The 60,948-nt window shown below is 45.2% G+C and overlaps 1 protein-coding gene across 1 annotated transcript; it reads right to left on the minus strand.

Moving 5' to 3' along the window:
- Positions 1 to 35,659: 35,659 nt before the first annotated feature.
- On the minus strand, positions 35,660 to 55,457 carry LOC134007017 (angiopoietin-2-like). Its single transcript, XM_062446139.1, has 9 exons — positions 54,617 to 55,457; positions 50,875 to 51,030; positions 49,742 to 49,863; positions 45,415 to 45,626; positions 45,168 to 45,292; positions 41,786 to 41,887; positions 39,150 to 39,316; positions 37,200 to 37,330; positions 35,660 to 36,699 (listed from the first exon to the last, which is right to left on the minus strand). Exons 1-9 carry the CDS (start codon positions 54,923 to 54,925, stop codon positions 36,539 to 36,541), a joined length of 1,485 nt encoding a protein of 494 aa, XP_062302123.1. The 5' UTR covers positions 54,926 to 55,457; the 3' UTR covers positions 35,660 to 36,538.
- Positions 55,458 to 60,948: the final 5,491 nt, after the last annotated feature.

Consider the following 60,948-nt stretch of genomic DNA (forward strand, 5'->3'; position numbering starts at 1 on the left):
GCATCAAATGGTACACCAACAGACAGGGTGATGCGTCAGGGCGCGCCGCAAGGAACCAATTAAATGACGGATTTTTTGCATATGGTCCCGCCCACTCCATTCAACCGCCGGCACTTAGATAAAAGAATAGAGATGAGAGAGTGAGAGAGTGTGAGAGAGTGTGTGTGTGTGTGTGTGAGAGAGAGAGAGAGAGAGAGAGAGAGAGAGAGAGAGAGAGAGAGAGAGAGAGAGAGAGAGAGAGAGAGAGAGAGAGAGAGAGAGAGAGAGAGAGAGAGAGAGAGAGAGAGAGAGAGAGAGAGAGATGGGAGAGAGGGACAGAGTAGTGAGACAGAGATGACAGACAACACACTGGTTTGACCAAACGAGAGGGGAAGAGAAGGACGGGCTCACCGTTTGTGTGTTCATCACTCAGATGAAGGGTCATGTTGGAATGAGACACGGAGGCTGACTATCAATCACCAGAACGCATTCTGCTGCAATCTGCCACTGACTTCCTCTCCTCCTTATTGTCCGATTATTCTTGTCTTCCCATCCTCCTTCCTGTCTTCCTATCCTCCTTCCTGTCTTCCTATCCTCCTTCCTGTCTTCCCATCCTCCTTCCTATCTTCCTATCCTCCTTCCTGTCTTCCTATCCTCCTTCCTGTCTTCCCATCCTCCTTCCTATCTTCCTATCCTCCTTCCTGTCTTCCTATCCTCCTTCCTGTCTTCCCATCCTCCTTCCTATCTTCCTATCCTCCTTCCTGTCTTCCTATCCTCCTTCCTGTCTTCCTATCCTCCTTCCTGTCTTCCCATCCTCCTTCCTGTCTTCCTACCTCCCTCGTGGCTTCCCTTCTTTCTTTCATGTCACCAGACAGCTCCAAACATTGTGTGTCAGATGATATCATCTCCTCACATCTCTTTGATCTCGTTTTGCTTTACCATCTCACACACACACACACACACACACACACACAAAACCGTACAAACACATATACAAGCAAACACACATATCCTCAATGAATGGTGTATGTTTCCTAGGTAACAAGCTACATTAAGTAGATCATTATTAAATATATCATAACTCCAGGACAATCTCAGCTATTTCCCAAAATAAACAAAGAACATTTAACATCTGAAGAGGCTGAAGTAGTGGTAATCCGCTTCACTGTACTGAGATGAAAAAGATTATTCAGATGGAAAAGGGAGCACTACTAACCAGCTATGCGGGTGGACTGCACTTAAACTGAAGAGGAGTGAGTTTACTGATTCACCGTAACTACATATGCAGCCTGAACTGAACTGTGGTACAATGTCACACTATTTGTTGTAGCCTACTTGTATCCCATTGAACTAAACAGACAGACTCCTGTAACAATTGTATCTTGAAAGTTTTGCTTTGGTAGGGTTTTGGAAAATGTCTTAAAGTATTTTGCAACACTTTCACAAGCCAGCTACATGTGCCCTCAATGTGCGTGTGTCTGCAAATTAAATCCCTCTGTGGGTGCCTCAAACACAATCGCCCAAAAACAATTCCACAAACAATACAACGTTTTTTAAGATGTAAATCAAACACTCAAAAATGTCCACACTCTCTGCTCACAGTATCACACTAATCCCGAACTATCCCAGTATAAAAATATTTTTAAAATGTAGGCCTGTCTTGTTTTTAATTGCCTTTGCAGTTAAACAAAACAGAGAAGGTAGCGGGTGTTGCAGCACCCCAAGCACCCTTCCCACCTCTCTGGGAACCACTCCTGCTGCCTTCATCCAGGGATGGAGAGGGTGTGAAAACACAGGGGTAAAGAGGGCTGCAACAAGGAACAGCATGGGGAGAGACACACACACAGTGGTAGATGAGCGAGGGAGAGATTCAGAGACAGAGAGAAAAAGAGAGGGAAGGAGCTGATTGAAGTAAGGATTGGAGAGAGAGAGCAGGAAGAGAGAGTTCAATGGAGAGAGAGTGAGAGAGCTGAAGAGAGAGGGAGAGAGAAGGAAAGAGACAAAGAGAAGGAAAGAGACTAAGAGAGAGGGAAGGAGAGACACAGAGAGAAGGAGAGAGGCAAAGAGAGGGGGAAGGAGAGGGAGGGCGATGTAACACAGACCAGCAGGGAACTCCCTCCTATTGATTGTGAAATGTGATCTCAGCAGTGTCTGGCTGATAGATTCAGTACTTAACTATGACCTCTAGTTCTCTCTCTCTCTTTCTCTCTGTCATACACACACACATATACGCACGTAAACACACGCATTATACATACATACACAGGCACACATGGCGTACAGACATTTACACACACATACACTCAAGCACACAGACAGACATTTACGCACCCACATAGATATGTAGACCCACACATACATTTACGAAGATCCTATTTCCTACTTGTGAAGTCGAGATTATGAGGACGTCATGTTCAAAGCTTTTGTTGTCGGAATGATGTAAAAAAATTGGCTGCACTATCATATTATGGAAATCTGTTTTGCACCTTCTAGAGGAGGAAATGGACGCGACAAATGGTACAAGTTAAGTGTACATAGATTTCAGATTAAAGTCATGTACACAAACAACAGCTAACAATAGTTGCACTGTTAAAAATAAAGAATGACATACTTTCCACTACCGTCTCAGTCCTCTTCTCCACCATGTTGAAAGTTGAAAGGTCATTCAACTCGAGAACTCAAGTATCAAAATGATCTCTGACTTTCCCCACTGGTAATTACGACTTGAGGGGGTTTTCATGTGCAACTTCCCAGTCGGAAACTCGAATTTACGATAATTCCGATGGCACGTGAAGGCAGCAATAGTGTGCACACATCCACACACGTAAATGATGAGTGGTTATGGGTAAAGAATCAGAGCCCCAAACATTCAGCAGGAACTCATTACTCATGAAAGTGTGTGCTTGCTACCTCAACCTCTCTCTCAACCCTTCATCTCTTTCAATCCTTCCGTTTCTCCATTCTCTCTTTTTCCATCACATCTTTCTCTGTTTTTATTTTATTTGATTCTATATCTCCTCTCTTTTCCTGTTAAACCCTGTCTCTCTTCCTCTCTCTGTCTCTCTGTCTCTCTCTCCCTTGCTCTCTATCTCTCCTTCATCTACGGTAAAGAGATCGAGTCAGCACTCTCATCTAAAAGGTAGTTTTAGTGACTTTGGCTGGCTCTGCATACAAAGTGAGATAATTGTTACCACCCGACTTCCATCACATCCTCACCACCCTCCTCCTCCTCCTCCACCACCGCCAGTCTCTTTCACCATCGCCCCCCCGCTCAGTCCATCCATCCATCACAACCCAACCTCGCCAACCCCCCGACCCCCCTCTCCCACCAGCTAACTGCTGTCTCTGGTGTTCAGTGGCATCGTGGTGGGGGGCGGTAGGGCTTTGCACTTACCCCCCACGGTGCCAGCCCCCCCTCCCCCAACACACACACACACACAGCACACGCAAACCCCTGCCAGGCTGGCATTAGCATGCAGGCCGAGTTGCACCGCCTGCCAACCTGAGGGCGGTGACTCCACCCCCCACCACCCCCCCTCCACCCCCCGGTACCACAGCGGGCGCCAGCAGTAAAAGTGTCACGCAGACGGTGGGTGACGGCTCTACAAAACGGCACGAGTGGCAGGGGGCCGTAAAGAGTGAAGGGGGGGGGGAGGAAAGGGGGGAAGGATGAAATAAAAGAGGCGACGCAGGAGTCACACCCTTCCTCTGGCACAGAGTGAGACGGGAGAGGGGGAATGGGAGAGACTATGCGGCAGTGAATTCTTGTCGAAGGTATTGATGTCATTGACCAAGGAGAAGGCTTTAGGACTGGCCACAACTGTAAGAGATTAACAGTTATTTATTTTCGCTTTTATTTTTTCAAACAGAGGCTTGAGTAGGCGAGGAGGCGGGCCAAATTTACCTCAGGTGTCGTAGGTCATCGTATTGATCCACAAGATAACGGTGGTGGAAGTTAAAGAGGATGCCGCTTTGTTGTCGACAAGAGGCATGGCTCTGGAGTGTTCCGGCTTCTTTTGTTTACGGCCCTCAGCGCTAGGGAGGAACGGTGGGGTCAGGGGGAGGTCGGAAGGTTGTGTCAGGACAGCAATTGGTCAATGATTGCCTCTCGTTTGTTTTCAATACTCCAGAAGGGAGTCGACTGAGGTTGTTTGAGTGTAAACACTCTCCTGGTCGCTGAAGGCCACACCACAGATTACTGCTCTGTCAACCTTGGCTACTGTACTAGCCAAGCTAGCCACAGAGTCAAGGCCTTATTTTATAGAATAGTTATTCTCTGTTTCTTTTTTTATAAAAAATGTTGGCAACACTTTACATCACCGACTACAAAGCAACACATGCAGTAACAGCATTGTAGTTACATAGGAACTGCTGTGTAGTTACACACCATTCCGGTTTAGCAGTACAACTGAATCTTGCTATGGGGAGGACTATCCCAAGTTTAAGAAAGCTTTATTGCTTGCGGCCGGCCCACAAGGAGACCAAAACATCACACGCCATTGTGCTACAAAGTTTGTCTGCTAGCATGTTGCGGTAGCTACCTATTTAAGTAGCCCCGCTCTTTACAGTCATTGGTTAAGACAAAGGCATGCAAATGTCCCATGGCTCTTCTTCATTGGCTCCTTGCATATACCTGGCGTGCGTGCGTGTTTATGTGTGTGCATGTTTACGACATCAACCCTGATTGAAACACAACAACAGGATCTCCGGTCCTGGGGTCGTAAACTCCTTCACATAGGTGTCAACAAATGGTCACCAGACCTTGCGTCTCCACCTATAATCCTTGTCACAAAGTATCTCCTTAAAACAACCAAACCAACCCCTTTCTTACTAGTCCTCAGCCCCAAGATAAGGGTCTTGTATGTTTACCCAGAGTTCAGATTTGGGGTTAGACCTCTCTTTGCACCCAAGGAATACTGAACACAGAATCATTCTTATACAGGATAAATGTGTTACATCTTCAATTTTTCCAACACTCACCCTAATCCTAGTGTGAACCCTGAACTCCACACTCCCCTGTCCAGACCTGGAAGGCTGTTTGGATCGGAGGCGGTCTGGGAGAGCTGACTGTGCAAAACAAGAAGGAGCTCATGGTTCCTACGCATCGTCATAGAAACGGAGACTCTCTTCCAATACCAGAGGGAGGCACGTGTGTGTTATGTGTGTGTTTGCATTTGTGCCTGTGTGTCTGTGCCAGTGTGTGTTCTGAACTTCTGTGAGTGGTAACATTTGTGGTGTTAACCATGCAGGGCAGACCAAAGCCTGTCAAACCAGCCTCACTGGATGGTTTGACAAATCAAGGACACAGAACAGAGAGACAGAGAAAGAGAGAGAGAGAGAGAGAGAGAGAGAGAGAGAGAGAGAGAGAGAGAGAGAGAGAGAGAGAGAGAGAGAGAGAGAGAGAGAGAGAGAGAGAGAGAGAGAGAGCAGAAAGAGCAGAAAGACAGGGAGAGAAAGCAGAGAGACAGAAGGAGAGAGCAGAGAGACCGAGAGATAGAGAGAGAGAGAGAGAGAGAGAGAGAGAGAGAGAGAGAGAGAGAGAGAGCAGAGAGACAGAGAGCAGAAAGACAGGGAGAGAAAGCAGAGAGACAGAGGTAGAGCCATAGGGACAGAGAGAACAGAGAGACAGACAGGCAGGGGTCACAGAGACAGAGAGACAGGGGGATCCATGCAGAGAGATAGGGGGATTCATGCAGATAGACAGGGGGATTCATGCAGAGAGACAGGGGGATTCATGCAGATAGACAGGGGGATTCAAGCAGAGAGACAGGGGGATCCATGCAGAGAGACAGGGGGATTCATGCAGAGACAGGGGGATTCATGCAGAGAGACAGGGGGATTCATGCAGAGAGACAGGGGGATTCATGCAGAGAGACAGGGGGATTCATGCAGATAGACAGGGGGATTCATGCAGAGAGACAGGTGGGCAGAAAGCAGAGAGACAGGGGGATGTAGAGCAGTAAGAGGGGGGAAGAGAGCAGAGAGACAGGGGGATACAGGCAGAGAGAGAGAGAGAGAGAGAGAGAGAGAGAGAGAGAGAGAGAGAGAGAGAGAGAGAGCAGAGAGGGGGGGGCAGAGATAAACAGGCAAGAGAGAACTGAGAGACAGGGAGATACAGAGAGAGATGGAACATACTGTTCTACCTATCAGGTAACAGGTGAGCTTCAGATAAATGAATAAAATGTCAAAATGTAAGTACAAATGGTGACGGTAGCTGCATGGTATCTGATGATGTAAGGCAGAACCGTAAACCATTCCGCTCTGTGCTTCCAACTCCACCGTTGCTGTCATGTAGAACTGTCTCAGTGAAAAAGTCTGACTTTATGTTCACCATGTTCACTTTAGAACGTGTCATGTCTTCCTTCATCCATGACTAAACTGGAGAAATGGTTCATTTTTTGCTGCAGCTTGCATGAAGTTGATTCTGATGTCCATTTTACCTAACAAATGATACATTCTTATTTGTTGTCCTGGCAATGTTACTGACCTTTTCTTCGAACCGTTTCTGAGAACCAATTAAAACATTTTTTATTCGAATCCACGTGGTTATTCCATGAATACTGAATACTGTATTGAAGTGTTGTTGTAAGAAGCTCTATTATATTTACAAGATTGCATTCTTGGATGAATAATTATTACTTTTTGTCAACATAATTGAAAAATAGGCATGATTCAAATTCAAAGTAATGTTTAATTTTACAATCACATTTTCATGTGGAGTGTACTGTAAAGCCTCCACTTGATGTGTGTGTATGTGTGTGTATATGTGTGTGTGTATATGTGTGTGCACGCACGACACAAACTCTGCTCTGCTCTTCCGGTCTGAACAGCAGAGCTGCAACGTCCAGGCAGTAGGCCTCAGCCCTGCTGAGATCCCAGCTGACACGGTCTCACCTCTGTCCTCTCCTTGTCTCTCCACGCAGGATCCCTGAGGAGCCACAGACAACCTGGTCCACCCAGTGTCAGGCACTTCACATCAAACAGAACGATAAGAGAGAGGAGAGAGGGAGAGAAGAGAGAGGTAGGAGAGAATGAGAGGCAGCGAGAGCGATTCTCTCTCTCCCCGTCTCCCATCCTGAAAATTGAAAATATGATGACTCAAAGCCCCCCGCCCCCCCCACACACTCTTTCTCTCGCTCACACACACACATGTGCATACACATGCACACCACACTCCCCTGTGTCCCAAGTTCAATCCCCTCTGATGGCGACACAGAGTGAAAAAGTGGACCCTTTTCTGCTCATCTATTATTCAACAGGTGCTGCTTGGAATACGGTGCTCCCTTGTCCCCGATTCTACCAGGGTTCGGAGAGTAAGTAAGTAAGACTTTATTTATATAGCACATTTCATACAAGAATTGTAGCTCAAGGTGCTTTACATAAAATCAATAAAAACAATAATACAAGTGATAAACAATTCAAACAAAAATAAAAATCCCAATAAGATCTCTGTTCAAGAGAGAAAACAACTTTAACTATAGAGGGTACAATTTCTGGGGAAATTGTAGGGTGTGCTTGCTTGCGTCGGTTGGACAGGGGTCCGTTTTTTAATGACATTTTTACAACTGATATTTCTGTATTTTATATAAAAATGCATACAATTATTTATAAAGATTACATAGATTTAAAAGCATTTTTTTTGCTGCTCATTTACAACTGAAAATACGAGTGAAGTGTAGAATGAAATAGATGTCTTCTCATTTCCCCTGCAAGAGGCAGCCTCATCGTTGAATAAAAACGAATAAATTTGGCAGACCGGTGTAAAAATTGACCTAATCTCTAAGACTTAAACGTCCTTTTAAGTTTTTCCCTTCTCGTGATATTTTCAGGCATTTAGCCTACTCATATTGCATTCATTCATGAATAAAGAACCCCCTTTGAAGATTATTCTACGACGTTACCGGCAGTAGAAGATGGAATCGCGATTCAAACAGTACCATCTGCTAACTGAAAATATGCACCCAAAAACGTAAATAAGCTTGACATTTATTTAGTGGAAAATCGCTTTCATAAAAAGCTCACTGGTAGCGATCATTGTCAGTAACAACGCAAAATGCGATATAGCCCTGTGTGGAGAGCTGCCCCGGTAAATTGTACTACTACGGTACAGTACTAGACTACTGCTGTGTTCGTCTTGGTAGCGATTGCGTTGGTTGAATTTGATTTAACGTTCCGTTGTACGGTTTAGGCTGAAATTAATTATTTTCATGAACAGATTGACAAAGTTTAGGCTGTGGCAATGAAGTTAAGGTTAGTAGTTAGATAGATTTTTGATTTAAGTAAGGGGAGTGCCGAACATGTTCTGTCGCTGTTTGACTTCCGAAACAGCTGTGTAGATGTTTTTGTAGTGTGTCTCGCGTAAGCCAGAGCCATAGAAAAAGAGAGTTGCGACACGCTTTGATCTCGCCGACACGTGATCACGTGGTTCATGTAGCTCGCTGTAGTTCCAAAAAACCCCACTGCTGTCAACCGGTTTGAATGGTTTTCAATGAAGCTGGCCAACGGAAGTCGCTTTCTCAGGCAAATGATGAATGAAACAGGCTCGGTTAAAGAAATCCGATATTCTGGCTATCTTCAGCAGACTCGTATCTACAAAAGGCAGTCCTCCCTGACATGTTTGGTGTAGAATGGAGTGAAATACAACATTGTGAACACTCACTGCCAGTGAAACAGGAGAAAAGCTAGAGCTTTTTTGTCACGTGGTTCCGGTAGCTCCCTGTAGTTAAACAAAACCCCCACTGCTGTCAACCTGTTTGAATTAGTGATGGGCATTCCGGCTCTTTTTCGTGAGCCGGCTCGTATGGCTCAGCTCACCAAAAAGAGCCGGCTCTTTTGGCTCCCGAACGGCTCTTTAAAAAATACATGTTTTAACTATGAATTTGACTATGATGGGTGTGAAAACAATTTGAATTAAATTATGAAATGAAATCATACTCGACCGTAACCACATATCTTTAAAAATGCATTGATTTGTCATGGCTCTCCTCCGAGTTTTGACTGGCCCTCCCTCATGCAGGATTGACAGGAACAGAATGTGAGGATGATCGTGTGCGCCTTTAAGCCTACAAGTATTTTTTTGTTGTTCTTTGAATTAGTCAATTATTTTAAATACAATTAAAATTCATTATTTCATAATCATTTAGTTTTTATAGGCTGTATTAATCTATTAAAAATAGAGTCGGCTCTTCAGATATGCGAGCCAGCTCCCGACGTTCACCTTCAAGAGCCGACTCTTAGAGACGGATCGTTCGCGAACGACCCATCACTAGTTTGAATGGTTTTCGGCGGGACAGACAGCAGCAATCTCGATTCACGGACATTTTCGGTATATTAACACATAATGTCAATTGGTTACTGGTGTGTTGTATCATGTATGTCTGATACTTTATTAACATGTATGTATTACATGAACTTATACATAACTCAATATTGTGAAGCAGAGCTAGAAATGGCTATGCTAGCTCTACTGTACAAACTGTACTGTACCATACTGTACATACCAAACAGTAGCCTAATGAGGACTATATTGTTCCACTTAACGTTTAACCTTAGACGGTTGAAGTAAATGGGTCTTGTTAAACGTTTTTTTATTCATCAGCCCATTATTCAACTTGCATCAAGTACTACAAATATAAGTGTTGTTAAACACTTATATTTGTAGTACTTGATGCAAGTTGAATCTAACCATTATCACCAGCAACTGCTCAATTTAAGACAAGAAAGGAGTTTGGTAAATAGAACAGAATAAACAAGGCAACCAACTGCATTTAATAAAACATTTTATTGTACAATATGTCCTGTGTTCTTCCACTCCTTTTGTTTGTAGTGATCCGGTGATCTTCTGGCTATGATACATGTACAGCTAGCTAGAGTAAAAGTGTTGCTTACGTAGACCTACAGTCTAGCTCCAACTGCATTTAGAATCTAACAAGCTTACGATAAACTTTAACTAAAGCTGGCTATATAAAACACTACTAATAACAATTGATATGTGGTGGTCGAAATATGAAAAAATGCAGGATTTTCGTGAATTTACCAGCTAACTTGCTTCGGACCACTTAATTTGCAATTCATTGTTGCTAGCTCTACTAACTAGGCTAATAAGAGCTATATATAGAAGACTTACTTTGTATGCCAACGAACACCAATAATTAGAACTAATTTGACAGACTATAAGCCAACTGACTTCTGGTTATGATACACGTGCTCTCTAGCTAGCTTCAGTAAAAGTGTTGCTTATGTTAGATACTAGCTAGACCGTCTAGCTCTAACTGCGTTTCGAATCAAACAAGATATAATCTTACGATAAACTTTATCTAAAGCTAGCTATATGAAATACTACTAATAACAATTGATATGTGGTGGTAAAAATATGAAAAAATGAAGGATTTTCATCAATTTACCAGCTAACTTGCTTCGGAGACACTGACAATGAATGGGGTTGAACGGTGGAAAATGCAATGTTTGGAACTACAGGTCGCATGTGACACGCTTTACTTCCGCATTCCTCGATAACAATGGGAGTCTATGGAAGTGTCGCAACTCTTTTTCTATGGCTCTGGCGTAAGCTACAGCGTTTCAGTGAGCAACATTGGTGTGAAACCACAGGTAATGATAATTTCACCCACAAATCGTTTACTTGTAATGTAATGTCATAATAAATCCTACAATGAAAATGTATTTGTGAGGAATGTTTATTTTAACGATTGAAAACAGATGCATCATAGACCACTGTAGTATGTGTTGCCCGGGCAACAGAGGCTAATGTCATGATGCTAATACTTCAGTGACATAGTAGACTACCGTTTCCGAAAGTAGATGTATTTCCTTCATAAAATCAGCTTATATTGTACATTACACGTCACAATTGTGTGTCATATCACAAAGTAAAATTAGTTAATAGTTATCACCCTGGCCTCTTTGCTTGTGGCGTTTCTGCAGCTGCCTTGCAGTAAAGCAGTTAGCTTAGCTATCTCCCAGAAGTTAACGAGCTGCTAAACTAATGTTCTGCTAGAGGTAGTCACGCGAGTTTTCGTGACGTTAGTGACGTAAGTAGCGTCATTGACTGTGGCTAGCAAGTTAGCCACCATTAGCTTCACTTTTCGCCACCAAAACTTAATTTCCACTTAAACAATGCAACGGAACGTAAATCCCAATAGAAGCAACTCAATCGCTACCAAGACGAAACTTTTGACACCTAGGTTGTCTATGTAGGCCAAATATTGACTGAGTTTTAGGGGGGGGAAAAGAATAATAAAAATAATAATATATATGTGAGAGAACAAAGGTTGTGCCCTTGCCGAAGGCAAAGCACACCCAAAAAGTAGGAAAACCCTTTTGAGATAAAATTACTTAAATGCTTCGGTAAAAAGGTAGGTTTTAAGCTGTCTTTTACAAATGTCTAGAGTGTTTGCTTCCCTAATATTTATGGGTAATTTGTTCCATAGTTTTGGGGCGTAATTGACAAAGGCCGAATCACCAATCTTCTTATGACTGCTTCTGGTGACCTCTAATAGGCCTGCATTTGATGATCGCAGTGTTCTAGCTGGTGTGTAGTTTATAAAGGAGTTAGCAATGTAGCTAGGTCCTTGTCCGTGTAGAGCTTTGTATGTGAGGAAAAGGACCTTAAAGTTAATTCTGAAGGTAACAGGGAGCCAGTGTAAAGTAGCTAGGACAGGACTAATGTGTTCTCTCCTTTTAGTTTTGGTTAATAATCTAGCTGCAGAATTTTTAATGAGCTGTAATCTTTCAGTGGTTTTCTTGGGAAGACCAGTGAAAAGTGCGTTACAGTAGTCCAGCCGGCTGGATATAAAAGCATGAATTAACTTCTCTGCATCATTTTGGTTTATGAATGGTCGTACCTTTGCTATATTCCTCAGGTGAAAGAAAGCTGTTTTGGTCACTTTATTAATGTGAGAGTTGAAATTCAAGTCTGAGTCCAGGATTACACCGAGACTCGTCACCTCTGGTTTAAGACAGGGGGTTAAGCCTCCAAGATTCTTAATAAGCATCTCTCTTTTGGATTTGGGCCACATAGTAGGACTTCGGTTTTGTCTTCATTTAATTTAAGAAAGTTATCATTCATCCATTTGTTTATTGCCAACAGGCAGTTGGTAATGGAATTGATGGCCGTTGCATCGTTGGGTTCAGTGGATATATATACAGTAGTTGTGTGTCATCCGCATAGCTATGGAAATCTATGTTATGTTCTCTGATTATGTCGCCGAGTGGTAACATATAAAGAGAACTGAGTAATGGACCTAAGCAGCTGGAGAGGGGGTGGGAGGGTGGGCGAGAGAAATAGAGAATGAGAGGAAGGGAGGGAGAGAGAGAGAGAGAGAGAGAGAGAGAGAGAGAGAGAGAGAGAGAGAGAGGGGGGGGAATGGGAGAGACAGTGAGAGAGAGGAAAAGGGGAGAGAGGAGAGATAGAAGAGAGTGAACGACAGAGAGGGGGAGAAAGAGGAGAGAGAGAGACATGTCCTGTTTGAGGAGGGGAGAGGATGGAGGGTTTTGTGGAGTGAGCGTGAAGTCTCATTCACCCGATTTTTTTCGTTTATCTCTTTATCTCATTGTATCTGCTCCATATCTCCTCTTCACCTTCCTGTCTCTCTATTTCTGTCTTTCTGTCTCTCCATCCCTCCTTTCGTTTGCACTAGGAAGTGAGAGGTAGAGGAGGGTGAATAATGGATGATTTTTTATCTCCCAGCCCTCAGATCTGGCCAATGCTGGCGATTAGCATTCACATCCTGTCTGGAGAATGAGGGAAAGGAGAAGAAAGACGAGAAAGGGACAAAAAGTATTGAGGAAGAGAAGATTAGGACTGAGGGAAAAGGGCCAAACATCTATCAGAGAGCTCTGATATATGACACCACATCAGAAGATTTTTCATTAACCAATAGGAAAATAAGTAGGGCAACAAAATGCATTTAGAAATGCTATCTTGTTTTTTTGTTTGGTACACACAATTTCCTGGATAGACCGCAGATACCTGCTTTCCTGTCAGAGATTGAAAAAGGGTTTTGGGGAAATCGATTTTCTAAGAGGTTGAAAACAACTCAAATGGATTCCAGTCAAATGTTAATACACACTGCCTGTCAGCAAACCAGAAAATATTAATGGAAAATCATTGACAAAGATCTGGTGATATTCATATGAATGTGCAGTTGGCATGTATCATGCTCAATGACATGTTGCACAAGGTTATATAGAGACAGACCCATATCGTGCAGAGCTCATAAAAAATAATTCATTTTTCATCCGGACAACCAGTAATCATTTCAACAATATCCTGCATATGCGCATACTCATGAATATATTCATCTGTGTTTGGTTTAGCTTAAAGACCATTAGCGGCCAGGCGCCAACTCACGCGCATACAGTAGGCCTACAGTATTCCTGCAAACGTTTACTGAAGCATGGAGGATGAAGATATGCTGAAGTTTCTCAGCTCATTTCTACATCAAATACCAGCAAGCTTCCTGTTCTCTGGGACACGGGGGGAGGGGAGGGGGGGAGGCGGGTGGGAGAGGGAGGCGGGTGGGAGAGGGAGGCGGGTGGGAGAGGGAGGAGGGTGGGAGAGGGAGGCGGGTGGGAGAGGGAGGAGGGTGGGAGAGGGAGGCGGGTGGGAGAGGGAGGCGGGTGGGAGAGGGAGGAGGTTTTCACGGCCCATTGACTCGATCTAATTTAGTGGAAGAGAACAATGTATGTCTAAATTTGTCGGGGAGGCCACCGAGGTCGGCGATGGGCGACGGCCGACAAATCGCTAGGCAGCAGAGTCGTCTCCCATATCCATTTCCCCGAAAACTCTAAGAATACCCTCAATTAGTCCGAGAGGAAAAACGCAGCGTGGACTTAGCTTGCGGACTCCGGGGCTCCGGTTGCTCACGCCCAGGTTTCTGTCTCGGCTCGCTGGACGTGACTGGAACTGTGCTGGCTCCTGTGTTCCGCCGTGCCGTTGCATGCGTGTGGTGGAAGGAGCCTGGAGAAGGTGTGGACAGGGTGATCGCATGTTGATCATGTGTTCATCGAACAGGTGCATTGATGCAAGGTGACTTGCAGGGTCTTCAAACCTGGAACATCTCCAGTCAAGTGCTTGAATATGTTGTTACCTTTCGACTCATTCCTTGAACGGTTGCTGCGCACACCCTAGTGAAGGTATGTGAACGTATTAAGACTTGTGTATGCAGCTGTTCATCGAGTAAATAAACCCTCATTGAAGCCTCCTAACTGTGACATTCAGAAAGTCATGAATGATCAACAGGTGCCAGCTCAAATAAGCTACTAAACGTTCTCTCTCTCTATCAACCTCTCTGTCTCGCTCCTTCTCTCTGTCAGTTTTTTATTTCTCCCTCTGTCTCTTCTCTCTATGTCTATCGCTCTCTCCCTCTCTGTGTGTCTTCTGTCTATCAGCCACGACTTATGGTCTCATTCACCAGCGGCTGTAAAACTACAACTCCCATTCACTCGACAGCCAGGAAGCAACTTCCCTCACTAATGATGACCAATTACCTTACCACCCCACGCTGCTCTGCAGAGCCCTCTCTCCACGACTGACAACCAATCACTACTGTCAAAGGCGAACGCTAATAAGCTAATACTGGCAACAATTTGTAATTAGCTGTCCCAGAGAAAGCAATTAATTATCGCCTCACAATGGGTCTTTCCCTGGCTAATAGTTTGGTAAAAAAAAAAAGACAGCTCAGCTTGATGTGTTTAATAGTCATAAACTTTTATTGCCACTCAGACATGAAGAGTCAATTACACGTGAGAGGAGGGAGGTGCCTGCTCTGTTGGTGGGGGAGAGATAGAGAGGGGGAGATAGAGAAAGACTCAGATAGGCAGAGAGAGAGAGAGAGAGCATAAAATGAGTGGGAGTGCTAAAAGGAGGGAGGGAGAGTAAATAATGAACAGATAATTAGGAGCGGTGCCTCTGTTCTCTCTCTCACTCTTTTTGTCCTGCTCTTGTTGTTTTGTTCTCTTTGCGTTACCTTCAGTTGTTTCGAGAGCGGCTCGTTTGAAACTGTAGCTCATCTTCCAGTAGAATTGTTGAATCGGAAATAAAGGGTTCATAAAAACTGGCATAGGCTTCTAGTGCAGTTTGGATGTTTCATTTTTATCTCGGTGGATGATTGTGTGTCTACCACTCATTCAGTGTTCTTTTTTAAAATATCGCTTTCTGTATTTTAGCTTTTCTCAGTACTTGGACGATTAGCCCAAATCAGCCAAATAAACAAACATCTTATTGGCTTAACATACTTTAAAACAACCCAGAGAGGAACTTGAAGAGGAAGTCATCAGCTGGCATGAACACACACATACACACACACACAGAACAAACACACACACAAACACACTCACACAAAACGATCCACACACACAAACACACACACACAGAACAATGCACACATACACTCATACACACACAAATATCTTAGTGGTTGTAATGAGCACTGATCAGCAATCCACAGGAGTAAAGAAAAGGAAAGCCTTCAACTGGCTCACACACACACACACACACACACCACACACACACACAGTCCCACACACACACACACCACACACACACACACACAAATACACAGACACCCTCTCCTCTCTGAAGTGAAGTACTGTATGGGTCAGGATGCCCTGTGAGCTCCTTCAGTCCTCCCAATAGACCACAGAGTGTGAGGAGAGTGTTGCTGCACTCCTTAACACCATTACCAGCTCTGTGTGCAGCTCTGCTCAGCGATGACTCATGGCTGCTCCACCCAGGACCCCTCGCGCTCCCCAGCCTGTGAGGGCTGGGGAGGGCTGGTCGGGCCGGAGGTGGTCATGCCAGGTGGTCAGACGCCTCCAGAAACATCAACCCAACCAGCTGTGAACAGAAAAGATAGTAAAGAACCGTGTCATAGGATGCATTTCTGTGTTTATGGAAATGCAATTGATTCAGGCGTTAACATACTGAACACTTTAAAGGCTCAGGGTTAGAGTTATAGGTTTACGGTTCAGGGGAATTCCGTAGAAGGTCAGGGTCAGGATTAGAGTTTTGTGAACAACTGTCAATAAAATGCTGGTAAGGAATGTGTGTTCACATTGTAGACACCAAACCTGGGCCCAAAAGCGTGTTTGCACGCAAAGTGGACACTGGGGTCACTGTAGAGAATGGCTCTATGTTGTTGCAGTCTGTTGAACTATCTAAAGGGATGTATTTAGTTCTGAAAGTTTGATGATAGGAGGCACGCAGGCAGAGACTGCCTGAGACTGAGTCAAAAAGAGAGATAGAGATAGACATAGAAAGAGAGAGAGAGAGAGATGACACATGACAGTTCCATTGTGCTCAGTATTGCACCTCTTATTGCTCTGCCTGTGTCCCCTGCGGGCATCTCTGCATCACTCCTCTCTCTCCCCCCCCCCCCTACTTACGTTATCATCCTTTCCCCCCTCGCTCTCGTTCTCTCGCTCTCTCTCTCTCTCTCTCCGTCTGCTGTGTTTGTTTTTGTGTTTGTTTGTTTTGACACGTTAACGGGCCGGCTGATGGACGGCAGGCTGAGCCAGGAGGAGACGACTTGGTCGGCGTCGGGGGAGAGGGGGCAGGGGGCAGGGGGGGCAGCGAGAATGTGGAGTGTGGGTGTGTGGGGGTAAGGGGGGGGGGTGTTGGGCATGTGTGTGTGTGTGTGGGGGGGGTGGATTGTGCTATTCTGACAGCAGGAGGAGGAAGGTCAGCAGTCTCATAGCTCACCTGCTCTCTCTCTCTCGCTCTCTCTCTCCTTCTCTCTCCTTCTCTCTCCCTCCTTCTACCCATCTCTCTTTCTCTGTCCCTCACTCCTCGCTCTCTCTTTCTCCCTCTCTCTATTTTACTCCCCACTCTCTCCCCCTCTCTATCTGTCTTCCTGCCCTCTCTCTCTCTCTCTCTCTCTCTCTCTGTCTTTCTCTCTCTCTCTCTCTCTCTCTCTCTGCCTCTGGTTCATGCTTCACTCACCACACAAGGGTACATTGAGTACAGCAGCTCTCAACTCCAGCTAACTAGCTTGGGAAGAGGCTTAGTCAGCTAGCAACTTCAGCTTCTCACAGGGGTTTCCACTGGCCAGGAACATTCCCATGGTTGTTTATTTATGTGTATGAGTGTGTTTCTTTGTTTATTGTGAGAGGACAGGATGAGCTCTGTAAAGGTCCAGTGAAACAGTGACTGAAAGGCATTCTGTGATTTCAGTGGAAGTATTTAAAGTCAGATTTGACTCATAAAAGGACTTGTTAAAAATATCAAACACCTCACAATAACAAAACACCTCACAGCAACTACCAACTATGGCTCTCCATATTGAAAGCACCAGAGATTGCTCATGAACCCTTTGAGTTATGAGATTAAATCATTTCCGCTAAGCCACATAATCACCAAAACAGGCTATACCTTAGTTCCATAGCAGCTTCATTCACAATGACTGGTGTTATTTTGTGAGGAGTCTATTTCCTGAAAGGCTGGGTAGTCTTTACCCATCAGCTCTCCAGTGCTGTGACAGGTCCTCAGTCCTCTGTACTTTGTAGCAGGCAGTAACACCACTGGTTCTGCTGTTCCGAGCTTGCAAGACCAGGCAGGATGCAGATTGTTTTCTACCTTCCTGCCTTTAATCTTGTCAAGTGGGTTATAGAGCACAGCTGTTGGCTCGCTACAACAGTCAGTCAGACTGCTGTTTCTGCAACATTGCACTCCTCCGGTCCTCCCCCCTCTGCCGTCCTCTCTTTCACTCTTGATTTCTATCTCTTTCCCTGTCTCTTCCTCTCTCTCTCTCTTTCTCTCTCTGTCTCTTTCCATCTATTTCTGACATCCCCTCACTATCTTTCCTCCCTCTTTCTCTCTCGTTCTACCCTCTCTCTCTCTCTCTCTCTCTCTCTCTCTCTCCCTCCCTCCTTCTCTCTCTCTCTCTCTCCCTCTCCATCCCTCTCTGTTTCTCCACACCTGCAGATGGACCTGTAGTGCCACCCTGTGGTCGAGAGCGGAACTAGCATAGTCCGGGGCGACGTCGTGTCTTTCTGATTTCTTGACCTACTTACTGCACTTCTGTTCAGTGCTTTTTCCCCTTCATCTGCGGCAATCAACAAGCTCCAAGCGGAAAGCGCTAATGCAAATGGCGCCGTCGAGAAGCGGGAAGCGTCGCCTCCAAACAGGAGGGAGAGGAAGGAGAGATAGAGGGAGGCAGAGAGGGGTGGTGGCGGGGGAGACAGAAGAGGGGAAGGAGGATGAGAGGAATATTCCCTCCAGTTTTCCAGGCAGACGGAGACGCATCGACAGTGAAGTTAGCAGGAGGCTTGATACGGAGAGGGTCGCTTCACGCACAATTTGCCGGTAATTGGTCGGAGGCTGTTTTATTCCAGGATCATTCTGTTTTTGTGGATGCTGTCAGTGTGTGTGTGTGTGTGTGGAGGGGGGGGGAGCAGGGCTGTGCATGTGTACGGTGAGGGGAGGTGGGGGGGGATAGTGTAGGAGGGAAGAGCAAGGACGAGAGAGACACAACAGAGAGAGAAGAAGGGAAGTGGAGAGAAAGAGCGAGGGCGGGGGCAGGGGGGGGGGAACAAGAGAAATAATTTGGCTTAGTGGCTTACCTGCCACCATGCAGAGAGAATTGACAGTAGAGGTCTGTTGATTCTACCACAGTAGGGATCCCCAACTGAGATGTTCTAATGACAATCCTTCCCCAGTTCATGCCTTATCCTGGTCACATGTTGTCTATATATACTGTATAACATATGAATACAAATATTGACAGCAATCCCATGAGCCATCCTCGTAAAGCAGGCTGTCAGGGGTACAGAGGGAGATAAGGGGGAGATGAGGAGAAGTAGACTAGACTGTAGAGCCATAGTGAGGAATGTATTAAAGACATTTACATGTGTGCTCGTCTCTTATTCTTCTCACTCTCTATCTCTCTTTCTTTCTTTCTACCTCTCTGTTCTCTCTCTCTTACTCTCGATCTTTCTCCCAGTCTTTCTGTCTTTCTGCCCCTCTCTCCCTCCCTCTCTCTTTCTCTCTTGCCTCTCTCTCTTTTTTCTCCCACTTTGCCCCAATGAATGCCTTCGAATTGTTCTAGAAAGAGTCGTATTCAATGGCCCAAGTGTTCTTCCTCCCAATGCTCATGTAACAGAGACGAGACACCCAATCTTCCCCGGAATCCATCTTGTTGACCTCAAAGAACGAACTCCAGCCGATTCATTATGTCACAGGATGACGGAGGGACGGGGAGGAGGAGGAGAGGGAGAAACGTATACATTAATAAATAAAAACCTGAAACGTAATTTCAGCGTGCCGATGACAAAGCGACGTCCTGTTCCGGCTTGGGGAGGGGTCAAGGCGGTGGCGAGAGTGTCAGGGAGGTTGATGTAGGGCCCGCGGCACTCTGACAACTTATTTTCGGAAGGTTTATCCGTCACCCATGTTGATTCCATTAGCAGGGGTGCTGACAGGGGCTCGCAGTGGACCAGGATCCATCAGTCTCACGTCGGGGGGGAAGGGGAAGTAGAGAGAGAGAGAGATTGTGGGTTAGAGACAGTGAGTGAGAGATAGAGAGAAATGTTTTTGGGTGAGAGAGAGAGACAGAGAGAGATTGTGGGTTAGAGAAAGCGAGTGAGAGATAGAGAGAAATATTTTGGGTGGGAAAGAGAGAGAGAGAGAGAGAGAGAGAGAGAGAGAGAGAGAGCTTGCTTGTGTGTGTGAGAGACAGAGTGTGATAGAGAGAGTGAGAAATGTGGAGATTAGTTCTTCAAACATATTCCTCCGCTTCTTCAAAAGGTCCGTGAGGGCTTTGCCAGGAGAACATATAGTCTGACAGATAACTTACTGCATGGTGTGAGATGGGTGGATGGAAGGAAGTTAGCGTTAGCATAGGCCTATAGCACTTTTGGTATTATGGGATGTTGGAAAGGGATGCCATTACTTTCTATCGAGGTGAATTGAATCCAATTTAGTTTGAGGGCGATTGTGTTTTGAGTGGAGGTGGTGCACAGGTGTGCTATTAGCTTGGGGAGACAGGGTGTGTGAGAGAGAGCTAAGCACTGCTGGGGGCAGAGCTTAACTAATTGGGAAGCTCTGGGTTAAAGAACTGGTTTCGGCAGAAGTACTCCATCGCTGAGAGAAATTGGCGTAAAGCCTTTAATGCCTTCTTTGTATACATTGACAAAGTTGAAAATGGCCGCCGTCAGCTTGTTATCCTCAGCTCCAGCGAGGCGGGCATAAATCTCCCCTCGTTTACCGTTCAGACGATTGAAATTCAATTCCTTGGAAACGCGCTCTAAAAGACACTTCAGGTCTGCTGGGGTGTCGTTTCTGTCCATATCCATCCCCATTTAGGCAGAGTCAAATTAACTCTGGGGGAGAGGGAATGGGGTCGGCCGGACATATTTCATCTTTAAAACTAAAGCTCACATCTCCGTCTGTCCTCCCTCACCACTCTGTCTGTCTGCATGATGGCGTGCGCTGGTCAACCTGACGAGCTCCAAACTCCCCAATCCCTTTTTTTGGTACTTTCGGGCGGGAGTTTTTCATCGTCTTTTCTCTGCCTGTCTTCCTGCATGTCAATTTAGGCGTTCCTCTCAGATACAGCAAAGCATGGATCTTCTCTCGCCGTCTTAAGTGCAAATGCAGGTGTCGGGATGTTTTTTTTTTTATACATCTTTCGTCTGAAGATGCTGTAAGTGACTCGTACTAAACCCCTTCCTGGTATCTGTCATGGTGAGGGAGGAAACTCGATGGAAAAATGTGCGGAAAAATGGCTACGGGGTGTAAGGCATCAGTCATTCTGAGGGTAATGAATTCAAAACATGATTAAAACTCTTCATTCTGTTGAGCTCGCGCCCAAACAATTGTAGCTGGCAAGAAACTTGGCCCAAATTCAAGATTTGACAGAACAATTTGTATGACGCCTCCAAAGCCATTAGCCAGAGGAAGCTAATTAATGCCGTGTGAATGCATGTTTGACCTTAGAAATCTGGAGGCCACACATCCGTGAGAGAAAAACGAACAAAATAAAAAATCTTGACGACCATCCAGTAAAACTGGAATTGATTATTTGAGCCCTCTTGTGACCATCAAAACCGCCATTGTAGATTCAACTGTGTAGACTGTAGAATCTAACCATTGGAAAAGCACACATTAAAACATTGCATGTTCTCTTCTTGACCAAAAAAAAGACAAGAGGTCCCCCAGAACTATTAATAAAATCCTACCCCAACAACAATATTGGATCGTAATATCATATGATAGTACCAGTAGGAGCCATCGACTGGTACTCCCCTCATTAGCATGCTGCATGCTGTCTTCTTGACCTTAAAAGGTCCAGTGGTCCCTGGCCTATTCACATATCATACCATTATCCTTTATAATCCTTTATTTCAGAACATGACATCATATGATACCATTACATCCTAACATTATGTGATAATGTAATATCACAACATAAAATCATGTAATCTCATAACAACATAATAACAAACCCGTACTTGATAAGTCAGTTGGCTGAGCGGTGAGGGAGTCGGGCTAGTAATCCGAAGGTTGCCAGTTCGATTCCCAGGTCATGCCAACTGACGTTGTGTCCTTGGGCAAGGCACTTCACCCTACTTGCCTCGGGGGAATGTCCCTGTACTTACTGTAAGTCGCTCTGGATAAGAGCGTCTGCTAAATGACTAAATGTAAATGATAAACCAGTGACATCAAATGAAAAGTTATTGACATGGCACGTAACATGAGGAGGATGAATAGCAAGAGCATAAGTCTTAAAATCTCAACCTCCCATTTAAACCTGTTGCATATATCACATCAGAACAATGCATGATGAAAGTGTATTCTAACATTAGTCATGGTGGTATTCTGCTAAAGTGTTTCAGTATGAGTATTCTGTCAGTACCAGTATGGACCATGCTGGTATTTTTCTGAGCAATGTCACATTTCAACAGAGTTTTCGTCAATGCACAGTATTGAGTGCCATGCCGAGCACTGTCCTGATCTTTTAAGGAGTTCTCAGGAGGGTTACCAAGACTGAGTCACCATCTCTGGTATCTTTGAAGACTTCATCCCCTCTCCCTTCCCCCCCAGGGTAAATCCAAGCCCAGTCCGAAACAAACCATGTTTTATTCACGGAATCCCCCCTGGTCTGACATTTTAAAAGTGGGGGGTGGAGGGTGGGAGGTTTGGAGGAACGTGAAACTGCATTAATGATGGGAGATGGACCTTGATGAAACAGTACGCCTGCTCTAGAAGCCCAGTGGAGGAGCCCAGGGTCTCAGCCCGGGGTCTCGCTGCCCGACTGGGACTGCAACTGCCTGGAACTCCCCTAAGGGCAGACAGAAACAGACCCCCCTAATATAACACACGCACACACTCACACACAGACTCCCAAATAAGGTAATCCCTAAAAGAGAAACTGACTAGCCAGCGACACAGGCTGTCACAATATGTGCCTTGACAAGAAATTAACAAAATATAGAAATACATGTTTTTGTTTTCTTGTTTGTTCTGGTCATTGTAACAGGTGTTGTGTCAGGTAGTATAATTGGTACTGCAGGTGTCTTTACAGTAATATACAGGACCTGGGTTTACCATATTCTGAAACCTAATCTGAATAACAAGACTCCCGGGACTAACTTGAACCAAGGCTTCAGCAGTTTGTTTGCACTTCTTTCTTTGTGTCTTTCGCTCTCTCTGTCTCTCTCTTTTTCTTTTTCTCTCTCTTGCAGTTGTCTAAAAGTCTCACACGTGCGTGCATGCACACACACACACACACGCAGAAACGCACACACACTTTTCTCAGAACCTGTTGCTAAACACACACAAGATAGCACCACAACTATGTATACCTTAACCTTAGATGATCTCATTGAGAATTTTATCGCCCTAACCTTTTTCATTTAAACCCATCCCTTATAATTCAAGCATTTTTAACGATCTCTGAAGTATTGCCTCCAGGGTCCAATGAACAGAACCCTTAGAGTCTCTTAAAGAGGTTGATCTTCAATGGCTTGGAGCATCGATAGCAGCACTGTGGGCCACTCAATATGTTCTCCACCTTGAAGTTCAGAGAGCTCCTCTCTGTGGAAGAAGCATGCTGGTTGGATGCAAATGAATGATCAAGTTCCAGAGCTGAATTGCTGTATGGATCGACCACGTGAAGAGAGGTGTCTGTGACCGTGGTGGCATGGATCTCTGCTTGTGTGTGTGTTTGTGTGTGTGCGCGCGCGTGTGTTTATGTACACTGTGTACACTGCATTACTAGTGCATATGGGTGTGTGTCTGTGTGGGTTCATTGTGTATCCATGTGCGTGTGGTTGTTTGTGGATACTGTACACTGGAATTACAAGTGCTCATGCATGTGTTTGTCCAGATTCACTGTGTGTGTGTGTGTGTGCCCATCAGCAGCACACAGCGCGAGAGCCATGCCTCCATCAAAGCTCATCATTTCTTTCCGCAAGACCCCTGGCTCTCTAGTGCAGCTCAACATGGCAACAACTTCAGAGTCCACAGCAGTACATCTGGAAAATTTCAACAAACCTCATACAATACCCGGTTCTCAAGATAATTGCGCCGCAGACATGCACACACAGGCAGAATTCCTTCATTTGTAGTTAAATGTGTGTATGTGTGCGTCGGTGCTTGCGTGTGTGTCTCTGTGTGTGTACATTTGGGTGTGTGGGAACGTATGTTTGTGTGCAGCAAAGTGTAAGGAGGTATGCCAGAGCAGCGTAATGGTTTGGCGTGTGTGAAAATGAACGTTGTGATTGGGATTAATGCCCTCCCTGAAGCCTTGAGCAGGAACAATGGAGTGGAAAAGACATTTTCCAGATAAACCTATTTGAATAGTAATAGGCAGACTGTTCTCCATTTGTAAGTGTGTAAGTGTGTGCGTGTATGTGTGTGTGTGTTTTGGACTTGTGTGTGTGTCTGTGTGTGTGTGTGTGTGTTTGTAAAATACCTTTGAGATGTAGTGAAGGGTTAGCCAAACCAATCCAATAGTAAACGTTCTTTAATGTAATGCATTACTTTCCTTCTCTGTTCCTTTCTCTATCTTTCTTTCTTCCCTACTCTGGTACTTTTTTCTTTCTCTGTCTCTCTTTCTTTCTTTTACTCTCTTCTTCTCTTTCTCCCTTTCTTTCCTCTCCCCACTTCCCCTACATGCCGGCATCCCAGGGGACAGATGTCTGTAATCCTTGCATGACTGGCACAGCCCGGACGAACCCTGAAGGGTTATGGACGGATGGAGAGATGGAGGGATGGAGAGATGGAGGGATGGAGAGATGGAGAGAAGATAATGGAGGGATAGAGAGATGGACGGGTGAAGAGAAGGAGAGCTGCAGAGATAAATGGATGGAGAAGAGGCTGTTAGATGGGTAGAAACAGTCCCGGCAGGGGCCAGGGAGAAGAGAGGGAAGGCGGAAGAGGAGGATGAGGAGGAAGAGAAGAAGAGAAGGGATGATGTGAAGCAGAGAGAGAGAGGGGGGTGTGCAGAGAGCAGGTGACACATCTGCTGTCACTACCCTGGTGGCTATGCCTCAGGAGAGAGGGGGTGGAGAGAGAGAGAGAGAGAGAGAGAGAGAGAGAGAGAGAGAGAGAGAGAGAGAGAGAGAGAGAGACCGAGAAGGGAGGGGAGAGAAAGTGTTAGGATTACATGAATGATATCATCTCATCCATGCAACTGAAAGTGGTGTTGAGATAAAGAGGACACATGTGGGACTCACTGATAGTGAAGAAATCTAGTGTGTGCGTGCGTGCGTTGGTGTGTGCACGTGTGGGTGTGCCTTTGTGTATGTGTCACAGTTCCATTGCGTGCACATGTATGCATCACTGTGTGTAACTGTAGTATGTCCGTCATATGACCATCATATACAGTATGTCTGTATTTCGGCACGCAGGATAAACCGTAGAATGGCAGCCAGTCCACTGCAGCAGTCTTCCAGTACAGGAATGTGTGGCGTGCCCTCACTGCTGTCCTGATGTCTCCCTGTAGTCTCAACAGGGTCAGGGTATGACGGATGAGACAGGGGTGCTGATTGCCCATCAGCCTTGGCGTATTTTGAGGAAATAAAGTGGTCATGAACACTGACATGGGACCAGCTTTGGCTGGCTAAATGAGTTAGGACCGATGTCAAGATAAGATCAATTTGGCCTCTTAGTGAATGTTGATGTCTACGTACTGTAGTTGGTTGTCTTTATGTACAATTTCGCCGGATTAAAGAGATGTTGACTCGTGTGATAGCTTGTTTATTGTTTGTATATTTAACTTGTTTTCTAAACCGACAGCTATGGATACCTTTGAGCTCATTTAGAGTTCTGTGCCATGTGTTATGAGATGCAGATGCTCCCATGAAATCCAAGCATCGTGATCATATCATCGTTTCAACCTTGATAGATTCAATCTATCCATCAGTAGTGTGTAGGTCCAGAGGGAGCATGTCAGTGGAATCATGGGTAGTGTAGTCTATAGGTCCAGAGGGAGTTGACCAAGAGAATCATGGGTAGTGTCGTTTTTGGGCCCAGAGGGAGAGGTCAGGGGATTCATGTGGCCAGGCTAGAGAGAGGTCGGGGACAGGGCTTGTAAAGACATGGTGCAGTGTTTAGGTAAGACCGTAGAGTCTCTCCCCTGAGTCTACCCTGTCGTCCTACACACCCCTCACAAACACTGACCTGGTTCCCATGCTCTCCCTGTCACAGGGAGGGAGGGAGGGAAGGAGGGAAGGAGGGAAGGAGGGAAGGAGGGAAGGAGGGAGGGAAACATGGGAGGGAGGAAGAGAGAGAGAGAGAGAGAGAGAGAGAGAGAGAGAGAGAGAGAGAGAGAGAGAGAGAGAGAGAGAGAGAGAGAGAGAGAGAGAGAGAGAGAGAGAGAGAGAGAGAGAGAGAGAGAGAGAGAGAGAGAGAAAAGCTAAGAGAGGGTGGGAGATAATAAGGGATGGTGGAAAGAGAGATGGAGGAAGAGAGAGAGAGAGAGAGAGAGAGAGAGAGAGAGAGAGAGAGAGAGAGAGAGAGAGAGAGAGAGAGAGAGAGAGAGAGAGAGAGAGAGAGAAGCATAAGTCTGGATTGAGATGATTAGGTAGACAACCCAGGGAATGTGAGTCCTTTTCCTTGACATTTGGGCTTGTTGCCTCCCATCACTCATGGCAGAGTGACGTGTGTTGGAAAATGGAATGTGTGCAAGCACGGAAGACATACATTTCTGCCTGTGTGTGTGCGCATGTGTGTGTGTCTGTGTCTGCTTTAGTGTGGATGTGTGTGGTTGCTTCAGTGTACGTGTGTCTGCGTACGTGTGGATGTGTGCTTTAGTGTGAATGTGTGTGTGTGTTTATGCCATTCATCACAGAGTGCTGGTAAATGGTCCTGCCATGTCAACATATTTGCCCGATGCAGGAGGAATGGCCGGAATGACCGTGAGGATGGAACTGCTAGCAGGCCAGAGATGGATGACCCATCCAGAGTGTGTGACCAGCGTGTGTGACCAGAGTGTGTGACCAGAGGGTTCAAGCCACACACACTATCACACACCTCGGCCACTCAGGGGTCAGATGCTTGTTCACACACATACAAACGCAGAGGCAGTGTACTCAGATGAGAACATTCTAGTCTGTGTGGCTGGCTTGAAAATTGTGTTTGTGCGCGTGTGTCTATCCAGCGCAGTGAAACCGCTGTCATAATAAACCACAACACATCACATTTACCTCAACGGTCAAGACTCATTAGATGAAATAAAGACTGACAACGTTTTAGATCATCTCCGTAATCGTCTGGAAGAACACGAACACCCACATACGTTTGTTTCACAACACACCCACATACGTTTGTTTCACAACACACCCACATACGTCCATCTCTGACACACACACACACACACCTCTCAGATCCGCCTTTTGCACTCTGGTTCCCAGCTCTCAGAGCAGCACTGCATGGCTCTACAAGCACTGTATAGTTGTTGACAGGGGGCTCGATGTGGGGGTGTGTATGTGTGTGTGCAGTGTGTGTGAGTGTGGGAACGGTTGTGTGTTCTTATGGGTGTGTGTTGCTGACCCACTTTCCTGTGAGAGAGTTAGATGGAAAAACAGACTTTCTCAACCTGCCACTTCTCCTCCTCCCCTTTCACCTCCTTTTCCCCCTCTTCTTCCCTCCTCCTCCTCCTCCTTTCCTCCTCCGGATCCATTCCTTCGCTCCTCCTACTCTCCTCCTCATCTCCTCCTCTTCGCCACCTCGACACCTCCACCCCTCTACCTCCTTCTGCACTCCTCCTCTCCTTCTCCTCCATTCCTCTTCTCCTCCTCCTCTACTCCTCGCCGCGTCTCCTCCTCTCCTCCAGCTCCAGCTCCTATCCGGTTTCTACTTGCTTGGAGTGTGATGGTATCTATGGAAACGTTGCAGTAGATAGAGAAGGTTATGCTTCTGTGATTCTCTTGTCTTGCTGTTTTTAGGGAAGCTGGGAACCAGACGCTTTATTTAGCAGAAGCTGTCCAAAAATCGTACTTTTTTTACTGGGAGTATTTTAAGTGCATGTTAAATTGAGTTTTTCCAGTATTTTGATATGGTTGAAAGCTTGAAAAGAACATTTCAAATGGTCCCAATTGTTACAATGATGAATAGAACACAGGCCTTATTTTCACAAAGTTAAACTTGTTGCAGAAACAGGATATGAGCTGGCGAATGCAACCACTGTTTAGTATCTGCAGGAGCACTAAGTCTAACATTAGGCAGGGATCCCACGCACACACTCTGCTGCATGTCTATGCGTGTGTGCGTACACACTGCACATTGTTTTGTTGATTCTCTATCAGTATCCTCCTGACCCTTGGATCACACTTGCTCTGGCCCACTGCTCCTTTGCTGTGTGTGTGTGTGTACGTGTGTGTGTGTCTGGCCCTATCGCTCTTCCCCTGCCGGGTGGTGTGAACCAGAGGACTCCTGGCGAAGACAGAAGAGCTTTTGGGATTCTGGGACCTGCAGTCGTATGAATTTTTGATTCTCTCTCTCGCTCTCGCTCTCTGACACAGATTGTCTCCTGCTCATTCAGAGCAAGAGCTCACCTGGTGCCAGTACAAACAGAGCATGAACAGAAAACACACACACACACACGCTCAAACACACACATTCTCGCACAGACACCACACATTAAACCCGTGCATGAACAAGGGGAGGAAACTGCCTCTAGAGGAGAGGACAGGTGAGGAGGAGAGGAGAGGAGAGGAGTGATGAGGAGGAGTGATGAGGAGGAATGATGAGGAGGAGTGATGAGGAGGAGAGGAGGAGGAGAGGTGAGGAGAGGAGTGATGAGGAGGAATGATGAGGAGGAGTGATGAGGAGGAGAGGAGAGGAGGAGGAGAGGTGAGGAGAGGAGTGATGAGGAGGAATGATGAGGAGGAGTGATGAGGAGGAGAGGAGGAGGAGAGGAGAGGTGAGGAGGAGAGGTGAGGAGAGGAGTGATGAGGAGGAGTGATGAGGAGGAGTGATGAGGAGGAATGATGAGGAGGAATGATGAGGAGGAGTGATGAGGAGGAGAGGAGAGGTGAGGAGGAGAGAAGTGATGAGGAGGAGAGGTGAGGAGTGATAAGGAGGAGATGAGAGGGCAGGAGAAACTTTCATCAGTGGTATGAAGAACTTCAATAAGCACCTGTAGACAGGAAATGAGCTCAGAATATCCAGTGACTCTGCATCAAGGCAAAGTGACATGTGAGTGTAGACGTTTGTAATAACTGTCAGCCTAATGGGAATGTTTGGTGCGTTTTTTTTTTGGTGGAGGCACTAGTGTGTCAAGACATTCATTTACTTTGATTGCTGTGGTTGCACGTGTGAGTGTGTGAACATTTCAGGCTTCCTATTGGTTTTGGCAAATTGCCAATTCACTTTGGAACTGGACAATTATCATATCGGCCTATCAACGGACACCGAGGAGTCATAAAGAGAGGACGACGCGACAGGGACGGGGGGTCGAACGGACCAGGAAGGGACCGCCGCACACGAGAAAGAAAGAACGACCACACAGCAGAAAACGACCCGACAAGACGTTCACTGTGGACATTAATTCTGAGCCAAAGACTGCTGGTTTTCCCTTTTTTTTTTACATAATTATCTTTGACCCCTTCTTAAATATAAAATGAAACGTAGTACCTTTTTTTATTACATCTCTCGTCTTTTGTGGTCTTCTGTGTCCTGGGCATTTTGTAATAAGCGGAGGAGTCATACGGTTGACATAACCTCTGTCTCTCTCCTACACTCTCCAACCCTACTCTCACTGACAGAAGGAAAGGTTGTCTTAACTTCCTCTTGACTTGATTCCTATACATTTTAAAGCATGTTCTCCCTCCTCCCTCTATCTCTGGCTATCTCTTTCTTTCTCTCTCTCTCTCTCTCTCTCTCTCTCTCTCTCTCTCTCTCTCTCTCTCTCTCTCTCTCTCTCTCTCTCTCTCTCTCTCTCTCTCTCTCTGTATCTCTCTCTCTCTCTGTGTATCTCTCTCTCCGTCCCACTCCATCTCCCTCTCTTTTTCGTTCTCTCCATATAGAAAGCTGTTAACATGTTTACTGCTGTCCGCGTCACGCTCAAAACCCCAACATTGTCGGGGGCATGGCAAAGGTAACTAGTTATTGGTGATTGGCCATCTAAATAGCAAGGGGTTGTGGGAATGGCTCAACAGCTTCTGATGGATCCAGAACATCTTCAGCAACAACGTAGAGCATGACAATGGATATTGTCATTATCATACCCGACAGTGTGTGTGTGTGTGTGTGTGTGTGTGTGTGTAGTAAATAGATATTGTACATTTAGTCATTTAGTCATTTGTACATACTTGTACACCATGCTCATGACTCACCAGACACTATCTTGAGTCTTAACCCTTGTGTTATCTTCGGGTCATTCTGACCCATCAGTCATTGTGACCCACCGTCGTATTGCGACAAATTTACCGCATACAAAGACAAAGTGAAGCATTTTCTTTTAACAGCTAGGCTGTCTCAGACCCCCCACATTGCAAAGGTTAAAAGAAAATTATTTTAATTTGTTTTTGTATTGGGTAAAATTGGGTAAACACAACGATGGTTCGTTATGAACCTTTGGGTCATGTGACCCGAAGGCAGCACGAGGGTTAAGCAATGAGGAATCTTAGATCACATTCAGAACCTCTCTGCATGTATTACTATTATGTTAGGAAGCACTAATGAAACATTGAGAAGGTGAAACAGAGGCGGAGAGAGAGGGAGAGAATGTTTTAATAGAGAGAGAGAGACATGGGGACAGAAAAACAGAGAGAGAGAGAGAGAGAGAGAGAGGGAGTGAGTGAGGCAAGAAAGAGTGAGAAAGAGGGTTACGTTTGCATAATAGTAATATTACTAACACGGTCTCCGACAGGATTGACGTTAAGAAACGGCTATTGGCTTCTGCCCCTGTCCGTCTCCACCCACCTGACCCTAGAGACTAGGGTGGTGTTATCTAACCTTGTATCATGACCACACAGTACATCTCTGCTTCATCCAGTCGTTTGAGATGCACACACACACACACACATACAGATACACACATCCAAGAGCACACACACTCACAGTCCCTTTCCCACCTATGCACACCCACGCACACACACACATACACAAGAGAATAGATGAGTCATTGCACATCTCTGCTCCCTGACGAGTGCTTTTGGTGGCCCAGAAAACAAAGCTGTCAGATGACAATAGCAGTGCCCGCCCCCAGACCCAGACCCAGCCTGGCCAGACTGCCAGCTAAATGGGAATCAGACAGCCACTGAACCAGACGGCCAGGCAATTTAAACTCCCTGACGCCTGGGTTTTCCTTTGTGAATGTGAATTTTCTGCGGGTCTATTGTTTTGAGCACATCTGACTTGAAGCCATGCGCACACGCACTCAGACACACCCACAGACAGACGCACGCGCCCAAACGTGGGGTGAGCTGGGGTGACCTGAGTAAATATATATAGCTGAGTAACCTAGGATCTTAGTCATCTGTATCGGAGAAACAGAGGGGGGGTAAAGGGGTAAGCTGTGGGGGAGGTGGGGGGAGTGTGGGTGAGGGTGGCGTTCTAGGGTGGGTAGGGGGGTATGAGGGTGGAGTTCTGGAGGGGTGGTGAGAGAGAGCGAGGGTGGAGTTCTGTCGGAGGTGCGAGGGGGTTCTTAGAGTGCATTCACTGAGAGGACAAAATGGACGCCTTTCTCTCCCTCGTCAAACAGTGAGAAAATCCCTTGGATCAATAATTGATCAAAGCCATTATAAAGCCCTGTGCTAAGTCTTTGTGTGAGTGTGCATTGTGTCTGTGTGTGTGTCCTTCATGCACTGTGTGTGGATATGCATGGGTTTGTGAGGAAGTGTGTGTGCGTCTGTGTACATGCATGAGTATGAAAGACAGAAAGAAAGAAAGAAAGAAAGAGAGAAAAAGAAAGAAAGAGAGAAAGAAAAAAAGAATGGAGCTGCAGCCCCAGGTGTTGGAACTCACTCAACATTTGCGTGTATATCTCTCAGTGTGTGTGTGTGTGCGTGCGTGTGCGTATGTGCATGTGTGTGTGTCTGTGTCTCTGTCCTTTCCTCAGTCCCCATCCTGGATCCCAGTCCTGCACACGTCAAGCCAGCAATTACGCTTAATTAACTATTCTATGCTAAGTTTCTGTGTGGCTTATGAGGAGTGTGTGTGTGTGTGTGTGTGTGGGGAGGGAGGGTGTTTGCAGAAGGTAATGGAATTAAAGAGTCTAGATTCAAGAGCTGACAGAGTGTCATTAGCTGTTGGAATGAAGAGTGGCATTCCATAACTTGAAGACCATCACATTGTGTTTTACTGACCAGAAAAGAAAAAGAAAAACTAATCAAACAGAAAAACAAACACGACGTCTAAGATGGAATCAGCTCTTGATTACAGTGCTGGCTATAGAATCACATCGTCATAATTACTTTATTGACGGCTGTCATTTCTGGACTGATGTTGCTGAAAGTCGTGGGAGACATTTTTTATCAGTCTAATCAATATACTTTTTATAAATCAATCTAAGCAATCAGTCAAACCAATCAATCAAACTCAATAAATGCCCACTGATTTAAATCGCTTTAAAGTAAGGGCACTTTAGAGTGAAATGTATTATCTGTTTTTCTGTCTGGCTTTCTGCCTGCCTGTCTCTCTGCCTGTCTCTTTTTCTGTCTGTCTGCCTGTCTGTCCATCCATCTATCCGTCTGTTTCTCCAGCTGCTTCTCCGACTGTCTGTCTGTCTTCCTCGGGCAGTACCTAACTGTGTTAATGCTCTCCAACTCAAGCTGTGAACTAATCACCAATCCTGACCAATTAGAGTCCTAATCAGAGCTGCTGGCATCTGGCCTTGTTTCAAACGTCCAACAAAGGAGGAGCCTGTCAGGGTGTCTTCTGTTGGCAGGAAGGTGAGGTATGGCAGAGCTGGCCTGATCTGGTCAGATCCATCTGGCCTGGCCTAGTCTGGTCCGGTCCAGTCTGGGTTTGTTCTTTCTGGTCTGGTCCGGTCCGGTCTGGGTTGGCTAACTCTTGGCTAGTACAGTCCAGTCCGGTTCGCAAAAAGATGTAGGGGGATGCAGGGAGGCACATGGAGACACAGGGAGACAAAGGGAGACACAAGGAGACACAGGGAGACAAAGGGAGACACAGGGAGACACAGGGAGACACAAGGAGACACAGGGAGACACAAGGAGACACAGGGAGACAAAGGGAGACACAGGGAGACACAGGGAGACACAAGGAGACACAGGGAGACACAAGGAGACAAAGGGAGACACAGGGAGACAAAGGGAGACAAAGGGAGACACAGGGAGACAAAGGGAGACAAAGGGAGACACAGGGAGACAAAGGGAGACAAAGGGAGACACAGGGAGACACAGGGAGACACAAGGAGACACAAGGAGACACAGGGAGACAAAGGGAGACACAAGGAGACACAAGGAGACAGAAGGAGACACAGGGAGACACAGGGAGACACAAGGAGACACAGGGAGACACAGGGAGACACAGGGAGACACAGGGAGACAAAGGGAGACACAAGGAGACACAGGGAGACACAGGGAGACACAGGGAGACACAAGGAGACACAGGGAGACACAAGGAGACACAGGGAGACACAGGGAGACACAAGGAGACAAAGGGAGACACAAGGAGACACAGGGAGACACAGGGAGACACAAGGAGACACAGGGAGACAAAGGGAGACACAGGGAGACACAGGGAGACAAAGGGAGATGCAGGAATAGTTCTGAGTGTGTGTGTGTGGTGTCAGAGAGATATTGAAAAAGACATGAAGAGAAAACTGCAAAATAGAGAGAGAGAGAGAGAGATGTAGAGAGAGAGAGAGAGAGAGAGAGAGAGAGAGATGGAGAGAGAGAGAGAGAGAGAGAGAGAGAGAGAGAGAGAGAGAGAGAGAGAGAGAGAGAGAGAGAGAGAGAGAGAGAGAGAGAGAGAGAGAGAGAGAGAGAGAGAGAGAGAGAGAGAGAGAAGTGGAGAGGGAGAGGAACTCATCACAGCCCATAGGAGAATCCTGAAGGTTGTAATGACAACAGATCAGCACAGTTTAGGAAACAGAATGAAACAATTTCAAGGTTAATCAATAGCAAAACACTTTTTGTCAGCATGACAAGCATATTTAGATTTTAGTATTTGAGTTGTTGCTTTGTATTTGACAAAAAGCCCAGATTTGTTTTTCACATCATTTGTGTTCTGTTGGAATGAGCTTTTCCTCAGTGCTTCATGAAGAGTTAACAAATGTTCCTCCCCCACGCCTTCCTGGTGTCACACAATCACACACACACAATCTGTCCAACACACACACACACACACCAAGTCACTGGTCGTTTTAAGGTACGTTTCCCTATAAGCTACACAAACGTAATTTTTCCTGAGGTATTCCCCTCTCTGTGTGTCTCTCTCTCTCTCATCCTCCACAGCCTTTAGCGACCCATCTGTTGAAGAAGGGCAGCATGTAGACGTCGTGTTCACGCTAATGACATAGTTATGTAAGGAGAACCTGCGGTGGCAGAGGGGAGGGGGGTGGAGAGGGAGAGAGATGGAGTTAGAGAGAGAACATTAGAGAGACAGAACATTAGAGAAAGAGAGAGAGAGAGAGAGAGAGAGGACAACTTTCTTCAGGTCTCCTAAAGCACGAACAGAGTGAGGTAAAGCTCAAATTTCCCTGTGCTGTGATTGCCCCCTAGTGGCTGAAGTAACACTCTTCTCGTCATCTTTTTCTGTGTTTAAGATCATCAGATTTCTGGACAAATAACCCCAGGGCTTATCTCAAACTATGATTAGATTAATGTTAATTGGATCAATGAACAATAAATATAACTTTTGTTTCTATTCTAAGGCTTCATAGGCAAAATTGACCAACCAGTTGACTGTGTGAAACCTCCAAGAGGAGTACCCTATACATCATCCTCCTCCCCCAAAATAGTCACCCTGTTCCTAGCCTCGCCCGCCCAGATCACCCCCCAATGAATCAAACGGCTGGAACAGAGGTACAGAACGACAAGGACTTATGAGCGCAAGTCATCTCTCCTGTTCTCCTCCTCTTCCTGACCCTCGCTCCACTCCTCCTCTTCATTCTCCTCCTCATCTTCCTCCCCTCATTCCTCTCCTCCTCCTCCCCTCACTCCCCTCATCCTCCTCCTCTGCTTTCTCCTCCTCATCTTCCTCCTCCTCCTCATTCTTCTGCTCTTCTTCCCCTTGGCTCCTCTGCTCCTCTCCTTGGCTCCTCTGTTCCTCCTCCTCCTCTGCCCTCCCTTGGTTTCTCTCCTCTTCCTCCTTTTTCTTCGTGCATTCCTCCTCGTCCTCCCCCTTGCTCCTTTCCTCCTCCTCCTCCTCCTCCTCCTCCTCCTCCTCCTTCTTCTCTTCCTTTTCATCTATTTTGGCCGAGAAGATAAATGATCAGATGTGGTTCTGGGCTCTGTTGGAGCAGAACCCAGTGGACTGCTGCTGTGAGGACAGACTCATCTGCTTACACACATACACACACACACACAGACACTCACACACACACTCAAAGATTCCCACTCACACACAACATCAGCCCTACAAATAACCCCAATAATAAACAGAGCGGAGCAGGAGAGGAGCGAGGCATGAGCAGGCGGTCCAACCTCGACCGCTCCACTGGACCAGAACACAACCACTCCCCTAGCCCAGCGGGGTGTGTGTGTGTGTGTTGGCCGTGGAGCCGGGAGCACAGGGGGGGTATTTATAAAACACTCTTTGATGGATTCACCCCTCCCCACCTGAGCTGTGATCCATCACATGTCCAATCTGGGAAGGTCGTAATAAACCTGTTTAGTGTGGTGAACCGTGCCTACAGACGTGTACATGTGTGTGTATATCTTTGAGTGTGTGTGTGTGTGCATGTGTGTGTCCACACACTATGTCTTCATTTGCCTGTGGGTACTAAGACTGTCCTGCACACTCATACCCCCCTAGCAAACGGGGCTGTTGTGATGATCTATGCAGTTTCTTCGCAAATTCCACTGTGATTGCGTCGTATATTTATACATGCTGAACATTAAATGAAGGTGTGAGATATGGGGAGATTCAGTAACAGCAACTGTATATTTCAGAGTAGTTTTATTGTTGTGTTTATCTCCCTGCCCTGAAGGAGTGCTACATCAACCCAGAGGAACAGGGAGGGCCAGCTTGGCCAATGTACAGCTTGGTGTGATGTGCAGTATATCAGTGTCTTTACTCTTTACTGTATGTGGAAAGGTTATGTTTTTACAATGCATAGCAATCAAATGAATTATTCTTATGTAAACCAATCAGAGGTGAATATGTTTTGGGCTTGATTGAGCAGCCAATCACCAGGTCAAGGATTCTGGTTGAGATTAGGCATTATGTAGCCAACGCTAAATTGGGGCAATATGGAATCTTTTGGAACATAACTGGAAAACCGAAGTTCCATTTGGAACTCCTTTCAGCTCTGTAGGGGACGATTAAGAAGGCCTAAGACAGTATTCTAGGTTGAGGTTTCTATTGTTACAAATGTACTGTAGATGTTGTGAAGTTCCCCTCAGGGATGGTGGTTGTATGATATGTAAGAGTGTTGGCAGGTAGGAGAAGGTCTTGCTGAGACCATCATGAGGTCCTCTAATGGTGCTGCTGGGATTGCTACACGTGTTACACGTGTTCTATGTAACCATGACGGCAGAGAAACTGTAACAGTGCACACAACAGTTGACCACTCCAAACCCAAACATTATTTAATTAAGTTTTTATTAACAGATTTCCGCTTTGGAAAGTAAATAAACTTGTAAAAACACACCAGCTTTAATTTATCATGAGGAGGTTAATCTCATAGAAATAAAAAGGTTTATGAGAATCTCTCTGCGGTGTAGCAGGCAGCATTCAGAGACTTGTTTGAAACATTCAAACAACAGGACAGTTATGTTGAGGAACCAAAGAAGAATACATAAGGGAGACTCTGTACTTTCACTAATAACCAGAAACAACGGTGTGTTCTTCCAGTCTCCTGTGCATCTCCAGTCCTCATTCACTCTTACACCTGGCTTCTCATCCCCTCTCCCTTCCAGAAAATGTTCAATATCAGGCATGTTATGACATCATCAGCAGGCGCCATCAGAAGTCTGCAGGGCGGACCATCATGGTCGTCATGGTAGCCATCAGACCCGGGCCCTTCCAGTAGTACCACTTGATGCCGTTGTAGCGAACCACGTTGGAGACTCCGGGGTAGAAGATCCCGTTGAGGTTGGACGGCCCGCAGGCTTCGAACCACCAACCTGACGAGTCAGGGGTCAGGGGTCAAAACGCTGCTCAAAGACGATCAGACGGACATTAGATAACTCCAGCATAATATATAGCCTTGATCACTCTAATCATATATAACATGATGTGTTGAATGGAAGGTTAGAAGATAATGAGAGAGAAAAAGAATGGTGGATAGTAAAAAGAAGCATGAATTGAGAATGAAAAGATATAGGATAGAAGGATGGAGAGAAAGATACAGAAGTAGAGAGATCGAGGTATAGATAGAGAGATAGGTGGAGAGAAGGATAGAAGAATCAAGGGATAGAGGAATAGAGAGTTAGAGACACAGAGGAATGGTGGGGATAGAGATGGAATGATGGATGGATAGATGAATAGATCCATTGAGGGATGGATAGAGAGGGAGTTAAGAGTGAAAGTGAGATAGAGGTATGACTGAATCTACGGGGATGATGAGACTGAGGGATAAAGAGACAGAGGAATAGTGGGTTTCAAATCAACCAACGGTCCTTACCTCCAGATGCCATCTGGGCACACTTACAGCTGCAGTGGTCGTTGTCCCTGTCCTTGGTGCTGAACGGGGTACCAGGGTGGGTCAGACTGCTGGTCTTGCCTGCTGTGCCACTGAAGCCCTGAGTATGGAGGCTGGTAGAGCAGAGAGGAGGAATGGGAGGGAGGGAGGGGAGGAGGGGGGGGAGGAGGGAGGGGAGGAGGGAGGGGAGGAGAGACAGGGATGAGGGAGAGAGTGGGTAACATTACATGTAAGCTAGCTGGTCCATACACATACATACACGGCACAAATATATACTGTGAACACACTCGTACACAGTGTTGCTTAACCTGACACCTCAGTATAAATAGAACCCCCTTATTCCACTACATTTCTAGTTAGCAGGGTCTAAAAGTACATTTGTTGGGCTAGTCATCCCACTTGTTCAGCAGTAAATTCTCTATCATGAACTGGCTATCCGTGACACATAGCTTATGTGATTTATTCAAAGGTTGTAATTCCAACAGTGTTTAACCAGGCTTGGGTAGGAGGTGAGCTATCAGGAGACTTCACTGGCACCACAGACCTCTATCCAAGGAGACCCAGCATGAACCCAGTACTGTGGGGATGTTAGCCAGGGAGCTAATAAAACTAGCACATACTGAAGGAGGTGAGATGGAACAATATCTCTGTGGTGGTTGGCAGCAGATTTAACTGGGTTTGCCACACACAGCGAACAATGGGGTTTCAAAACAACAGAGGTCTTTAATGCGTTTTACTCCACAGAGACGTTTGTGCTAAGCTAACAGAGGAGCTAGGCGGCCTAGAGTAAGTCCTCCAACTATTCCAAACTTAGTCATCTGTTAAAAAGTTTGCAACCTTCCAGTAACTGTTGAATGTAACTTCATGTGTTAGTTAGGTTTTCTTATCTTGAACACACTTTGGGTTCAACTCCAGGCCTCGGTTTAGACTCCTGTTAGCAATGGAGGGTTAGAGGATTGTTAGCAGCAAGCTAACGGTACACTAGCACTGAGGTTTCATTTCAGTTGGCAGTTTTCTGGCAGAGGCAGGTGCTGTGCAGGTGCCAGACAGGTTTTCCCAAAGGAATATGCTGGGGCAGCGCTAGCTGTGGTTATGACTGGAGAGACAGAAGCAGAAATGTGGCAGCTAGCCATCCTGTCAGATCATCAGTCTGACTGGCGGCCTGACTGACAGAAGGAAAGGTTGTCTTAACTTCCTCTTGACTTGATTCCTATACATTTTAAAGCATGTTCTCCCTCCTCCCTCTCTCTGGCTATCTCTTTCTTTCTCTCTCTCTCTCTCTCTCTCTCTCTCTCTCTCTCTCTCTCTCTCTCTCTCTCTCTCTCTCTTTCTCTCTCTCTCTCTCAATTTATCTTCCTCTCTCTGTCTATCTCGGTCTATCTTTCTTTCTGTCTCTTCCTCTCCCGACAGGCAATGAAAGAAAAACTAAGCCTGGATAATGGTCCCTAATTGTGAGAGATTCCTGCCCACTGTGTACAACTGTGAAGTATATTACTGTGGAATTATGCCTTTAGGAAAGTGAAGGGCTCTTAAATCTCTTCACGATTACACAGTTGCCCATATTGTGGTTCCATGTACATAAAATTATGGCATAGTGACAACTGTTAAACTAAAAATTGTTCATTATTGATAAAGATTTTTAATTAATGTGATTATTTTACACGTAATTCGTACAATCAGACACTTGTAAAGATGTGCTTTTGACAGTTTGAAGATTACACTTATTTATGTTAGCTTGAACCACTTTGAAAATGACAGTGCGACTTTCCCACATTGAGATGTGAATGCATTATGTTTGCTGAGGAGAATTCTCTCTCTCTTTATCACGTAAAGACATTACCTGCCACAGTCCCTCCAACACGTAAGCCCATAGACTCAACCATTTCCCCACTCTCCAGTAACAGATTGCAAAGCCCAGTTACATTCTGGTACCTGTAGTTCTTGTCCTCTCCATTTATGTAGAAGTGGTCGTAGTGTGAGTAGGCTTGGTTCCCCTCTCCATCCTGCAGCAGGACATGCAGACTGTACTCCTGGGAGCTGGTCACATGGTGGATGACATCATTCCCCAGCCAGTACTCTCCAGAGGGGTCCCCAAAACCCTGGGGACAGGGACAGGGAGAGAGGAGGGACAAACTGAGCCTGCATAAAGACATACGGGAGACATCTAGTGTCACACAGGATCTGTGTTTGTGTGTGTGTGAGACAGGGAGAGAGAGGTAGAGAGACAGAGAGAGAAAGGGAAAGAAAGAGAGAGAGATAGATAGCATAGATGGAATGAAGAAAAAGACAGATCATACACAAAGACAGATAGAGAGCTCAGACAAACATGACAGATGCCAAGATGTAACACAAAATGTTAAATCTGAAATGGATGTGTTTTAATTGTGGTTGAACTGTAAGCTCCTTTGTTGATTGTTAAGGAATATTCTGGGAATAGTTTACAATTTGCAGACACGGAGTTAAGTCAAGAGGGGGTGAAAGATTAAGAGGAATGTTTGTTTGACCTAAGGTGCTGACCACCCTGTGGGACAGTTGACCCTTGGGGATGGGTGGGAATCTTTTACGGCCTTCTATCCAAGATTCTTGATACAATCGGGTAGTTTGAACAGTGGGTGAAATCCGAAGACATGAAGTCTAGGTGATTTAAGAGTTAACAAGTTTTTGGGAATATGTTGATGAGAAGATTGATTGATTGGCTGTTGCCTAGGGAGACCAGATGCTTGACAAATTCCAGGGTAGTCCTTTAAATATCAAATCTGAAGGTTGGGCATCAGAACTTGTGAGACGTTGTTTGGGCATACGCTAATTGTGATCCCATCACATGGACAGGTGGTTTTGTGTTATTGTCTTATGTTTGTGTGTTGATGATGGTTACGTTGGTATAAAGTTTTGTTTGAATTTAAAGGCTCATCTTGGGGGTCTTTATCACTCGGCTGAAAGACATTTGCGTTACGTGTCCTTCAGCAGATCGGTCTCAGAGTACTCTGATAAGTATTTCACGGTATTGAATAAAGAATTTGTATTAATCCGGCATTTTGAATATTTGAGTGCACAGTGTCTTCAGAATTGTCCATTACAACAGACGCACACACACACAGCAGAGAAAAACCTTGGCTAAACGTTAGCTGAACGTCGACACGCAGCATCAACCAACCGTTACCTAGCATCACCAGAGCCCCTGCCCTCCCACTGCACTGCCACGGCCAAATATATATCATTCACTTCAGAAAATATTGTTCTTGAATAAGGAAAAATTACGAAAAAAATGAAAAATAACATGGGGAAAAGCAGTTTGGAGATCTCTGTTCACACTGTGTTTCATTCTCTAGCAGGCTGTGTTCATTTATCTGCTACAAAAGACGAGAGACAAATTGCGTCTGGTCGTTCAATCACAAGGCAGAGTGGTCTCCTGTACACACAGGCTGTTATTTCAGTCAGGCACAGAGAAGTGGATATCAACACACAAACATTCCTGCTTATTTCTGCTACGTCGGAGGAATACTAACCACTCTCTTTCAGGAGGGACAGCAGTGGTAAAACCATCTTGTTTTTGTTATTAATCACTTAAATCCAAATGAAATGTGGAGGTATGTTGTTTTTGTTTTGGTAGAGAAAATCACTTAGTCAACATTTTTTCATATTTCCTTAGATATAGTCCATGGTAAATACTCTAAGAGGTTGCTATATACTTAACGTATTTGAATAACATAAGTATAACTAACAGCCACTTAATCTGTCTTTGAAAATCAGTTGCTCTTCCTATGTGAGTGATGGGAGTATTTGATGAGTAAGTGCCTTGTGTCAGAGAATGCATGAGTGTGTGTGTGTGTGTGTGTGTGTGTGTGTGTGTGTGCGTATGTACCGTGTGTGTGTATGTACTGTATGTGTGTGTGTGTGTGTGTGTGTGTGCGTATGTACCGTGTGTGTGTATGTACTGTATGTGTGTGTGTGTGCCTATGTACCGTGTGTGTGTATGTACTGTATGTGTGTGTGAGTGTGTGTGTGTGTGAGGAGGGGAGGGGCAGGACAGACAGGGAGGACAGAGCAGGTGTATAAACAGGGAGTGTGGAGGGAGGAACACACACGGGCGGCCAATCAAAACAACCACAGGTCACTGGGGATCGTGGGCCTGTCAGTATCCCACGCCCACACACACACATACACACACACACATACACACACACACACACACACACACACAGACAGACACACTGATACTGATACTCTGCTGTGTTCAGTCTCTGATACTCAGCTGTGCTCTAATGATGCTCTTGTGATTCAATCTTAAGTGTTTGAAGCCTGTGGAAACATTCTTGATGCCCCTGGTTGTTGGGTGGAAAATGCATGTCGTAATGGTTGTCTCTGTATTTCCATGGCAACTCATCTCTGATGTACACTATTGTGAATCCTTCTGAATGACACCCCTGAGATTATTTTCAAATGTACTGTTTTACATGTCTTGTGCAGTGTTGTTTTGTGATTAGAAACAGAGTTTTATAATACTTAATATTAGATATTTTAAAATATACCATATATCATAATGTGTTTTGTAGTCCTTGTAAACGTACAGTTTTGTAGTCCTTCCAGCCACGATGGAAGTCCACTGATCCGTCTTTGCGATGCTGTAGAACCGTCCAGCCTCCTCCTCTCGTCTTCATGTCACAAAACACCTGCAGAGGTGAGAACACACTTCTGTTAAGACCTGTAAACACCTGTAGAGGTGAACACACTCCTGGTTAGACCTGTAAACACCTGCAGAGGTGAGAACACACTCCTGGTTAGACCTGTAAACACCTGCAGAGGTGAGAACACACTCCTGGTTAGACCTGTAAACACCTGCAGAGGTGAGAACACACTTCTGGTTAGACCTGTAAACACCTGCAGAGGTGAGAACACAGAGAGAGAAAGAACGAAAGAAAGAAAGAGGGGGAAGGAGAGATAGAAAGAGTGGGAGAGAGAGAGAAATCCTGGCTTCAGTCACCCAATCGATCACTGTATGTTTTCTGTTCAACCTGATTACACATTCATCCTATGTAGATGTGTTTGGAATGACGAACACTAATGAATCACAGCTATTCATCTCTCAGGCAGACAGAGAAATGTTGCCCAGTGGGGAAAATAGAGCTACATCTCAGTCTCTCTCAGGACTCACATGCAACAGTGTATGAATCACTGTTCATTTGCCCGGTGGGCCGACGCATTTTTGGGCCGAATCTCCGATATAATTTATATGTTTTTTTTGTTGTTTTTTTTGGTCGGGCCGGCCCAAAAATAACCGACAGCGGCCCATTGGTAAAAACATTTTGGTCGGGCCGGCCTATAGAGAACTGAGAGCAGCCCATTGGTTAATTTTCTTTATTGGCACTGGCCTGACCCAATCAAATCCAGGAACCCCCTTCCCCTGAATCATAATAGGTGCGTTCGACTTGTGCTTCGATTTGTTGTCCCAGTCCAGCCCTGCCTGTTAGTGGAAAAACTCTGTTCCGAGTGTGTTCTTGATGGCTTGAAAGTGTTTGTTTTGAGGTATTGCTTTTCCTACGCATTTCAAAGTAATCGCAAACTATTGTATTCATCAAATATACAGAGTGACAGTATCTTCTGGACAATGAAATGATTGAGATATTGAGAGTTGTAGTACTGCATGTGTAAAGTGGAAAAACTACTTGGAGTTGAGCAGAAGTTGTTAATACAAGGATTAAAATAGGATTGGGAAAAAGTCCATTTACATGTATTTATAAATGTAAATGCTTTCACTTCAACAAAAAAGTAAAGGTTTAAATATTAGAGCGGGTCTTTCAAACTGAGAGGAACATACTTGGTTGACAAGAATCTAGAACGTAAAAAGACTGACCCTCTCCCAGAAATAAAAACGTTTTATTTTTAGGGTTGCTAATGAACCTCCCCACGTCCATGCAGGGCCCAAGTCCTCCTTTGGTGACAAAACTCTGACACACAGGTACTGCTGAGTGGACGCCCTCCGCTGGGAATTTCCAACACGGCAAAAATCTGAAAGCTTTCTAGCTCTTTTCTACAAAATAGATCCTTCAGACAAGGTCAAACCAGGGTTATTGTTGTTTTTCACAGAAAGCTAAAGAGAAAAAATAAGTAATATTCTGTGATCATTCTTTGGCTCCATTTGTATTTTCACCCAGTGCTCTGGCCACCAAACTAACACGCTCTGTTCAGGAACCAAGGACTCAAATAGATGTTTCTGAGAGTCAATTCCCTAAGAAGGTTATGAGACTGATTTTGAACAGACTAATACAGAGTATTCCATATTTTAAAAGAAACACAATTTAAATGCTGACAGAAAGTCCTGTGTTGCCATTCAATGTTTTCCCCCTGGTAACTGTCTGCAGCTACTGTAGGTTCACTGGGGACACCAGGGGTTATTACTCCTTTTTCAAATATGGTCTTATTGTTTGGACAATAATACTCACTGGTGGAACAGACTGTCAGATTTTTATTCTATCAAAAATAAGCTCTGCTACTGGAAAACAAGGAAAAATCACAGAACCCCTATAGTAGAACTTATGAAACTCATGAGTCCAATGGACCAGAGCTTCTATTAGAAATCTAGAAGATTCCTCCAAAGAATGTTTAAATCAATGACTTGATCACAGGATAGGCAAACTGTGGAAACATCAGGCCAAATTTACAGCCCACACAAATATGTGATTTAGTCTCTGGCTCCTTTTGCAAACCACACATAATGACACACACACACACACACACACACACACACACACACACACACACAGAGACTCTCTCTCTTCTCTCTCTCTTTTTCTCTCCCTGAATAGAAAAATAGGGCAATTTAACCTGCCCCACTTTAATATAACCACCCAGTTTGGCCGCGCCAAGGGCCCGAGTGTGTACCAGCTTGCATCTATGTAAACCTGCTAGGCTCCACAGCTGGCAGCAAACACACAGTAGTACTGCCAAACACTGGCTGCTGTGACCACAGGAAACAGAAGAGGAAGGGGGGAGGGAGGGAGACACACAGAGAGAGAGAGAGAGAGAGAGAGAGAGAGAGAGAGAGAGAGAGAGAGAGAGAGAGAGAGAGGTGGGGGGGCAAACGATACAGGGAAAACAGAGAGAGAAGGCTTTTGTGAGAAAGACATTGTGTTTCACTCTAATAAGGAAGTGGTTCCAGCCAGAAATGTGAGGGTTGGTGGGGTGGGGGTGGGGGGGAAGGGTCATCCACTGGTGGGTAGCTGGTGATGCAAGTTCTGTGTGAGCGAGCCAAGGCTGCTCCAGGTCAGTAAAAGGGCCTCCTAAGCTAATGGGACTTAGCATTCAGATGCACAATCCCTCACTGTGGGGCCCTGAGGCTCCTGATGCTGATTATGAGAGCTTCCTGAACCTCGACATGGCATTTCCACCTCACCTCGATGCCAGACAGCTCTGCTAGCGCTGCATTACACTAAACATACACTGACCTTCCAGCATTCCACGTGGCCGCCTCACAAACAATACACCAGCTAAAGATTGTGTGTGTGTTTTTGTATGTGTGCATTATCAAAACGCCTAGAATAGACTGTTTTGGAAGCTCATGTTGTAATAAAAGGTTATCAAAAAGTCAACTTTTACCTGAAATGTTTTCAGGTAAAAGAAAGACAAATGTGGACAAACTGATATCAAAGAAGGAACGACATTTGGTTGCACAGTATGTTAACAACATGATTCCCTTTGTCAGGAGTTCAATAAAGTTGCTGTGACTCAGCAGTCTCCTGAAGATTTAAATAGGAAGCACAAATAGTTTATTTGAATAAGGTATGACCTCTATCACCTCCACCATGACATTGTTGGATGTGTGAGTCATCCATCCATCTATTCCATCTATTTATCTAGCAATATATTGATAGATATATCGATATATACAGTATATACAAATACAGTGTATTTATGTCAAAGACTAAAAGTTTGGGCCCACGATTGACCTCTGACCTTGACTGTGCGTGTGGAGTTGGGGAGCCGTATGCTGTAGACGCCGCTCTCTGTGACCCCTGACCTGAAGAGCTCAGCACAGTCCCTCAGACTGGACCCCTCCTCTATAGGAGGGCTGGAGATTTCTAGAACAACAAGATTCACATTCTGATCAAGACATCAGCAAGAATCAACCTTAGTAACTTCAGAAATGACAAATGACTGCTTGATTCCTCGACCTCCACACATCCCCAGCCCAGAGTCTCACCGTTGCAGTGTGTGACCAGAGCCAGGAGCTGCTGCACGGTGTCTGTGAGGGAGGCCTGCTGTCTCTGCAGCAGGCTGCTGTTGTGGCTGGACGCCCCCAGCCCTGCCTGCAGCTGCCCCACCAGCCAGCTCTGCCTCTCCACCAGCTCCATCAGGTCCTGCTGCTCCCTCTGGTGCCTGGCCTCCAGGGAGGAGACCCTCTGCCCCAGGAGACTGGGGGACACATGGGGGGTGGAGGTGCAGGGCAGGGGGAGGGGTGAGAATTGGAGAGGAGTGGGGATTGAGGAGTGAAGAGGAGAGGGAATTGGAGAGGTGTGAGGTCAAAAGAGGCAAAAAGAGGAAGAAGCAGTAAAGGAGAGGAGAAGGTGGTGGAGAGAGGAGAGAGGAGTGGATAGTAAAGAGAATTGGAGAGGAGTGGGGATTGAGGGGAGGAGAGAGAATTAGAGGAGTGGGGATTGAGGAGAAGAGGGAGGATTGGAGAGGAGTGGGAATGAGGAGGGAAAGATAATTAGGAGAACAGAAGAGAGGAGAGGACACAGTAAAGGAAACTAGAGAGGGTACAATTTCTGGGGAAATTGTAGGGTGTGCTTGCTTGCGTCGGTTGCACAGGGGTCCGTTTTTGAATGACATTTTTACAACTGATTTCTGTATATTTTATATGAAAATGCATAGTTATTATTTATAAAGATTAAATAGATTTTAAAAAAAACAGACAAAAATGCTGCTCATTTACAACTGAAATTACGAGTGAAGTGTAGAATGAAATAGATGTCTTCTCATTTCCCCTGCAAGAGGCAGCCTCATCGTTGAATCAAAACGAATACATTTGGCAGACCGGTGTAAAAATTGACCTAATCTCTATGACTTAAACGTCATTTTAAGTTTTTCCCTTCTCGTGATATTTTCAGGCATGTAGCCTACTCATTGCATTCATTCATTAATAAAGAACCCCCTTTGAAGATTATTCTACGACGTTACCCGGCAGTAGAAGATGGAATCGCGATTCCAAACAGTACCATCTGCTAACTGAAAATATGCCCCCCAAAACGTAAATAAGCTTGACATTTATTTAGTGGAAAATCGCTCATTCATAAAAAGCTCACTGGTAGCGACCATTGTCAGTAACAACGCAAAATGCGATATAGCCTTGTGTGGAGAAGCTGCCCCGGTAAATTGTACTACTACGGTAAAGTACTAGTACTACTAGTAGTAGACTACTGCTGTGTTCGTCTTGGTAGCGATTGCGTTGGTTGAATTGGATTTAACGTTCCGTTGTATGGTTTAGGCTGAAATTAATTATTTTCATGAACAGATTGACAACGTTTAGGCTGTGGCAATGAAGTTCAGGTTAGTAGTCAGATAGTTTCACCTATTGAAAGACTTTTGATTTAAGTAAGGGGAGAGCGGAACATGTTCTGTCGCCGTTTGACTTCCTAAACAGCTGTGTACTGTAGATGTTTTTGTAGTGTGTCTCGCGTAAGCTACAGCGTTGCAGTGAGCAACACTGGTTTGAAACCACAGGTAATGATAATTTCACCAACAAATCGTTTAGTTGTAATGTAATGTCATAATAAATCCTACAACGAAAATGTATTTGTGAGGAATGTTTATTTTAACGATTGAAAACAGATGCATCATAGACCACTGTAGTAGCTATGTGTTGGCCGGGCCACAGAGGCTAATGTCATGCTAATGCTTCAGTGAAATAGTAGACTACCGTTTCCGAAAGTAGATGTGGGCCTACTTCCTTAATAATATCAGCTAATATTGTACATTACATTTCACAATTGTGTTTCACATCACAAAGTAAAATGAGTAAATAGTTATCACCCTGGCCTCTTTGCTTGTGGCGTTTCTGCAGCTGCCTTGCAGTAAAGCTATAGTTATCCTAGCTATCCCCCAAGTTAACAGATGCGAAACGAATGTTCTGCTACAGGTAGTCACGCGTGTTTTCGTGACGTTAGTGACGTAGTGACGTTAGTAACGTCAGTGACTGTGGCTAGCAAATTAGCCACCGTTAGCTTCACTTTTCGCCACAAAAACTTAATTTCCACTTAAACCATGCAACGGAACGTAAATAAAAATACAAGCAACTCAATCGCTACCAAGACGACACTTTTGACACCTAGGTTGTCTATGTAGGCCAAATATTGACAAAGATTTAGGGGGGCAAAAATAAATAATAAATATATACGTGAGAGAACAAAGGTTGTGCTCTCGCCGAAGGCTTGAGCACACCCAACAAGAGAAGTGATGGAGTGAAAAGAGGAGAGGAGATGAAAGCTAAAGGAAACCTTGTTGTTTATCCATTTCCTTTTTGCAGCACAGGGCACACAACAGAATGAGCAGCCAGTCTGGATGGAGAAGAAGGCTGAGTGATGGAGGGAGGAGAGAGTCTCATTGATTCAACACCACAGAAACACCTGTACAGCAGTAGTGTCTGCAGATGGACTTGCAGAGCAGGCCTCTCAATCACCACCCAGAGGCAGGGATATGACAAGCCACCATCTTGTGTGTGTGAGAGAGTGAGAGAGAGAATTATATTGTGAATGGAGTCGAAGAGAGATTGGGTTTATACAGTGTGTGTGTGTGTGTGTGCGTGTTTCTGTGCACGTGTATGTGTATGTGTGTGTGTCCGTGCACGTGTGTGTGTGTGGCTGTGTGTGTGTGTGTGCATGTTATTGCTAGCTGCAAATGAACATCATAAATCCCCGTCCTGATCTTTATAGCTGTGACTAACGACACTGCGGCCATTATTTATTGAAACAATCCAGCCGCCCTGATTGGACAAGCTACTTCCCAGCATTCCACTCCCTCGCCCCGCTCTCCAACACGTTCCCTCCATCTCTCACCGCTACACACACACACACATTTCTGCTCACACCCTCCGAGGACACTTGTCTCTGTGAATATCGATCTCAATGGCACTTTTATTTCACATTGTCTTTGTGTAAGAACACTTGGCGAGCCAATCCACCGTGAAGCACGGCATGTGCTGACTTGTGATTGGACGAGGGTGAGGGGGAGATGATGTCATGATACAGGAAGGTTTCAATTGTTTAAAGAGGATCGAGTTTTTTACTTTTTTTTCAGATTCTGAGTGAAGCATGTCTGTGACTTTTTCTAAAGAAGCTTGAAGCTGGGAAAGCATTTTGCTCATTAGAACGTTACAGACTTTTAACATGACATCTTTCTTTCTCTCTCTCTCTCTCTCTCTCTCTCTCTCTCTCTCTCTCTCTCTCTCTCTCTCTCTCTCTCTCTCTCTCTCTCTCTCTCTCTCTCTCTCTCTCTCTCTCCCTCTTACTCCTTCTCTCTCTCTCTCCTTCTCTCTCTCTCTCTCTCTCTCTCTCTCTCTCACCCTCTTTCTCCTTCTCTCTCTCTTTATCTCTGTCTTCTGTCTCTCTCTCTCAGCCTTGGGAAGGGATAGCTCCACATGTTCTGGTAGTACACTACCAGTAGTAGTACACTACCAGAACAGTTCTCACAGATTAGCATGTCATTTGTTGAAAAAACGAACTCTTTCTTCTTGTTGAGTGGGCGGTGGATCAAAGCTCACTCACAGACCCCGAGGCTACAACAGTAGCCCCTCTGAAAAGCAACCAGAGATTCATTCCTCTTCTTCATTCCTCCTCTTCTTTCTCTTTTCCTTCCTCTTCCCTCTCCTCCCCCTCTCTTCTTCTTTCTCTTGCAAGTATTCTCCTTTGTACTGTCACCACCCAGTGCCAAGATTTACTTGTTTCATCTACTGACGCATCATGAACCTGGTGTAAGCATGTACGGTGGGGGCGAAGGGTCAAACAGACCCAGATGGGTAAATGTTGGCCGGGCCAGATAAGTCAATTATCCAGAACTTGTTCAGGAGGCTAGGATGATAAACAAGCAGATAGACAGACATAGTATATGCACTCTCTACACACACAAACACACGCCCATACATGCAAGTATACACACACATGCACATGTGAGAATACAGACACACACACAGTTGAGAATGTAGACACACACGAATATATAACGCACACACACAAGTAAGAACACACAAAAACACAACTGAGAATACACACACACAAGTACAAGCAACAATGTACACACACACAGGCGAGGACACACAGGTGAGAATATACACGTAAAGTACATACACACACAGGAATTTGCACACCAATAAAGAGTGTGCAAGAGTACAACACAAAAATGCATACATCCAAACACACAGTTCACATACTCTCTACACACTGTGCAGATACACACACATACGCAGACACACACAGTCACACACCTATGCAGACACACACACACACATGTAGACACACACACACACAAACGTTTACCTGTTTTTGTGGTTGAGTCGTGAGATCTCCTGGGTCTGCAGCAGGATGTGGTTCTCCAGGCGGCTGGTGAACAGAGAGTTCTCCAACAGCTGGATCTGCAGCCTGCTGGTTTGGTTCAACACCTACAAGAGGGGGATGGATGGAGAGAGGTATGGAGGTATGGAAGAAGGAAGAGAGGGATAGAGAGATGAATATATTATGGGAGGGAGGTATAAATGGAGGGGGTAAGAGATGGATAGAGAGAGAAAAAAACAGGGAAGGGTGGAGGTTGAGAAGATGGATGTATGTATGGATGGATGTATGTATGGATGGATGGATGGATGGATGGATGAAAGAGGACGAAGAGAGGGAATGAGAAAAAACAGGAGGGATAGATAGATGAAAAGTTGAACAGGTGGATAGGGAGCTGGATTTTATCGACAGTGAAAAGAGAAGGCTGACATGTCAATCCACCTGTGTTTTGAAATAAACAGCTAAAAGACAAATATTTGCTCTGGTTGCCTCATCATGCATCACTACAGGGACAGCTAACAAAAGGAGAGTGAGAGAGAAGGATGCTAAAGCTACATAGAATGAGAATTGTGAGGGATTAAAACAATCTGTAATAACAGCCATGGCATATCTACAGCCACATCTGTGTTGTGGTACTGTGGGGACTTGTGTTTGAACTGGCTAGTTGTCAGTCACCTAGCTTGACCTAGAACGTCAATCAGAGTTTACTCAGCCCAAATATCACCTGTTACAAAGAGACGGTCACAAACTGTTGACCTGAACTTGTGTCTGGCCTTTTCCCAAAGTACATAACCCATCAGATTCAATTGAACTTGTGACTTTAAAGTCTTGCTAACATATGATAACTTCCTCGTAGGCAGTTTGAGTATTGAAGTTGCTATAATTTTAGAAATTGTTAGCCACTAAAATTAACACTTTGTTGTTAATTTTAACTCTTCTTTCCACACTAGAATCAGTTGATGTATAATTAGCAAGCTGTAAGCTTTTTAGAGTTGTTTCTTACACTTAAGCTACAGTTGCTAACGTTACCTAACCATTAGCTACTTAGAGGTCAGTAACAATATATTAATACTGTTACAAGACCAAACTGTTTTCCACTTGGCTGCTTGTTATTGGCTGACCTGGGTCTCCACATCCGTCAGTTTGCGGGTCTGCTCAGCTGATTGGCTCAAGAGGTTGGTTCCCATTTCCAACATGGCCGCCGTCTGGGTGTGGGCGGCGTTCCTCTTCATCTCCTCCATCCTGGAACGCACGTTTTCCTGGATGTAGTTCTCTAGCTGCTCACAAGGGACACAGGAAACCCATTTCATTCCATTTATATTTATGAATTTAGACTTCTATCCAAACCTTTACATTCCATTACCATTATCTTAACATTTGCATTCAATAACTTATCTAAACCTATACATTCCATTTACACTAGCCTATTGACTTATGGGTGTGGGACTCGAACCCATGAGGAAATGTACACAGTAATGTAGGCGTGGAACCAGCAGTGGGGTGTGGAACTCGAACCCACAACACACTGTACACTGCAACAACACTGCAGGATGGAACATGACCTCGTTGAGATGAGCAGGATTCGTAACCCACCCAGGAGCCCCACATACACATCCTTGTCATCCCTGCTTGGTCCTTGTTGCAGAGGAGCTACTAAGCTCCTGCTGAGTTAGTCACATTTTGCCTGTGGAGGTTCAGTTGGCTTGTCAAAATATCATCTGAACTGTAATTCATCCCTGCTCTATCTAACTGTATTCATCATCCCTCTCCTGATAACACAGTAAGGAAGCACAGCATTCCACACGTGTGTCCTGCTGGTGCAAGGGCACGTGGGAGTTGGAGTTCATTAATTACCTTTCATATTGCGCTTGATTGCTTTATACTGGAGTGGCTTGGAACATGACACAATGGACACACACACAATACAATAACACACATATACACACACTCCTAATCCTGAAAACACACACATACATACCTCAATCAATCCGAAACTTGTTGTACTTTATAGGAGTAGTAAAAATAGAGGCCCATCCGTCTCAGGGCCATAAACATATTTCTTTATTGATGTGGCTACTTTGTGAGAACAGAACATGCTAGACTCATCCACACGTCACTCTCTGGTGTTTTTGTTCAAACGTTTCCATTGCTGAGTTATGGAATTCACTCTAGCAGGAGCTGCTTGGAACCTAGCAATAAATCAGGGCTGGGTATTGTAAGGTACACATTCATATTTATGTCTCTGAAGAGAAGATGTACAAATTTAGTCTAAAAGGAGAATATTCTTCAGAATAATTCTGCTAATATGTGGCTAGCCACAGCAATGAGGGGTGAGTGTATTCAATCAAACAAGGCTATGATTATTGGTTTTCACAATAAAACTGTATTATTCTGAGAAGTGTAATTATAAGCACAATAGACACCGGCCACAATAGCGCCTTCTGTTTTCAATCAATCCGTATTAAGACAAGAAAAAGTAAAGATAAATCAGCATAAAATTGTTGACTTTGGAGTCATTTATGGCTCTATAATTTGTTCTTTTTCTCTCTGTCTCTCACTTTTTTGTGTCTCACTCTCTGTAAACCTAAATATATCCTTGCTACTGTGATGTATAGAGACATCTGAACAGGAAAGAAATACATTATGAGCAGAGCTGGGAGAAGAGATTAGTAGTGGATTACCCTCTGCCTTCAAACCTCAAGAGGGAGGAATATATCTGTCTTTCTATCCCTCTCTTCCTCTATTCATCTTTCTGTCACTCTCAATCTTTCTCTCATTCTCCATCTCTTTGTCTCCCTCACTCTTTCGCTCCCTTTCTCTATCTTTCTCTCCCTCTCTATTTTTATCTCGCTCTCCTTCCTCCCTCCCTCTTCCTCTTCCACAGATATCAGAACACAGCCCAGCGTGTCTCCATCACAGTACATGATGTAGTTCAGTCCCTGAGGTCAATACAAACTCCCTCCCCTGCTGTCAGAAACACAGCCAGCTAGTAGATCCTATGTGTGTGTCTGTCTCTGTGTGTGTGTTTGTGTGTGTGTATGTAAATCTCTAGCATTAGGCCCACAAAGAATTCTGTCTGAGCAGGAATATAAATGGATAGCAGAGGTGTAAATCAGTTTAGAGGATATCCACCACTTGATGTTTTCATTTGCTGAGTCAATAGGATCATTGTTCTCTATCTGTAAGAGTTACACAGACATGGGAGTTTGCAACTGTGTGTGTGTGTGTGTGTGTGTGTGTGTGTGTGTGTGTGTGTGTGTGTGTGTGTGTGTGTGTGCGCGCGCGTTTGTGTGTGTGTGTGTGTGTAAGAGAGATAGAGAGAGAGAGAGTTAAGCAAAGACAGAAAGAGAGAGTTAAAAGCTTTTAGTGCATTTAGCTAGTTTAAAAGAAATATTGTCTTAATGAAATTAACTTAATTATTATGTGAACAAAGCAGGCCACTTAAATCTCCTTAATCTCCAGACTCTAATGCAGGATACAATTAACTCTACCAACATTTAGCACATCAGAGACTGCACACACACACACACACACACACACACACACAGCTGCTGGGGGGAGCAAAGCACACCACATGGGGGGTGTGGGGGAGGATGGAACAATCCCACAATGCTGTGTTCTTGGAACACTACTAAAATAATCTGGAACTCTTAAAACTGAATATTGCAGCCCTGATTTAAGAACTCACTGTAGTAACATGCTGGATTGTGTGTGAGTGTGCGTGGGTGTGTGGGTGTCTGGGGTGTGTGTGTGTTGGTGTGTGCGTGTGGGGGGGGGCAGTCTTGGGTGTGTGTGTCTGCATTTGTACAGCAAGACTATTTCCAAGATTATCTTACGATTCCCTATTTTAGAAACACACATACACACAATCGAACACACACACACCCTCATTACAGTAACAGATATAACACTAGGTAGATGACCCGTGAACTACAATTGTTCAGAAGTGTTAAAAAATATAAATAGATGGTTCATTGGCAAGTTTGTGCTTGTGAAAGCTATCAATTACCAGTTTTTGTTTAAATGAACTGAAACAGTATTTTGAGGCTTGTTTGCGTGTCTGTCTGTGTGTGTGTCTGTGTGTGTGTGTGTGTGTGTGTGTATGTGTGGCGGAGGAAGACTACTGGTTTAATGGTCTGATGCATATTTGGCTGATATGCTGAACGTCTTGTCTTTCCTCTCATGCTACAGGGACTCCTGGCTACCCAGCGGTCTTAAATAGAGACTCTCTCTCTCTTTCTATCACACACATACACACACACACACACACATTGTCAGAAGGCCAAAAGAACACTGAGTATCCAGTTTATTATAAATGATCACTAAGAAATGTTACTGATGAGGCCTTGTCAACTCTACTAAGAAGTCTGTGTCATCATTATCAAGTCATCATCTGTATGATGATGGCTTTCACTACATCATACAGACTGCTGGAGGAGGAGAGGGTGAGACAGAGAGGAGGGAGAGAGACTAGGGAGGAGAAAAGATAGCGAGAGGAGAGAGCTAGGGAGAGGAGGATCAGAGAGAGAGGAAAAGGAGGGAGGGAGATAGAGGATGGAGAGATTGAGAGAGTGAAGGTAGGAGTTGGGGTAAGGAGAAAAAAACTGAAAATGGATAGGATGGAGAGAGATAGAAAGAGAGAGAGAATAAGGAGAGTGAGAAGAGAGGAGAAGAGAGGAGAAGAGAGGAGAGGAGAGGAGAAGACCCTTGAGAAGACTATACCAGTTATTGTTAGCCAACACACACACAAACACACCAAACACATAAACCAAACACACGCACCAACATATACACAAAGACACTAAACACACAAACACAAATACACACCTCCCCTTCCCCCAGCCAGCCCCTGAGGTACCTTACCTTCTGCAGCCACAGTGTGTTATTCTCTGTGGCGCTCTCCAGGACCTCCAGCTTTCTCTGGTGCCAGGAGGGCCGTGGCTGGCCACCACCCCCCTCAGGTTGGCCTGGGCCTGGGGCTGGGGGAGAGTCCTTCTGGAGGGAGTTGGTGACCCGGAAGTCCTTGAGGGGCGAACAGTGGTCGACCTCGGGCAGCAGGAAGGTGTAGCTGCAGGGGCCGTGCTGCACACGATGTGGGCGCCGCTCTGAACCAATCACCACAGCCGACAGGTAGACCAGGTAGGTGAGGGACAGGGCGAGGGGGAGGCCCATGTCGGGCAGGGGGGAGGAGGGGGAGAGGTGAGGGTTGAGGGGTGGCGAAGGTGTGTCCGGTGAGTGTGCACCTACTGTCTTAGTCTCTGTTGACTCAGTTGTTCTCTCTCTCTATCTCTCTCTTTCTCTTTCTCGTTCTCTTTCTCGATTTGTTAAAAACACACCAGGCTTCTGTCTGGCTGCTGTGTATCCTCCAGTGTAGTCCTGTATCTCTTCTGTGGCAGATGCATCCAGCGGTCTTCCCCAAAACTCAGCAGTGCTCCATCATCCCCGCTGTGTGCTGTCAGGAAAGACAGACAGAAAGACAGACAGGCAGGCAGGCAGGGAGCGAGGAAGACAGACAGGCAGAAAGACAGACAGACAGGCAGAAAGACAGGGAGCGAGGAAGACAGACAGACAGACGGTTGCCGGGGCTGGACGGCTGCAGGGAGACGGGATGTCTTCCTGTTTGCCCCCAGCAGAGCTTCGCTGCAGGAAACAGGCTGAGAAGTACTTTATCTAGCCTCTGGTCTCCTCTTTTCTTCTGGTTGTTTCTTTCTGTCTCCCTCTCTTTTTACTCCAGCTGTGGTGTCCGTTCTGCCTGGATGGAGAGCTGAGAGGAGGAGTGGAGGAGGAGGAGAACAGGAGGAGAACAGGAAGAGGAGGAGAAGAGTGGCTGGTTTGGGGATGTTGGCTGAAATGGCAGGGCTCTTAAAGTTACTGGAGAGTGTATGACTCTCTACACACCCCCTCCTTACTTCAGCACATAATCACTCAACAGCCCCTTTCCCTTCCTCGCTCCCTCTGTTCTCCCTCCCCCCTCCCTCCCTCTGTTCTCCCTCCCTCCCTGCCTCCCTCCCTCTGTTCTACATCCCTCCACCGTCCCAACTCTCCCTCCCTCCTTCGTAACAGAGGGGTTAGAAGAGGAAGCCACAGATATGCACACTGCAACCACCACAATAGAAACAACTGGGAACATTCTCTGCTCGTTATTTCTCCCCCTCACTTTCTCGTTCTCTCTCTGTTTTTCTTGCTTTCTTTCCCTCTATCTCTCACCCTCTCTCTCTCTCTCTGTCTGCTGTCACAACCCCCTCCTGTGGATTGGTTTGGTCCCCACCTGTAGGAGAGTGCTGGTCTGGTCAGAGACATTTTTGTGTGGACTGAACCATTATGAACCCAGCAGGGAGGACAACTCCCCAAACTCCACAAATCCTCCTTCTGAACAATAAAACGTATCCACACAATAGATGGACAATTTAAATTTTATATTACACTTTGTTTGTAACCTTTTTGTTGTAATATAATACTGACTTTTACTTCAACTTTGACTTTAATATTTAAAACCAGATGTACATATTTGTTTTATGAACTTCAATGTGGGGAAGTAAAAATATGTTAAATTAATAAATAAAATCAAATTTAAAAAAGTTTAACCATATCCAGATTAAGATTTGTTTTTATGTTTATTTGCTAATAAGTTTAACTCTTAAATCTCAAAGAGACCTTGGCCTTGTTGTTCCCAGTGAAGCAGAACTATACATCAGGAGTTGTTATTGCTGGAGGAGAGGAGTGCATGTAGACCTAATCCTCTGGGTCTACTTAGGATCAAGTTGCCAACACCACCATGGATTCACGGCCTCCAGTCCTGCTACTCCTTCATTACCGTTCTCTCTTTTTTGTCTTTCTATCCATCTACAGTAGAGGCATCTGTCTCTCGCTCTTCTCCATTTCTTTCTTTCTTTCTTTTTCTTCTTCCTGTCTTACTCACTTTCTATAGGTATTTCTCTTTCTCAGTCTCTCTGCTTTTCTTTTCCCCCCACCTCTCTTTTCATGTCTATTTAGTCTCTCCTTCTATATCTCCTGGTTTACCCAAATCTTCCCGTTGCGTGATGAGACAACCGAATAGGCCTACCGTGGCACCGTTCAGATCACGTCTTACCGGCGCTTCTCTCTGAACCCCTTGTGTGTTCACCTCATTCTGCGTGCTAATGACGCTGATCGGCAGCACAGAAACTCGTTCAATAATAACCGTCGAGTCGACCGCGAGGTTGGGTGGCACTTGTGCACGGAATTATTCAGACGTCAGACACGGTTATACTGATTACACACGTAGACGCGCCGGTTATTTCGTCAACGGGAGATATCCACTGCGCTGTTCACAACGAAATAGACCTGGACCCAATCGTAGTTTTTTTTATTACAGAGACAGACAATTGATTTGCGTGCATGATGCTCTGGGATGATAACGTTGTTCTAGGAGGTAGTGAATAAGTTATGATGAAACGTGATTTTTCTCCCCAGACTCCCCAGAAACACTGTTGAATCACTTTTCAACCCATTTGCCAACGTTCTAACAACACTGTGGCAACTTTCACATTGGGTCTCGATATTAAACGGCCTAGAGATACTCTCCAGACTGAGTGATTTGCTGAATCACTTCCTAGACCATAGTCCACACTTTTCCCAGAAAAGCCATGTTCCATATCGCATCTCTTGATAACACTGAGTTGGTTGAAAAGCAATATTCATATTTCCCCAAACTCTTAATGCAAAATTGCCATTACAGAATTCTATGTTTGTAAACTAAGAACAATGTTTGCGATTCAGATGCTGCTTCTAGATGGATTGAACATGACAACATTGTATAGTGGTTGGAGGAGGAAGGGTTGTCCTCTTTGTAGAATAATTATTGTTTTTTGGAACTCACTGACAATGTAACATTCTGTTGAAAGTTTCAGAATCTCGCCCTCCCGCATGGCTTGTATTACAGTAAATGTAGGCTACACATATTTTTCACACTTTATAGTATTTGATTTATTTTGATGCAATTTTCATCTTGAGGAAAAAAAACTGTTGAAGCACACAGTGGAATAAAAAAAAATCTTAAGTAAGTTACTCTAGTAAGCTACTTACTGACATAAGATGCATCAAGTAACTCTAGGTGTGCCCTAGCATGGCATCACCATATGGGCAAGACCAACAGCTAAACTCATAGATTAACTATCCATAGAAAATGATGAAATATACTGTATAACTTGCTGTAGTTTTGAGTGTGTATGAAGTTGTGTAGTTTGTATTTCACTTCTTGATTCAGCTCATAGTCACACATATCAGGTTTGAATCTAAAAGCACCACCTTTCCTAACCCTCCCACACACACACACAACCTCATACACACACACAACTTCATACACACACACACAACTCAGTCATCCAAGTGTGGTTACTCAAGAGCTGATAAAAGAACAGCAGCAAATGTACACATTGTTGGAGGTGCTGACAGGAATTTGATTTCAGTCCAGACTTCCTCAAGTAAAACTCCTTCTCTACAGTCATGAACATTCTATCTCTTCTCTCTCTTCTCCAAACTTTGCCCTTCCCTGCTCTCTCTCTCTCTCTCTCTCTCTCTCTCTCTCTCTCTCTCTCTCACTCTCTCTCTCTCTCTCTCTCTCTCTCTCTCTCTCTCCCACTCTCACAGTGTATATCTCTTTAATGCATGCACGTACGCACACACTCTTACGCACACACTCTTTCTCTACATGCCTCCCCCTCACAGTGAGTACGGTTGGTTGTTGGAGACAGTCCTCATAAACTCTGTCAGCGGACTGGGAGATGAGTGAAGACAGGAAAAACAAACCCACGATGATACTGCACCACCAGGAACTGTTCAGAACTGATCAAAAGAGTGAGAAGAGGAAGTCTCACAGACCTCAGACACACACAGAGGAGAAGACCCACTGAAACGTTGTTACATTTCATCTACTTTTCATAGGGGGACGCCAGGAGCCAGAAGAGAAAACCACATGACCCTGTTGAATTCTTCCCACATCGAAAGTGAATTGCATAATACATGAGTTGTGCTTTATTGACATCTTAAACACATCTTAAATGTTTATAGTTCTACTCAGGTCATAGCTCATGGCATCATGTCATTAATCGCTTGGGAAATGTTTTTCAAATTGAATGCAAATCAAAACTGAAAAGATCTCGCTGGGGCATAACTGACCTCAGAGCTGTAGTCTAGATACATCTGCTTTGTTAAATTAGGATTAGTTCCATCATTTTCACTGGGCTGTAGTTACAAGCTTCCCAAGAGGTGTGTGGTTTGTTTACGTTAGTCAGAGTTAGGTATTTCCCTTTACTCCCAGTAAGCCCAGAATGAGACCAGCTGGTGAATTTGAAAGTGACTCCCAGCCACCCTTCTCCCTGGCCTGGATATGGGGATCTATCTACCGTAGAGTGTCTTGTGCTGTTGCCATGTGAACATGAAAACGTTAAGTGCTTGTGAATGCACCCAGGCACCACACCTTTGTGGCCTGGAGGGAGTTAAAACCTACTTTGATTGTCCATCACTCTTCACAGTAATCTCCTGTCAGGATTCAGGAGAGAGCAGAGAGAGATAGCAGGGAGCAAGAGAGTGAGAAGGAGAGAGATAAAGAGGGAGAATGAGAGAGTGAGAGCAGAAAAAAAGAGAGAGCAGAGAGAGATAGCAGGGAGCAAGAGAGTGAGAAGGAGAGAGATAAAGAGAGAGAATGAGAGAGTGAGAGAGCAGACAAAGAGAGAGAGCAGAGAGAGATAGGGACACAGACTGAGAGTGATAAAGAAGGAGAGAATGAGAGAATATTGAGAAAGAGGGGCAAGGAGACTTGGAGTGAGAAAGGAGAGAGAGAGCAGCGAGCGACAACCCAGACCTCCCTGAACGCCCACTCCACACTCTGAACAGGGGCATGCCTTCCAGAGAGCGTTCAGAGGCAGCATCTGTTTAAGATCTGTTCATCAGCTGCTTTGTTATCCTCCTTCTTGTCAGCCGGGGCCAAATGAGACAGATGAGCGATGTGCCAAGCACAGGACTGCCTGTGTCTGTCTGTGTTAGAGCACCTGCCTGTCTCTCTGCACCTGCCTGTGTCTGTCTGTGTTAGAGCACCTGTCTGTCTCTCTGTACCTGACTGTTCCTGAAGACAAGCAACCAACTGTCGAGAGCCGCTTAGTGGAAAAAACTGGGATTAGTTCAATTAATTTGACCTGATGAACTTGGATGAGAAGCAGTGGGCTACAACCATGAGAGTGAGACTGAGAGAGTGAGAGAGTGTGTTGATATAGGTGAAGACTGAGAGAGAGAGAGAGAGAGAGAGAGAGAGAGAGAGAGAGAGAGAGAGAGAGAGAGAGAGAGAGAGAGAGAGAGAGAGAGAGAGAGAGAGAGCGAGAGAGAGTGTGTTGATATAGGTGAAGACTGAGAGAGAGAGAGAGAGAGAGAGAGAGAGAGAGAGAGAGAGAGAGAGAGAGAGAGAGAGAGAGAGAGTGAGAGTGTGTTGATATAGGTGAAGACTGAGAGAGTGAGAGAGTGTGTTGATGCAGGTGAGGGACCTGGCCTGATGCAGGAAGGCCTCAGCTCATCTGATACACACTCTACCCAGTGAGCCACCATGGCGACCCACACATGGACTACATCATAAATCATTTAATACATGTAAGCGTGTGTGTGTGGATCAGCCAAGCATTGTAAAAAGACGATTTAACAGCCCTCATAAACCCGGGACATTAAGCAAAACAGATCCTCAATCTCTCCCTTAATTCAGTCATTTCCATCTCTTCAATCTTTCTTCCATCTCTCTCTCTCTCCTTCAATCACCCTCTCTTTCTCCCTCTCTTGCTGTCTCTCTCACCTTCAATCTCTCTTTCTCACTTTCTCTCTCTCTCCCCCCTCTCTCTGGCAGTCTTTTCTCCATCCTGACCACCAACCACTCCTATCAGAGTGGGACTCATGTCAGTGCTGGTGTGTGATCTCTCCCTGCACCAGTCACAGGTTGTTCCCCCAGCAAGCTGCCTCGCATTATACACCATTCAAACATTCTTAGATGTTTAAAAACAATCAGTGCAATAAGCACTTTAGGAGACTAATAGTGGCAATTTCACACCACTGGTAGCTAGTTTGGAAAAAGAATACAACCCTTTCCCGTATATCCTGGTGATGATGGGGTGATGATGAAGGTGTACCAGCCCTGTACCCAGAAGGTCTGTGTCATGTAATCACTGTGCAGGTCACTC

Source organism: Osmerus eperlanus, chromosome 20, assembly GCF_963692335.1.
Source record: "Osmerus eperlanus chromosome 20, fOsmEpe2.1, whole genome shotgun sequence".
In the NCBI taxonomy this organism is placed as follows: domain Eukaryota; kingdom Metazoa; phylum Chordata; class Actinopteri; order Osmeriformes; family Osmeridae; genus Osmerus; species Osmerus eperlanus.

What these genes read in the sequence shown, in the direction of transcription:
- LOC134007017 (XM_062446139.1), bottom strand. Translation starts at nt 54,925, where the DNA reads ATGGGCCTCCCCCTCGCCCTGTCCCTCACCTACCTGGTCTACCTGTCG. An exon ending in CGACTCAACCACAAAAACAG is followed by an intron (nt 45,627 to 49,741) that starts GTAAACGTTTGT and finishes TGTGTCCCCCAG; the next exon opens with TCTCCTGGGGCAGAGGGTCT. An exon ending in TGCCCAGATGGCATCTGGAG is followed by an intron (nt 36,700 to 37,199) that starts GTAAGGACCGTT and finishes CTGACTCGTCAG; the next exon opens with GTTGGTGGTTCGAAGCCTGC.